General features: G+C 48.1%; 3 protein-coding genes, 1 long non-coding RNA gene and 1 pseudogene across 4 annotated transcripts in view; 1 reads left to right on the top strand and 4 right to left on the bottom strand.

Moving 5' to 3' along the window:
* Positions 1 to 3248: 3248 nt before the first annotated feature.
* On the bottom strand, positions 3249 to 7320 carry LOC124664931 (probable LRR receptor-like serine/threonine-protein kinase At4g37250). Its single transcript, XM_047202347.1, has 3 exons — positions 7305 to 7320; positions 4724 to 6148; positions 3249 to 3958 (listed from the first exon to the last, which is right to left on the bottom strand). Exons 1-3 carry the CDS (start codon positions 7318 to 7320, stop codon positions 3249 to 3251), a joined length of 2151 nt encoding a protein of 716 aa, XP_047058303.1.
* A 2954-nt stretch (positions 7321 to 10274) lies between these two features.
* Positions 10275 to 20248, bottom strand: LOC124664920 (probable LRR receptor-like serine/threonine-protein kinase At4g37250). The gene is made up of 5 exons (XM_047202338.1): positions 19973 to 20248; positions 16904 to 17058; positions 14851 to 14921; positions 12145 to 13965; positions 10275 to 11119 (listed from the first exon to the last, which is right to left on the bottom strand). The coding sequence occupies exons 1-5, from the start codon at positions 20246 to 20248 to the stop codon at positions 10410 to 10412; spliced, it is 3033 nt and encodes a 1010-aa protein (XP_047058294.1). The 3' UTR covers positions 10275 to 10409.
* An 11070-nt stretch (positions 20249 to 31318) lies between these two features.
* LOC124701598 lies at positions 31319 to 32395 on the top strand. Its single transcript, XR_007002123.1, has 3 exons — positions 31319 to 31425; positions 31509 to 31551; positions 32132 to 32395. It is a non-coding gene; the product is annotated as an uncharacterized LOC124701598 (long non-coding RNA).
* Positions 32396 to 33639: 1244 nt separating this feature from the next.
* On the bottom strand, positions 33640 to 39641 carry LOC124664910 (annotated as a pseudogene).
* Positions 39642 to 59240: 19599 nt separating this feature from the next.
* LOC124664899 (probable LRR receptor-like serine/threonine-protein kinase At4g37250) overlaps positions 59241 to 61168 on the bottom strand; it is a 3745-nt gene continuing 1817 nt past the window's right edge. The window contains exons 1-2 of the mRNA XM_047202322.1: positions 61107 to 61168; positions 59241 to 60088 (exon numbers count right to left, since the gene is read on the bottom strand). The exon at positions 61107 to 61168 is cut by the window's right edge and continues 1817 nt beyond it. Coding sequence (XP_047058278.1) covers positions 59379 to 60088; positions 61107 to 61168 — 772 coding nt within the window. The 3' untranslated portion in view covers positions 59241 to 59378. The remainder of the gene's footprint in view (positions 60089 to 61106) is intronic.

The following is a 61168-nucleotide window of genomic DNA, read 5'->3' as shown; positions in this document are numbered from 1 at the left end:
GCCTGATACTAGATGCGGCAAAAGCTCAAAAGACTGTCATTATCTGGGCGGTTGAAGTCTTGGCAACGGCTTTCGCGCACATCCCTTGCTTCAAAACTATAGGTTTTAGCCCTCCGTTTGCTGGTCGCCAAAGACGAGAGAAAGTTTATCAGCATTCCTTAGCTGTGGTGATTTGGTTCTCAGGGATTGTTTCGGCATCATTGTGTTTACAGAGGAAAATGCCATGACATAGGCTCTCTGTTGTTTTCACCTTGGGGTTTTCTTGCAGGGTGATGCCGTGTTTGACCACCTGCCGGTGTTCCCTGAAGAATTTATGTTCTCTGAACCCTTTGTAGCTGCCTGTACTTATCAGTTACCTCATGACAACAGGCATGTGTTTGCTGAGCTGTGGAGAATATCTGCATCAAGTACACACTGTAAGTTTCCTCACTCTTGCAGCATAGCTTTTACTCCTTTCACAGGCACTAAAATTTTCTCCAGATTTTTTCACCTCGAGGGCCTAACTAACACATGGTGTGAAGTGTTAAGCTGAAACAGAAACACTGCTCTGAATCTTGTAGACTGCTTCATGGCTAACATTGATCGTTCGTCGAGAAGCCTGTTTACCTCCAGCCATCTTAATCTGTTCAAGTTGCACAAACGCCGTTTTTCCTAGCTGTACACCTATAAGTAGAATTGTTCCCTGGATCAGTACTCATCTTGCTCTAATCCTCTTTGCCACTTGGGCTAATTAGGCTACTTGCATGCGCCAAGGTGGAATGCAGGAAAAAAGAGCATGCTACCCAGAAGACACGGCTGCCTGTTTATCTGCTCCAGGCACTGAACTTTGCATCTCCTGTAGTTTCTTTGGTTCAGTAGACCGTGTCCCCTTTTGCTGATTGATGCGCCAATGCTGAAACTTTGTAGATACACATTAAAATTAGCTTACCAACGATGTTCTATGCCATGATACTTCAGCCTTGCTGGAATTCTTTCCTCAGCAGAAAAGTTAGTCATCCTTAACCATTATTAAATTTGAAGGCTCATTTCGTTTGAAGACACATTAATATTTACACTCTTGACTACTCCTACACGATACTTCATTAAATGGTTTCTTTATTCATCATTTTGTTGTTGTTAGACAGCCAGAAACCATAATCTACATGATTAGATCACTCAATAATACTCAGATTTCGATTGCAGGAAATTTTGAGAAGACAACTACTCAATAATTAATTCTTCTACTCATCACTATTACTAAATTGTACTTCATTAAAATAAAAGCGGTCTTGCTTGTTCTAACCTAGCATATTGGGTCTTGTTGTTGAATCAACTTAGCAGTAGTAATGTTTGAGCTCTGTTAAAAAATTCATTAATTTATATGGCTTCTTTTGTTGCTGTTAGACATGCAGAAACCATAATCTGCATGGCTAGATCACTTAGAAATACTCAGATTCATATTACCTGGGGGTGTCAACCAATCATGACGTACTGTCAATGTAAGCAGCAACTGAATTTTACTTGGATACCTGGGTCATAAATTTCATTTCCACATTGAACACCTGAAAATCCGAGTCAGTGACCACCTCTGTCGATGATCCAGTTGCATTGGCTGTGTCATCTTTGTTTTCTATTTTTCCGAACTGGATATTTGAATATGAGTCGGGTTCTGATGCCCGTGTCGTCTCTGTCAGTATCCGAGTAACGTTGGCTAAAAACTCAGCGATCAACTTGGTCCTGCACTATAATGTTACATTGTTACCTAATCTTGGCCATTCTGTTTTTCTGATTCCAGGTTATATGGCTATGCGAACATCGTGATGACCCCTACTCCTCGCACGATCGTGATTATGCTCACTGGGATCTAAAATTACCAAGGCTCTGGAAATTCAGCGTGGTGACTTCATGTGCACATACTGAAATCAATACTCTTGCTTCAAGCCGTGATACGAACTTCCAGTGTGTAATTTACCTGTAATCTTGTAGTCAGCAAGAAAGAAGTATCGGCCATCTTGTACTTGTAATTCTGCACACAGGGAATAAACTTATCCTTTGGTAGGTGGTAGCTTCTTCTCATATTCCAACAAGATCTAAATGGCCAATGCTACGAGCTGCAAATGCAATGTGGTGATTTAGATGTGGGTTGAAGTATCAAAATTGTGGTGTGCTTATCATATTCACAATTAGCTGTGTGTGTAGTCCTGCACAACGGACAAGAGGAACAAAGTTTATGATTTGCTATATTGCTCGTTCTCGAATTAGGTTTGTTTGGTTATATCAGACATTTTAGCCGTGGTGATTTGCTTCCTGGGGATTGTTTCAGCATCATTGTGCTTACGGAGGAAAATGATATGCTGTTTTAATCTTTGGGATTGTCTTGCAGGGCCATGTCACGTTTGACCACCTGCTGGTCTAGCCTGAAGGAATTTATGTTCTCTCAACCCGTTGTAGCTGCCTGAACTTATGAGTTAGCTCATGACAACAGGCGGATGTTTGAGTATCTGCATCAAGTACGCATGTGAGTTTCCTCACTCTTGCAGCATAGCTTTACCTCTTTTAAAGGAATTTAATTTCTCCAGATTTCTTCACCTTGAGGGCCTAACTAAAACATGGTGTGAAGTGTTAAGCTGAAACAGAAACACTGCAACTGAAACATGGTTAACATTGATGGTATAGTCATAGTAGATATTTGCAATCTGAAATACTAGCTTCGAAAGAGAAGCCTGCCTGCCTGCCTGTCCAGCTCCAGCTATCTTGATATGTTCAAGTTGCCCAGGCAGTGTTGGTCCTAGCTGTACACCTATAAGTAGAATTGTTCCCAGTACTCATCTTGCTCTAATCCCCTCTGCCACTTGGGCTAATTAGGCTACTTAGCATCTGCATCGAGGTGAAATGCAGAAAAAAGAGCCTGCTACCCAGAAGACACGGCTACTTGTTTATCTTCTCCAGACACTGAACTCTGCATCACCCAACACAAAGTTTCCTCCATTTCAAACCCAAGAAAGCAGTCTCTTTTGTTCTGCATCCTTTTACTGTGGTGCATCCAATAGCTATGCCAACATAGAAGTATAGAACACCTCTTGCAATGAACATGAGCAGAATGAAAAAGAGGATGTAGGAAAAAACAAGGGGGTTAATCACAGCTGGATCATCAAAATTAGTGACAGAGATCATCTACAAACAGCTAACACAGTAAGCTCGCCATTAAAATTCAGTAAAGAAATTGTACTAGTATCCTAACATGGTTCCTGTCAATTTATTGGCATCCATCAGTAGGGAGTCTCAATGGAGTTGGACAAGGGTGCGGCCTGTATCCTGTCGAGGAGCGCGGCGACGTCCCTCATGGACGGCCGCTTGCCGGGCGCCATGGCGCAGCAGGCAAAGGCGAGCCGGAAGCAGCCAAGCAGCGCATCCTCGTTGTCGTCGCCGCGGAGCGTGGGGTCGGCCATCCGCAGCACGCGGCCCCGCTGGTCGAGATCAGACGTGCCGGCGATGGACCCAGCGGCGTGCCACTGGCAGAGCTCCACCTCGGAGTAGACCCGCCCGGAGAGCAGCTCCAGAAGCACCATGCCGAAGGAGTAGACGTCCCACTTGGCGCTCGGCCGCAGGCTCTTGAGGCACTCGGGCGCCTGGTACGGCAGGAGAGCTGTCGATGAGGTGGAGGCGCATGATGGGCTGGCGCCACCAGGCATCTGGGACAGGTCCGGCAGGCTGCTTGTGGAGTGCATGGACCGCTTGCTTCCGAAGAGGCGCGCCGACGCTCCAGTGTTCCGGTGGAGGGCGGCGCCAGAGAGCAGCCGGTCCAGGCCTAGGTCGCCGACCAGTGGCTCCATGTCGGCGCCGAGAAGGATGTTGGATGGCTTCACATTGCCGTGCACACCCTTCTTCTCGTGGATGAATGCTAAACCCCGTGCAACGCCACGCGCGATCCGCAGCCGCGCCTCCAGGTTTAGGTGCATCGGCGAAGCGCCCATCCTCCCTGCAATTGATCGAACACAAGAACATCAACAACTGTTGTACTCTTTCTTTTACGGACAAACCAAGAACTGCTGCATATTTCCTTCAGTTTTTTTTGCTCCATTTGCAAGTGAAGAGTACTCCTACTAGTAGTACCAAATCAAGTTTGAATAAAGTTGTTGCAGATGATTTTTTTCATTAGTGCCAAATTATGATGAAATTATGACCGTCAGATAACTTGTACACTATTTATCTGCAGCAGAAGAAACACCAAAAGTAGCAGTACTGGTTTGTGCATTCAAGGTACTAAGTGAGTAGTACCTTGAGTACTGACGCCGTTGCATCCTTAATTTTGTTAGCAAGTGGATCATGCTTGACGACGTAGTCAATCACTATTCACTAGTAGTACAAGCAATTGACCAAATTTATGAAAGGATAATGCAGCTAGACACTGTTAAATATCATGCAAAATTGCAGTAAATTTCTGTCGGTTACTAGTACCAGCAAATTGTTTCTATGTCAATTTGCATCTTTTTGGTTCAGAAGAGAAACCAAGGGCTGTTACTAAAACCAAAGTAGTACTGCATTTCCTTGAGGTGTTTTTGCTTCATTTGCAAGTGAAGAGTAATAGGAGTACCAAATCAAGTTCAGAAAGTTGCTTGACCGAAATTATAAATGGATAATGCAGCTAGACACTGTCAAATTTCATGCAAATTTGCAGCAATGGAGTTCCACCCACCAGAAGAAGGAGAACAAGGTTGTAGTAGCAATGGAGTTGAGGGCTTACTGGTGAATGCGATGTTGGCGAGGCTGCCGTTGACGGCGTAGTCGTGGATGAGGAGCTTCTCGTCGGCGCCCCAGTAGAATCCCCGGAGGCGGAGGAGGTTGGGGTGCCGGAACCGGGCGACGGCGCGCACCTGGGCCTCGAAGTCCTTGAGCTTGTCGGCGCCGCCGCTCTCGCCGATCCGCCGGACGGCGAGCGCGGTGCCGTCGGCGAGCACGGCCTTGTAGACGATGCTGGACCCCGTGGCGCCGAGGATGTACGCCGACGCCTTGAGCAGCGTCTCCATCTCGAGCTCGCCGCCGCCGCCGTCCACCGTGACGAGCGTCGCCGGCGCGGGCGCCTGCTGCGGCTGCTCGTGCTTCTTGCTGTGGTGCTGCGGGGTGCTCCAGCCGATGAAGCTCCCGGGTCTCTTCCTCGGGTCCGAAGACGACGGACGCCCGTCGTCGGACGCGGCGTCCGAGGAGGAGGAGGCCGAGCAGTCGGAGCTGTCCTCCGAGCCGTCGCCCCTGCCGCCGCCAATGCAGCACCCTGCGGATGCGGACGAGGACGGCTTGTCTTCTTTGGCGACGGCGGCTGCTGTTTTTTTCTGCTGCTGCTGCGGCGCCGTCGGGTTCTCCTGCCGGCGCTTCTTGCGGGCGTGGTAGACGTAGAGGAAGAGCAAGAAGAGCAGCCCGACGCCGGCGATGTCGGCGGCGACGATCGCGAGGATGGTGAGAGGGCGGAGCCTCCCCTGGCCGCCGCGCGGGGCCCGCGCCTCGGGGGAGCCCGGCGGGGCCCGGGCGGCGCTCTTGGGGATGGCCGCGAACGCGGGCGGCGAGTCGGTGGCGTTGGGCGGGTCGGAGAGCGAGGACGGGATGGAGCAGGCGCGCCTGACCGGCGCGCCGCACAGCCCCGGTTTCCCCTCGTACGCCGCCGCCGGCTGCGCCCCGAAGAGCCCGGCCGGCGGGACCGCGCCGGTGAAGTTGTTGCCGGAGAGGTCCACCGTGGCGTTGGGCGGCACGGCGTCGGACAGCTCGGCGGGGAGCGCGCCCGTGAGGCGGTTGGAGGACACGTTGAGCAGCCGCAGCCTCGCCCCGCCGAAGTCCGGCGGGAGCGCGCCGCGGAAGTAGTTGCTGCTGAGGTCCAGGAGCTGGAGCTGCGGGCCGAGCCCGCCGGCGGGGAGCTCGCCCGCGAGGTAGTTGTTGGCGAGGCCCAGCACGGCCAGCCCCGGCGCGGCGAGGAGGGGGGCCGGCAGCCACCCGGCCAGCGCGTTGTCCGAGAGGTTGAGCTCCTGCAGGCCGCGCGAGGGGGGGCCGTCCGGGAGGGAGCCGGTGAGGTCGTTGCCGGCGAGCGAGAGGACCCGGAGCTCCGTGGCGTTGTGGAGCAGGGCAGGCGGGAGGGTGCTGGTGATGTTGTTGCCCGAGAGGTCGAGGATATCAGCACCATGACCTGCGTCCCCATCGGCTAATGCTGAAACTTTGTAGATACACACTAAACATCTTGAGATGACTTGTCCTCTAAGCTAATTAGCTTACCAACGATTTTCTATGCCATGATGCTTCAGCCTTACTGAAATTATTTCCTCAGCAGAAAAGTTAGTCATCATTAACCATAATTAACTTTGAAGGCTCGGGTCGTTTGAAGACACATTAATACTTACACTCTTGACTAACTACACTGTACTTTATTAAATGGATTATTTTGCCATCATTTTGTTGTTCTTAGACAGCCAGAAACCATAATCTACATAATTAGATCACTCAATAATATTCAAATTTCGATTGCTGGATATCTTGAGATGACTACTAACTAGTTAATTCTTCTTCTCATCACTATTACTAAATTGTACTTCATTAAAATAAAAAAAAACAGTCTTGCTTGTCCTAACCTAGTATATTGTGTGTTGTTGTTGAATCAACTTAGCAGTAGTAAATGTTTAAGCTCTCTTCAAGAATTCTATTAATATATATGCCTTTATTTTGTTGCTGTTGGACATGCAGAAACCATAATCTACATGACTAGATAACTCAGTAATACTCAGATTCCTATTGCAGGACCTGATGACATGCCAGCACATATTAAATCATCGATGTTTGGTTGTGCCTTGACGTATGTCCTCCTTCCCTCTCCCCTCTTCCCAATAACTCAGAGTATCTCCGAAATATTAGTGAAATTTTTGTATCTTTCTTCAGGATTCCTATCACCGACGGGCGTCTCAACATGGGAACTTGGCAGGTACAGAGAATTTTCTTCTTGTAATACTATTTACACGATTACTAATACTAGGTGTTGTCATCTTAATTAGTTGCACCTACTCTCAGTATTTAAAGGTTTTTGTTTTCTTAGGCTCCATTATAATCCACTAGAATTTTTGGTTTCGTGATAAAAATATGTACTGTAATAGAACTGTAGGACCTGGTGTATTGTGTACAAAGGTTCAGTATCCTTATGTGTCAGGTCTGAGTTTTAAGTTGGCTTTAAGTATACGCAGCATGTTTTACCTGGGGATGTCAACCAACCAATGTAAGCAGCAACTGAATTCTACACGGATAAGTGGGTCATAAATTTCATTGCCAAATCAAACGCCTGAATCCTAGTCATTTACCAATAAATGTGTCCATGATCCAGTGGCATTTGCCGTGCCATCCTTAATTTCTACCCAAACTGATACTTGAATATGAGTTGGGTTCTGATGCCTGTGTCGTCTGTCGTCTGTATCAGTATCCGAGTAACGCTGGCTAAAAACTCAGCGGTCAACTTGGTCTTGTACTATATTGTTACCTAATCTTGGTCATTCTGTTTTTCTGATGCCAGGGTATATGGCTTTGTGAACATCGTGATGACCCTACTCCTCGCACGATCGTGATTACGCTCAGCGGGATCTAAAATGGCCAAGGCTCTGCAAATTCAGCGTGGTGATTTTCATGCGCATATACTGAAATCGGAGCTTTTGCTTCAAGCTGTGATATGAACTTCCAGTGTGTAATTTTATCTGTAATCTTGTAGCCAGCAAAATAGAAGTACGTAATCTTGTATATGTAATTCTGTACATGTGGAATAAATTTATCCTTTTGTAGCTTCTTCTCACAGTTCAACAAGATCTAAAATGGCCAATGCTACGAGCTGCAAATGCAATGTGGTGATTTAGATGTGCGTTAAAATATCAAAACTCCGGCGTGCTTATGGATTCGCAATCAGTTGTGTGTGTAGTCCTGTACAAGGGACAAGAGAAACAAAGTATCATTTGATATATCGTTTGTTCTCAAATTAGGTTTGTTTGGTTATCTCAGTCATTTTAGCCGTGGTGATTTGGTTCCTGGCGATTGTTTCAGCATCATTGTGCTTACGGAGGAAAATGCTATGTTGTTTTAATCCTTGGGATTGTCTGGCAGGGTCATGTCACGTTTGACCACCTGCTGGTCTAGCCTGAAGGAATTTATGTTCTCTCAACCCTTTGTAGCTGCCTGAACTTATCAGTTAGCTCATGACAACAGGCGGATGTTTTCCTGAGCTGTGGCAAGGGTATATGGCTTTGTGAACATCGTGATGACCCTACTCCTCGCACGATCGTGATTACGCTCAGCGGGATCTAAAATGGCCAAGGCTCTGCAAATTCAGCGTGGTGATTTTCATGCGCATATACTGAAATCGGAGCTTTTGCTTCAAGCTGTGATATGAACTTCCAGTGTGTAATTTTATCTGTAATCTTGTAGCCAGCAAAATAGAAGTACGTAATCTTGTATATGTAATTCTGTACATGTGGAATAAATTTATCCTTTTGTAGCTTCTTCTCACAGTTCAACAAGATCTAAAATGGCCAATGCTACGAGCTGCAAATGCAATGTGGTGATTTAGATGTGCGTTAAAATATCAAAACTCCGGCGTGCTTATGGATTCGCAATCAGTTGTGTGTGTAGTCCTGTACAAGGGACAAGAGAAACAAAGTATCATTTGATATATCGTTTGTTCTCAAATTAGGTTTGTTTGGTTATCTCAGTCATTTTAGCCGTGGTGATTTGGTTCCTGGCGATTGTTTCAGCATCATTGTGCTTACGGAGGAAAATGCTATGTTGTTTTAATCCTTGGGATTGTCTGGCAGGGTCATGTCACGTTTGACCACCTGCTGGTCTAGCCTGAAGGAATTTATGTTCTCTCAACCCTTTGTAGCTGCCTGAACTTATCAGTTAGCTCATGACAACAGGCGGATGTTTTCCTGAGCTGTGGCAAGGGTATATGGCTTTGTGAACATCGTGATGACCCTACTCCTCGCACGATCGTGATTACGCTCAGCGGGATCTAAAATGGCCAAGGCTCTGCAAATTCAGCGTGGTGATTTTCATGCGCATATACTGAAATCGGAGCTTTTGCTTCAAGCTGTGATATGAACTTCCAGTGTGTAATTTTATCTGTAATCTTGTAGCCAGCAAAATAGAAGTACGTAATCTTGTATATGTAATTCTGTACATGTGGAATAAATTTATCCTTTTGTAGCTTCTTCTCACAGTTCAACAAGATCTAAAATGGCCAATGCTACGAGCTGCAAATGCAATGTGGTGATTTAGATGTGCGTTAAAATATCAAAACTCCGGCGTGCTTATGGATTCACAATCAGTTGTGTGTGTAGTCCTGTACAAGGGACAAGAGAAACAAAGTATCATTTGATATATCGTTTGTTCTCAAATTAGGTTTGTTTGGTTATCTCAGTCATTTTAGCCGTGGTGATTTGGTTCCTGGCGATTGTTTCAGCATCATTGTGCTTACGGAGGAAAATGCTATGTTGTTTTAATCCTTGGGATTGTCTGGCAGGGTCATGTCACGTTTGACCACCTGCTGGTCTAGCCTGAAGGAATTTATGTTCTCTCAACCCTTTGTAGCTGCCTGAACTTATCAGTTAGCTCATGACAACAGGCGGATGTTTTCCTGAGCTGTGGCAAGTATCTGCATCAAGTACGCATGTGAGTTTCCTCACTCTTGCAGCATAGCTTTACCTCTTTTAAAGGCATTTAATTTCTCCAGATTTCTTCACCTGGAGGGCCTAACTAAAACATCGTGTGAAGTGTTAAGCTGAAACAGAAACACTGCAACTGAAACATGGTTAACATTGATGGTATAGTCATATAGTAGATATTTGCAATCTGAAATACTAGCTTCGACAGAGAAGCCTGCCTGCATGTCCAGCTCCAGCTATCTTGATATGTTCAAGTTGCCCAGGCAGTGTTGGTCTTAGCTGTACACCTATAAGTAGAATTGTTCCCAGTACTCATCTTGCTCTAAGCCCCTCTTTGCCACTTGGGCTAATTAGGCTACTTAGCATCTGCATCGAGGTGAAATGCAGGAAAAAGAGCCTGCTACCCAGAAGACACGGCTACTTGTTTATCTTCTCCAGACACTGAACTCTGCATCACCCAACACAAAGTTTCTTCCATTTCAAACCCAAGAAAGCACAAAGTCTCTTTTGTTCCGCTTCTCTTTTACTGTGGTGCATCCAATAGCCATGCAAACATAGAAGTATAGAACACCTCTTGCAATGAACATGAGCAGAATGAAAGAGCATGTAGGAAAAAGCAAGGGGGTTAATCACAGCTGGATCATCAAAATTAGTGACAAAGATCATCTACAAACAGCTAACACAGTAAGCTCGCCATTAAAATTCAGTAAAAAAATTCTACTAGTATCCTAACATGGTTCCCTGTCAATTTATTGGCATCCATCAGTAGGGAGTCTCAATGGAGGAGGACAGGGGTGCGGCCTGTATCCTGTCGAGGAGCGCGGCGACGTCCCTCATGGACGGCCGCTTGCTGGGCGCCATGGCGCAGCAGGCGAAGGCGAGCCGGAAGCAGCCAAGCAGCGCGTCCTCGTTGTCGTCGCCGCGGAGCGTGGGGTCAGCCATCCGCAGCACGCGGCCCCGTTGGTCGAGATCAGACGTGCCGGCGACGGACCCGGCAGCGTGCCACTGGCAGAGCTCCACCTCGGAGTAGACCCGTCCGGAGAGCAGCTCCAGAAGCACCATGCCGAAGGAGTAGACGTCCCACTTGGCGCTCGGCCGCAGGCTCTTGAGGCACTCGGGCGCCTGGTACGGCGGGAGAGCTGTTGACGAGGTGGAGGCGCATGACGGGCTGGCACCACCGGGCATCTGGGACAGGTCCGGCAGGCTGCTTGTGGAGTGCATGGACCGCTTGCTCCCGAAGAGGCGCGCCGACGCTCCCGTGTTTCGGTGGAGGGCGGCGCCAGAGAGCAGCCGGTCCAGGCCTAGGTCGCCGACCAGTGGCTCCATGTCGGCGCCGAGAAGGATGTTGGATGGCTTCACATTGCCGTGCACACCCTTCTTCTCGTGGATGAATGCTAAACCCCGTGCAACGCCACGCGCGATCCGCAGCCGCGCCTCCAGGTTTAGGTGCATCGGCGAAGCGCCCATCCTCCCTGCAATTGATCGAACACAAGAACATCAACAACTGTTGTACTCTTTCTTTTACGGACAAACCAAGAACTGCTGCATATTTCCTTCAGTTTTTTTTGCTTCATTTGCAAGTGAACAATAGTGGTACCAAATCAAGTTTTCAAAAAGTTGTTGCAGATGTTTTTTGTCATTAGTGTCAAATTATGAGAAATTATGACCGGTTACCATAGCCAAATAACTTGTATTTATTTGCAGCAGATGAAACACCAAAAGTAGCAGTACTGATTTGTGCATTCAAGGTACTACGGGGAGTGCAGTACTACGAGTAGGGACTGACGCCGTTGCATCCTTAATTTTGTTAGCAAGTGGATCATGCTTGACGACGTAGTCAATCACTATTCACTAGTAGTACAAGCAATTGACCAAATTTATGAAAGGATAATGCAGCTAGACACTGTTAAATTTCATGCAAAATTGCAGTAAATTTCTGTCGGTTACTAGTACCAGCAAATTGTTTCTATGTCAATTTGCATCTTTTTGGTTCAGGAGAGAAACCAAGGGCTGTTACTAAAACCAAGTAGTGCATTTCCTTGAGGTGTTTTTGCTTCATTTGCAAGTGAAGAGTACTAGGAGTACCAAATCAAGTTTCAGAAAAGTTGCTGTAGTTGATGATTTTTTGTGTCACTAGTGCTAAATTATGAGGTACTATGACCAGCGCCAATTAACTTCTGTTTATTGGCAGCAGATGAAACACTAAAATTAGCAGTACAAGTTTGTGCATTCAAGGTACGGCACAGTACTAGGACTAAAGGTGACACCTTTGTCCAGGACGGACGCCGTTGCATCCTGGTTTTTTTTAGCAAATGGATCATGCTTGACGACTTAGTGATTAGTCAATCACTAGTACGTACTACAAGCAATTGACCGAAATTATAAATGGATAATGCAGCTAGACACGGTCAAATTTCATGCAAATTTGCAGCAATGGAGTTCCACCCACAAGAAGAAGGAGAACAAGCTTGTAGTAGCAATGGAGTTGAGGGCTTACTGGTGAATGCGATGTTGGCGAGGCTGCCATTGACGGCGTAGTCGTGGATGAGGAGCTTCTCGTCGGCGCCCCAGTAGAATCCCCGGAGGCGGAGGAGGTTGGGGTGCCGGAACCGGGCGACGGCGCGCACCTGCGCCTCGAAGTCCTTGAGCTTGTCGGCGCCGCCGCTCTCGCCGATGCGGCGGACGGCGAGCGCGGTGCCGTCGGCGAGCACGGCCTTGTACACGATGCTGGACCCCGTGGCGCCGAGGATGTAGGCCGACGCCTTGAGCAGCGTCTCCATCTCGAGCTCGCCGCCGCCGACGTCCACCGTGACGAGCGTCGCCGGCGCGGGCGGCTGCTCGTGCTTCTTGCTGTGGTGCTGCGGGGTGGTCCAGCCGATGAAGCTCCCGGGTCTCTTCTTCGGGTCCGAAGACGACAGACGCCCGTCGTCGGACGCGGCGTCCGAGGAGGAGGACGCCGAGCCGTCGGAGCTGTCCTCCGAGCCGTCGCTCCGGCCGCCGCCAATGCAGCACCCCGTGGACGCGGACGCGGACGGCTTGTCTTCTTTGGCGACGGCGGCTGCCGTCTTCTTCTGCTGCTGCTGCTGCGGCGCCGTCGGGTTCTCCTGCCGGCGCTTCTTGCGGGCGTGGTAGACGTAGAGGAAGAGCAAGAAGAGCAGCCCGACGCCAGCGATGTCACCGGCGACAATGGCGAGGATGGTGAGGGGGCGGAGCCTCCCCTGGCCGCCGCGCGGGGCCTGCGCCTCGGGGGAGCCCGGCGGGGCCCGGGCGGCGCTCTTGGGGATGGCCGCGAACGCCGGCGGCGAGTCGGTGGCGTTGGGCGGGTCGGAGAGCGAGGACGGGATGGAGCAGGCGCGCCTGACCGGCGCGCCGCACAGCCCCGGGTTCCCCTCGTACGCCGCCGCCGGCTGCGCCCCGAAGAGCCCGGCGGGCGGGACCGCGCCCGTGAAGTTGTTGCCGGAGAGGTCCACCGTGGCGTTGGGCGGCACGGCGTCGGACAGCTCGGCCGGGAGCGCGCCCGTGAGGCGGTTGGCGGACACGTTGAGGAGCCGCAGCCGCGCCCCGCCGAAGTCCGGCGGGAGCGCGCCGCGGAAGTAGTTGCTGCTGAGGTCCAGGAGCTGGAGGTTCGGGCCCAGCCCGCCGGCGGGGAGCTCGCCCGCGAGGTAGTTGTTGGCGAGGCCCAGCACGGCCAGCCCCGGCGCGGCGAGCAGGGGGCCCGGCAGCCACCCGGCCAGCGCGTTGTCCGAGAGGTTGAGCTCCTGCAGGCCGCGCGAGGGGGGGCCGTCCGGGAGGGAGCCGGTGAGGTCGTTGCCGGCGAGCGAGAGGACCCGGAGCTCGGTGGCGTTGTGGAGCAGGGCAGGTGGGAGGGTGCTCGTGATGTTGTTGCCCGAGAGGTCGAGGTGGCGCAGGTGCTGCAGGCGGGATAGGTCGGCGGGGAGCGTGCCCGAGAGCTGCGCGTTCGGCAGGACAAGCCCGATGACGCGCGACACCGTCGCCGCGGCGGACGCGGTGGTGCCGTTGATGGTGCCGTTCGTGCCGGTGGTGGTGAGCGTGGTGGTGGAGTTGGAGCTGGCGGCGCCGTCGGTGGTGGAGGTGAGGTTGGCCGTGGAGGTGGTTTGGGTGGTGGGCGGGAAGCCGTTGCAGATGACGCCGTTCCAGGCGCAGGCGGAGGCGTCGGAGACGGACCAGCCGGCGAGCGGGTCGGCGGTGACCGCGTGCTTGAAGAGCATGAGCAGCTCCCCGTCGTCGTCCAATTCCGAGCAGCAGCAGCAACACGGACACAAACCCCACGACCCCAGCAGCCACTGCGCCTCGTCCGCTGCCCGTGGGACCGGGCTCGCGCGCACGTGGAACTAGCTGCGGTGCACCATATATGCGGGGCGCACGCGCACGCAAGCAGATAAAGCGGCGACTCGTTCCTCATCGCATCCGCGGGCGGCACATGCACACCCGATTCTTTCCGTTTTTCCGCTAACCAAATTAAATAGCGAGTCAAGCAAAGCAAATTAAGCAACGCTGTGAAAATAGTACAGTAGTACTAGTCACGAGTGCGTGCCAGGCTGGCTCCAGCAATCCAAACTGCTCCCTCCTACTGTATCGCAAAATTTTACCACCGTCAATTTAGCTTCCCCCGCGAAAAAAACAAACAAACAAACATCGCTTCATCACCAATACAATAAGCGGCCTCATGCATGCTTTTTTCTTCCCTCGGCACGCAAGACCAAATAGCTAATACGTAGTACACACAGCCACTAGCCTCATTATTCATCTATATACTCACTTTCGATTGACATAGAACAAAATAGCAAACTCGGTGTTGGAACGAAAACTAGCACGTGACCCCTTGCTAAAACTGGTTGCGTTTTGTGTTGCTCAACGGTAGAGGGGACTCTCGATCCTAGTGCGGGGCCGTCAGTACGTAGGACCGGCGGCCCAGACGACCTCATAAGGCGAGGCGAACCCCGGTCCCAGAGATGAGGTGGATCAACTCCCTAATAAGGGCACCTTGCTTCAGAGTTTTCTGTTTGTTCTTTCAAACATGTTGGACATCGTAAGCTGATTGGCGCCGTGCATATTTTATCTCGTACTAGTGAGCTGTTTAAGTGTAATCTTTCTTTTGATGTTATTCCGAATTGCATCCGTTTCCGACGTTGGTTAATCAATAAAGCGCCATATTTCTCTTAAAAAAAATTTAAGGACGCACTTGCAGAGGAGCTACCAGAGCTCTTGGTGCGGGCCAACCGCCTGTCCTGTGGCGGTAAAGCAAGCACCGCTCTGAAAGAATAAAATGACGCTAGTACTAATCCAACTACGCGTATGCATGCCCTTATGACTTATCCATCGGTATTAGTTTTCGGTCTCGCAGAAACACATCGGCGGATTTAGCTGATGGTTAGATTTCGTTTCGTACGCACGCGAAACGCGAGCTGGAGCAGCCGAAATCGTACATGTTGACCGCCCCAGCACGGTTGACCGCTTCCAATTGGAACCATAAACAAAGCATGCAGGGCCAACCGTCAACTAGTTTGTTTGCTTCGTCTCACAAGCCAGCAAACCAAACCCATCGAATCGATCGAGAGTGTAGCATGCATCGCACTCCTGCCGTGAAAACCATGCAACACGTAACACTCATCAATTACTTTGTATCTCTTGTTCAAAAAAATAAATACTTTGTATCTCCTGAATCGGTGCATGTGCCGATGAGCAAAGCAACGCATAGGACGCATAGGAGGCATGAGAGACAAGAAAAGGATCGATCGATCGGGATTTTAGTTCCAGCTGGTAAGGCTAGCTTTTGCTACTCTAAAAAGAAAGATCCACTGATTTGAGTTTTAGCTAGATTGGAGTACTCTTCGTCTATTTCAAAGACTAAATTACATCTTAATATATGTAAATCTAGATAAGTATGTGTCAATTAATTTGGAATAGTCAGAGATTATTAATCCATCGTCCCTGTGCATGCGCATCTGTATGTGACACTGTTCAAACGTGCTAGCTCGTGCATGCAAACCGATTGATCGATCATTTAATTTACCTAGCTCATGTGCCAAACTAGATTAGCTAGATCCATTCACGTGCTCAGCTCATGCCGCATCGATTTGTAAAAAAAGTATTTATACAATAGAATTACCTCCAGAATTGTCTTTAAACTAGAAATGTACGTATTAGTTAAGCTAATTAAACCAACCTCGAAATTGGTGGATCGACTATCTAAATTGACGCACACGGAGCTTGTCACCCACTATCTAGACACAACCAACCTCGAGCAGCTGCATACCCAGACTCGATCAGCCTCAACACGTAGCAATTTTTCACAAAGCCCCAACACGTAGCTATACGTCACGACTGATCCAAACGCTTCCTACCCATGTGCATGATCGATTCACGTGCTCAGCTCATGGTGAATCAACTTTTAAGAAAAAATGTGTTAATATAATAGGAAAACCTCCAGAATTTTCTTTAAGAAAGAAAAGTATTGATTAAGCTAATCAAACCTGCAATGATTAATAAGCTTAACTAGTAGTACTCTTTGTTTTTTTAGAAAGAAAATTCAGAAATGGACCTTTTTTTTGACACTCCGTTACTTGCTTCAGGATTTATTTCGTATTTGTTTCAAATACCAGTTTCAAAGAAAAGCCACATGCATAATCAGGCATGCTAGTTTCAAATACAGTACATCTCATTTGGCTTTTCCCGCCCCTCCGCCTACGAGCTAGCTCGCACATCATGTAGGAAGGATATAGTACGTATCAAGTATGCATTGCCAATCAAGCTACTCCTCCACGTGAATGTGTATCGATCGACTTCTTCAATCTTTTTTCTTTTTGCACACAAAGAGGGGTTCGGAAGACCCCAGATAATTCCATTGAAGTGGCAGGATTACAAATTGCAGTAAGCCCCTTGCAAATACTCACTCTAAGAACCTAATATTTGAAGAAGTCGATGCAGCGTCCCAGCAACTTGCCTCTCTCTCTACTCTGCTGCAGGAAGTACACCTCAATGACGAACAGGACAAGAGAAAGATGCTAGATGGGTCGCCGTTCTCTGTCCAAGCAGCCTACATGCACATCCAAAGCCAGCTCCAAGACCCAGACGCCTCACACATTTGGAGCTCCAAGGTACCAAAGAAGATCAAAGTGTTTGGGTGGCTACTACACCGCGATAGGATCAACACAAGGGCGAACTTGATGCACAAGCACATCATCACATCGCAAGAATGCCCGCGTTGCCAAGCCCCGATGGAGGACCGCTCGCACCTCTTCTTCCACTGCCCCGCCTCGGCAGCAATATGGAACCGCATGGCGATTACACCAAACACTAGCTCCTTCTCAGACATATGGTCCTCGCCGCTACCTCCAAACCTCCCCTCATCAATATGGAACTCCGTCGCCCTCACCATTCTATGGAAGATCTGGGATGCCAGAAACGCCGAAGTCTTCAGAGCGATCGATCAATTGCCGGCGACGACACTTAGCAACATCATCGCCGACTTCACCCTATGGTCTCACCGCTTCAAAAAAGCATAAATGAGGGTACACGCCGACATGTGGCGTGATTACCTATCCCTATGTAACCAACAAAACAGTTCTTGATGCAATATATTCAGGTGGGGATCCTCTCCCCCCCGGTGAAAGCTTCAAAAAAAAATATTTGAAGAAAGGGACCTACACTTTACAAAAAACAACCTACAAGAAATGAGATCAAAGCAATCAACTACATCGGTGTCTTTGCCACACATCGTCGGCATCCTCCAGGCATCGCCGCCGAGGAACCAGAGCCAGCTGCTCAGGAGCCCTTTTCCGACGAGAGCTCGCTGCCGCGGTCCATCACCTCTCCGCGGGGAACAAATCACTTCGCAGAGAGACGACTTAGAGCACCCGTGATAGAGATGATTCAGGGTCTCCACATCGGAGGTTGAAGAGGCGCCTCCCTTGCGGCCATGGATAGCAGCGACAAGATCGCCGGCTGCTTGTTGAAGCTCATCGACATAGCACCCCGCAGGCATCAGATAGCACCAACCCAGAGAGTTTTCAGCTTCTTCAACTTCCATCTCACCACCATGGTGAGGCAGAGAAGAGAGGAGAAGTAGAAATCCCCATCGGTTGAAGCCATCCACTGACCTGGATCTAGCTGCCGGCGCACAGAGAGATGCAGCTCCTCCAATCTCCCCCTCGCCACCTAGGCCGGCCAGGAAATAAAGAGGAAACATCGCCAAGGATCGTCCGCTCTTCTCCTCGCCGCCATGGCCGGCCAGAAGAGGTTGAAGAACTTGGATCTTGCACATGCCGGCTACCGAGATCCTCTGCCGCTACCTTATTGAAGAAGGTGGATCACCCTCCTCTCCTGGTCTCCTCCACCCAGAGGAGGCAGATCAGCAGCACGCCTAGGCCATGGATCCGGCGGAGATCCATGGCGTCACCTCCACTAGGGGGCATCAGCCCAAACACTGGTATATCGCCAAGAAAACAACACTAACCTACCCTAAACTACTCCGACGCCCTACCTAGACGCACTCCGGCCAACTAATCCGGCGGAGCGATCGTCGGCGGCCCGGTCTGCGGTGGACGACCCTCAAGGTTACTGTAGAGCCTTGAGAGAGAGGAAGGGGGGAATGTCCGACTCCCGACTTCTTCAATCTTATAGGCTACTACTAGGTGACTTAGGCATGCTATCGAAGTGCTAGCTTAGCGTTGCTAGTTTTTCCGACGTATTTTGCATCTTCCTACACACTATACATTTTCTAGAAATTTGCAACTATCTAGCGGGTGTGTCCTAAATAATCAAAAATGTGTTTATACACTGCTGAAGTATTGTTCAATACTATACTTTCGGTCTATCAACTTTATTTGGATCAAATAGAATAGACGATTTGGGAGCGTTGTGGCGGCACTACGATGGCCATCATGGCTCAACGCCTGAGGCGCTTCTCCAATGGACATGAGCTATGTAGTAAGATCGGAGAAGAGGACGGCCACGACCATCGTAATCTTAATTGGTACGCATGTGCCAAAATTTGGGCGGGGAAATCTCGAGATGGTTGCGACGACTGGTCGCATGTGCAAATTGGAGCTCGTACGCAATAAATATGGCTTCGCCAAATTGCTATCGGCACATGAAATCACGGTTCCAATAAGTAGGGCGGGAATACCCAATTAGTACGCATGTGCCAAAATTTGGGCGGGGAAATCTCCATGTGCGCAAACGTGGACGGGAGCTTGTTGGCACCGCCGTTCTCACCGATCCGCCGGATAGCAAGCACGGCCTCGAACACGTCTCCATCTCCAGCTCGCCGTCGCCGCCGTCCACCATCACCAGCAATTAGCAGCAGCAGCTTTTCCGCATTTTACTTTCACGACCATTACCATTGACACAAGAGCGCCTCTTGTCGTGGAAGGAAACAACGTACGGTAGCGCAAAACTCTCTGAAAATACTCGTACTCAGCGTGCGTGCCAGGCTGGCTCCAGCAAACCAAAACCATCCAATCCTCGAATGTAGCATGCCACTGTGCCGCCCGTGAAATCCATGCAAACAAAACCAACCTCGATCATGCTACGTCATGACTGATCCAAACGCGCCCTATCCATGTGCATGATCGATTCACGTGCTAGTTTCAAATCCACCAGCATGATCAAGCATGCTAGTTTCAAATAAACACTTTTTTTGTTTGTTTTTCCAGCCTTCTAGTACCTAGTTTCCCGCCCATGCGCACAGCTAGAAGCATAAAAAGTACACTTTTCCACTACTTTTCCGACGTATTTACATAATCTAGCAGGTGTGCACTAAATAATCAAAATTGTTTTTATACATTGCTGAAATATTGTTCAATAATACTATACTTTTGGTCTAACCACTTTATTTGGACCAAGTAGAATACACGATTTAGGAACCGTCATGGGGGCACTACGATGGCCCTCAAGGCTCGACACCCGAGGCGCTTCGCCGATGAACATGAGCTACATAGTGAGTTCGGAGAAGAGGACGTCCAAAGCCACCGGCGTCTCCTAAGAGCATCTCCACCGGCGCGCCCCAAATAGTATGGGGGGGGCACAACATCCTCCATTTGGGGGAGCTGATCCCACACCGCCCCCCCCCCCCCCTTACGACAGCCCCGATAGATAATTTGAATTAAAAACTCAAACAAAAGCATAGAAATTCGATGATGTTCTAATGGTGGGAGAGGGCGCCCTCGTTCGGATCATGTTGATGGTGGCGTACTCACCATAGTTCTTCTTCTCGTTGAATCAATTAAGGATGCGCTTGTAGTACTTTGAGTCGCCGGCGGTGTCTACGATGCACATAACACATAAAAAGAAAGGAAACTCACCTCATCATCGCCCATGGACACGCCAGACGCGCTATCGAACACCTGGTGGCCGCTCCTGCTCTCGTCAGTAAAGAGGTGGTGGGGGAGGCTGGTGCCGTATGTCATGTGATCGTTGGTGCTTCCTGGGCGGCGCAGGTCAGGAGACGAGTTCAGGTCCACGCCCAAGAAAAATGCGCCGCTGCCCCTCGGCGCCGAATCCGGCGAGAACAACGCGTTGGTGTCGAAGGTCATGTCGTTGTCGGCGCACTCGGGGGAGTAGCGGACGCAGCCGTCCATCTGCGATAGGCGCATCTACGAGAGCGACGACCCCTCCGCGTAGTTCCCCGCGTAGTACCCTTGCGACGAGGGTGAGCTCGAGAACCCGTCGGCAAGTTGCGGCCGGTGGCCTACCAGCTCCCTTCGGGCTGGCCGCTGCCCAAGCTGGGGCACACTTCGGCAGCAGCCGCCGCTTTCGTGGCTTCGAGAGCGGCGAGGCGACGCCTGCTGCGTTTGGACATCACCATGGAGCAGTGGAGTTTCTCCTCCTCCCACGTCTCCTGCGACATGTTCGCCAGCTTCTCCTTCGTCGCCACGGTGCGGGGCTTCGGCGGCGCCTTCGTCGCTGCCTTCGCCGGAGCCTTTCTCTTCGGCGGCATGGCAGCGGCGTGGGTTTTTTGGGTTGGAGCCCGGATGGGAGATGGAGTGGCGGGCGGGAGAAATGAGCGGCGGAGGGGAAGGAGTTTTGGTTGAAACGATGTATATTTTTGGGATGTGTGGCTGACAGGCGGCTGCCACGCCCAAAAATCTTCGTGCCGCGAGGCGTCGGCGCACCCGATTCACGCCCTTCGCCAAGGGGCCAGCATGGGGTTGCCGGCTCTTCTATTGGGCTCGAAAAAGCGCTGACGCTTTTTAGGACGCGCCGGTGTGAACCCATTTTCGATGTCGGCCCCCAAAATGCTATCGGGGGCGCCGGTGGAGATGCTCTAACTGGTTTGATCCAACGAGAATAGAACGGTGATCCGTGGTTAGGACAGTAATGGGTCAAACACAATGGGAAGATGCTTGTCCGCCGGCGGGTGCCAGCAGGCTGCACATGGAGACCAACGCGGCATCTTCAACGGGAGTCGTATCGTTCATAATGCATGTACCTTGCACTGTTGCACATTTTGCATTCATTCTAGCTACGTGCCTGGCTCAAGGCACTGAACTTGCATCTTTACACAATAATCGAGGTACATAACCTCACCACCGTTCTCCAAGTAGCCTCACTCTCCATTCTTGATGCAAGATTCTTACCATTGGAGAAGATCTTACCCATGGCATTGCTGATTCTCACAGCTAGCTCGCGGATGATCTCGGTTGCCGCCAGCGCCGGCTGCCAACAACCTGGCAGCGGGCGATAGTAACGGCTCATCACCAGTATCAACGCAGAGGAGTCGCCTTGAGCGCCTCACTGCAGCCATGATAGCGTTCAACGCTGCCGATCTTGGCACATCCTGCAGGCATGCCGGCCACCCGTCATACGGTCGGCGCGTGACTCGCTTGGGTGCGGCCGACCTCTCCACCTATATCCCCCCAGTGTTGGCTTGAGATTTTTTGCTTTGCAGGCGCAGAATTCAGGAGTCCAGTGCCACATGTGGAGCTCACTATTTTCGCGTTGGATTCTCTATTTGTTAAGATTGAACAAATGTGCTAGTTTCACGCCGCAGATCCTTGGGATCATTTATGATTAGGTTCATACATACTTATATACGCGTAGCTAGACTGCTGGAGTCCTAGACGCGCAGAACAAAGATGTGTTCTTGTTCTAACAATGGAGGTAGGAAGATCACTTTACACAAACGACGTTGATGACATCAACAATGTGCCATGTGCCTATGTGGGCATCCAAGGAAACCTACAAGATGTGTTCTGGTTCTAACAATGAAGGTAGGAAGATCACTTCAATTAAACGACGTTGATGACATCACGAACATGCCATGTGACTATGTGGGTTCCCCGAAAATCGCAAGTCCAATGATTCCAGGAAAAGCTAACTTCTCAATACGGTACCAACACGGTACAAACGGCTGGTAACACGCCAAAATCGGAGCTCGTATGCAATAAATATGGCCTCACCAAAACGCTACCGACACTTGAAATCACGGTACCAACAAGTAGGGCATGAAGACCCAAAGCGTACACTGGTGCCAAACTTTGGCAGGAAAAGCTTCTGGTGCGCTACCGTTGGCACGCTAAGTCTTAAAACATACACCACGCTTCGTAGCCTCCAACAATTGGGGGTTGGAAAGATGGTTAATCTTCAAAAAACCAAAAACCATAGGCGGCATTGAGATAACGTGTGGAACTCCATACGCGAGGTAGTAGAGCTTTGGCGACCTAGGAAAAAGGTGCACAAGAACACAATGAGTATCCACCTTCGCGCATTGGGCAAAGACGCCCGTTCCGAGGTTCACGCATATAATGATAGCTACTCGCCTATCCTGTGCGATGAATAGGGTCTCTGAGGAAACCCCGCGGCGAGAAGATGCGAGGAACAACGGGTGTCATGCTGCCATCTCATGCACATGATAACGTCGCCCGTAACATCAAAGGCACATGGAATGAAGGGTATTGCGTGAAACACAAGACCAGAGAGCGCGTGGAGCGACGTGTTGCAGCGTCCTTGTTAGGACCTAAATAGGCTCGAAATACCGAGAGAAAATCCGGGACGCTTTTTCGGTCTGTCCAAACTTGTGGGTCCGTTTAGGAGGCCTAGAAGGCGCCTTTTGGTCCCACGAAGTTTTCCGGTCGAGTTGGGGGTCTGAATTCAGTCTAGTTTTAAATAAAATCTCTTACCATGTTAATTCCTAAAAATCTCAAGTCCGGTGATCCCGGTAAGATCTAACTTCTCTAGAAGGTTTGAACGGTTGGTCACACACAAATCAGAGCTCGTATGCAATATGTAAGGACTCCCCGAAGTGTTGCTGACACATGTAATCACGGTACCAAAAAGCAGTGAGGGAAGACCCAGCCACTAGGCATGTGCTAAAATTTGGGCGGGAAAATCTTCTGGTGCGCTAACATGGGCCGGAAAGTCCAAAAACTTACGCCGCACTTCGTAACCTCCCATGATTGGGAGTGGGAAAGAGCGTGGTTATTCTTCGGACAACCAGAAATCGGAGGCGGGGCCGAGATGATGTGTGGAACTCCATGAATGAGGTAGTAGCGCTCCAGTGAACCAAAGGCGCGCAGGAACGTGACTAGTAGCCACCTATGCGCATCGGCTAAGGGGGCACACGGGCGATGTTTGCACATAAAATGGTAGGTACTCACCTTCCCTCTCCAATGAATAGGATCTTTGAGTAAACGTTGTGGCGAGGAGACGCGTGGAACGACATTTGTCATGCCGCCAACTCATGCAGATGATAATGTCGCGCCTAACATAAAGGGCACCATAACAACACCTTCGGCACCATAACCAAGCTGCAAGCTCACCTCATCGTAGATCTAGCTTTACGTTTGTATGACGAGGCTATATGTGTATGCGGATCACCGAGCTGCTCCAAAACATGAATATGCGTGCATGCTCTAGCACGGATAAACTGGTTTTGTTCTGGATCTACTCATATCTTCAAATGTTACTGGTATAAATCATTATCTCCGAGAATAAGAATAGATAATATAAGAAAAAGCACATGAAAAAAACCCATGGAAAATATGTATGTCATCATCGATGCAAATTACTTAACCATATTCCTGCCAGGTTGTTGCTTTGGTTCTAACCAGTATGAATCTTGTCCTCCTATTACTCGTGCAACTCTTTTTTTGTGTGAGAAACATGCGAAAAATAAAATTTAGGCGGGAAAGTTGCTCAAACTAGATTTTGGGCGAGGAAACTGCCAGAATGGAAGAGGTGCCCCATAAATTGGGCGGGAAACAACCATGATACCAATTCGAAAGCTTCATGGTAAGAAAATAGATAATACTTATTTTGGTGCATGTTCTCTCGATTGGGTCGACGGCACCAATTATTTCTGGTGATCTTTGTACCGCTTTAGATATATTTCTTACACAAAATTAACTTTACAAAATTTCTAAAACCGAAAAAAAAATCTCGACGGGAAAACTTTGGGGGGCTGAAGAAACGGAAAAGGTGTCTCCAAAATCGTGAGGGGACAATTACATCATGAGAAGAAGAGTGGATTTTGTACGCATGCACATGAGTGTGGGTCTGTTCTAGACAGGGCCGAGCCGGCTTAATCTGGGGCCTTGTGCGGAATTTAAAATGGGCCCTATAGCATAAGAATTTTTTGACTATTCAACATATTATAATGTATATATCAGAGTATCTCACATAGAAATTGGAAACATTAAGAAGCATACCTATTAAACTTCCGGTAGCATAATATATTTTGAACAACTTCATTTTTTTTAGGGTTCTTCGAATTTTTTTCAATAATATCCTGATAATAAATCTTTTCCAACACTTCACTCTCAAGTGCAATGGCCGAAGCGAACTTCAACTAACTGATTATCGGAGGATGCTTTTGGTTTCTTTTTAACAAACTTATCAATTGCCTCTCATTGAGATTGAATCAATTTTTCTCCCTTTTATTTTTTTATTTTTTCTTACGCATCTGAAAATCGGATTCAGTCTTTTCCATGTTGACTCCTACAAAAGAGATGAGCAAAAATACATCATAATTAAACGAATTTGGGAATTAGGAGAAAAACACGTAGGCCAGTACGGACGGCATCTAGTAGAGTACTAGTCTACTAAGGCTTACGGAAAAAGCAGACATGAAAAAAGAAATAGGGACAGACATGAGATGAGAGACAGTCAGAGAGATCGGTCGCACTTGCTGTGCTTGATCACAAGATCGATAGGGAGGGAGAGGGACTCGGAGGGGCAATGGCAGTGCAGAAGCAGAACTGCCGCCACGGCGCCACGGAAGGGAGAGGATGACTCGATGACGATTGACGAACTACCTGCGTCGCTTCCGCTTCATCTAGGGAGTCGGGCCACATAGGCAGTTTATCCATCTGTCGATCGAATCGGTGGTTGGTGGACTCGATCGATCGATCGATTCCCATCGGCGGTCGGCGTCGCTGGTTCGCTCTCTCCATCGATTGGAAGGGCAAAGGCTAGGGACGGCTGTTTTATTTTTTTTTGCTGAATATTTGTATAGGCTTATAGCAAATTTTGGGGCCCCAAAAAAAATTGGGCCCTGTGCTCTTGCACACTTTGCACTCCCGCTCGCTCGGGCCTGGTTCTAGACAGTCGATTTATTCCTCGCTATTCCTGCTTACCTTGGTAGATGAAAATATTCCTTTCTATCTTTTCCTTTTATTCGAATCTCGAAGCAAAATGAACCGTGGCAGAACCCACGCACCCATGAGTGTTATTACAAAAGTATTTGCCTATGATAAGCGAGTGGATTTTGAACACACACCCATGAGTGTGAGTGTGTTCTCATCCGCCGATTTATTCCTCGAGATTCCCGCTCTCCTTGGTAGATGGAAAATTTCCTTTCTCTCTCCTCCTTTTATTCGAATATCGAAGAAAACTGAACAATGAGAGAAACACTTATTTGGTGCATTTTCTCTCTCGATTGGGTCATCGGCCCCAATTATGTGTGGTGATCCTGTTGTGCTTTCCAACTAGTTATTAGACAAAGGTGGCAGCACCGTCACTTCAGAATTCATGGTGTCCAAAGAAGCCATAAGCCTTGAGACGAGACAAATCCAACATTGGTTCTGCATGGTACTTGTGTTTTCCGAGGGATTGTTTTCTTGTATTATTGTCGATGGTGGTGTTCATGGAGGAGGCAACAACAATTCCATTATTCCTCGCCGACCCGCCATAGAATAGCCATGGCACAACCGACCCGCCATTGCTATAGGCATATGATGATACCGTCCTTTTCCGACGATGGGGTTCCGCCACCGTCCTATGTTTTGTCCTCTACACTATTCTAGTGTCGGCTCATGGGAGATACCAATTTTTCTCGAGCATGGAGAAGCCGTCGCCGATGGTGAGAATTACCACTCGGAGATGGTGAGAACGATTAAGGTTTCATCGATGCACTACTTGGAGATTTTTATTTCATAATGAAGCACCCAATTTTATGAACAATTTGGGTTAAAATCAATTTGAAACATGATTTTATTATATTATTCAAATAATAGTATTCTTTACGTATTTGTAGAGGATGACACGCTCGATCTTGACGCGGCGGATGGTGGCCTCCTTATGGGATGCCTCGAAGGCGCGTACCTGGCGGACGGCGTTGGCCAACTCGCACATCTGCCTCGTTGTTCTCGATGTAGTCACCGTCGTCGAACCGCTTCTTAGGCGCCTCCTCCTTGTCGGAGGTCACCTCATCATCATATGGTGATGGAGAGCAGCAGGCGGTGACAACATGAGGAGGACGACCCTTCGCTTCAATTATAGTATGGGCCGAGCTTCCCCGATGGCACGAGGCCCCAGTTGGTCCAGCGACGTGCCCTGCGCTTCCACACGTCCTTGGAGCAGCTGTAGACCCAGGCTCGAGCAGCCTCAACACGTAGCTAGCGACATCACCACATACTGAAACGCGTCCTACTCCTACCCATGTGTGTGATCGATTCACATGCCCGGCTCATGCATGGCGAATCGACTTGTAAGAAAATGTTTATTCAATAGAAAACCCTCTATAATTTCCTTTGAGAAATAAAAGTATTCGTGGCCTCTAACAATTGGGTGTCAGAAAGAGCATGGTTAATCTTCGAACAACTAGAGGTGCCGAGATGACGTGTGGAACTCCGTGCACGAGTTAGTAGAGCTTTGGTGACCCAGGAAAAAGGTGCGTAGGAATGTGATGAGTATCCATCTTTGTGCAGTGGACATGGACACACGATCCGGGGTTCGCACATAAAATGATAGGTACTCGCATACCCTATGAAATGAATAGGGTCTCCAAGGAAACACTACGGCGAGGAGACGCGTGGAACGACGGTGTCACATCGCCAACTCATGCACATGGAATTAGGGGTAATAGATGAAACGACGAGACAAGAGAGGGCGTGAAACGACGTGTAGTAGCAGACTTGTGAGGACCGAAATACATTCAAAAATATCGAGAGAAAGCCCGGGATGCTTTTTCCAGTCTATCCTAACTTATGAGTCAATTAAGGAGGCCTAGACGGCGTATTTTGGGCCCACGAGTTTTCCGGTGGATCTGGTGGTCCGACTTCAGTCCAGTGCAAATAAAATCTCTCGGCGTGTTAATTCCCGAAAGTCGTAGGTCCGGTGATCCCGAGAAAAGCTAACTTATCTAGAAGGTTCCGATGGTTGGTCACATGCACAAATCGGAGCTCGTATGCAGTAGATACGGCCTCACCAAAACACTTCTGACACATGAAATCACGATACCAAAAAGCAGGACGGTAAGACCCAGCCATTAGACATGTGTTAAACTTTAGGCGGGAAAAGCTTCTGGTGCGCTAACATGGGCTGGAAAAGTCCCAAAACCTACGCCGCGCTTCGTAACCTCCCACGATTGGGGCTGGGAAAGAGTGTGCTTATTCTTCAACCCGAAACTAGAGGCGGGGCCGAGATAATGCATGGAACTCCGTGCATTAGGTAGTAGCGCTACGACAACCCAAAAAAGGCACAGGAACACAATGTGTAGCCAGCTTCGTGCATCAACTAAGGAAGCACGCCCTGAGGTTTGCACATAAAATGATAGGTACTCTCCTTCCCTGTGCAATGAATACGATCTCTTTGAGGAAGTGATGTGAGACACGTGGAACAACGGGTTTCACGCCGCCAGATCCTACACATGACAGCATCGCGCGTAACATAAAGGGAACATATAACAAGCGTTAATGCTCCGTACTAATACACACAATGACCTCGGCTCCGTACTAATACATGTTGGTTTCGATCAATATGCATCTTGTCATCCGATTGCTCATGCCACTCTGTTTGGGGAGAAAGCTGTGAAAATGGAGTAGGTGTCTCAAAAGTTGGGCGGGAAACAACCATGATAGCAATTTGAATGCACCTAACACCAGCAGGTGCAAGGAGGAACCGTTGACGATGGCGATTGAAAAGTACCAATCAGAGATGGTTAGAACGATCAAGGCGTCATTGATGCGCTAATCGGAGATTTTTATTTCATAATAAAGCACCCGATTTTCCACAATTTTATGCATATATAATTTGGGTTAAATAATCCAAAATTTCATAATGAAGCACCTAATTTCCACAATTTTATGGATTATTTGGCTTAAATCTCAATTTGAAACATGATTTTATTATATTATTCAAATAATAATAATCATTACATAATATATTTGGAGTACTATTCATTACATAATATATTTTGCAAAACCCAGTTTCTTTGACTAATTCCGCATTTCTTTGACAAGTCAACTGGACAAAAGTCATCGTTTCGTTGACTACTCTCGCATTTCTTTGACCGGTCATACGGACTCTGTATCGAGTGATTTTACATGCCGCAATTATCTTAATGTGAGAAAAATATCGGAATAAATGAAGAGATGAACATTCGAAAGTACGAGCTTGGAGGGAGGCTTCAGCGAGTCCCGATAAGCGCACCATTCCTATAATTTTGGTTCCACCATACTTCGGTAGCTCTTATTCCCCCGCATGTGGACACATGTCGTATCGTGGCTTGACATTGCATGCATGCTGGGATACCTATTATTTCATGGGTGCCAACTAGCAAAAAAATAACGAAGCGCGCCATGGTAAAGGCCCGTGAGGTGGTAGGAAATTCCTAAAGTAGCAGGGGTCAGCGACAACATAGACCACCAAAGTGCTAGGAAATGCGACTAAAAGTATGAGGCGTGGAAACCGCAAAAAACTAACAGGCCATGCCTAGAAGATAAGAGTTTTCCACCAAAACGCGGATCAAAAGCATCCCTCAACGTCCAGCAGGTGCATCAGGCGTTTGCATCCTCTTGATCCTTTCTTTCCATCGCCCAAGTTTCCCCTTCTTCCCTTCTCTCAGCATCCATCAGGCGGTCATCCATCATGCGGTGATGACAACGTCGAGGAGCTGCATCAGACGTTTGCATCCTCTTAATCCTTTCTTTCCATCGCCCTAGTTTCCCCTTCTTCCCTTCTCTCAGCATCCATCAGGCGGTGATGACAACGTCCAGGAGCTGCATCAGGTGTTTGCATCCTCTTGATCATTTCTTTCCATCGCACTAGTTTCCCCTTCTTCCCTTCTCTCAGCACCCATCAGGCGGTGATGACAACGAAGAACAGCTGCATGAGGTGGGGATGGCTATAGATATTACACTAAGAAAAAGGAAAGTTAGCGGCTGATGACATGCAGGCCAATGTTGATTTGCTCCGGTCAGAGCGATGCTAACTACTCCCTCCGTTCTCTTTTAATTGACTCAGATTTAGTACAACTTTGTACTAAATTTGAGTCAATTAAAAAAGAACGGAGGGAGTAGCTAGGTAGTGACTAATCACAACTAATAATTGGAAAAGATTTCATGTACTAGTAGTATATATGTTTCCACATGAATGATAACCAGATACGATGGGACGCTAAGAAGAGCGGTGGAGCATCACTGCACAGCGTCGCCGGGAGCTAGGATTACCGACCGGCCATAGGTCCGCAAGAACCAGCGACCGGTCACGGACGGTTCCACACGGCGATAACGCAGGACCAGCTATTTACCTAATCGTTTTTTAAGATTAGCAATTTACTTTTGCTCAGCTCTAATAATAAGCACTACGCGAACCGGTATGCTGGCTTATATAGGGTGGACCTAGCTAGCTGGAGAAAATACTAGTCGGTTACTTGTGCTTGATTAGTACTAATAAAGTATTTAGTGATCAAGTTGTAAAAAAAGTATTTAGTGATCAACTAAAAAGGTGCATGCGTATGTACCACTGTCCGGACCATCAACATGGGCAGAAAAAAGCGCGACGGAGCATCACTGCAGAGCACCCCAAGGGAGGTAGTGTGCCAGATACACGGCGATACACGGTTTCAGCCGGATACGCGACGGCACCGAGTTGTGGAGGATCACTACACAGCGCCGGCGGGAGCTAGCATTGCCAACCGGCCAATTAGAAATTAATCACCATCTAATTAAGTATATACTATTAACAATAACCACTACATGAACCGGGTGCTGGCTTACATAGGATGGACCGAGCTGCAGAAACTACTAGTCAGTCACGTGTGCTTAGTTAGTACTAATTAAGTCCTTAATTAGATACTAAATTGGTGCAGGTGTATTTATCAAGTGGCATGTGATGGATGGAGATGAACAAGCTAAGCAGTCCGGTGTTAGCATGTACAGATGGAAATCGTCTATCCAGATACGGACCATCAATTTAGGTACAAAGAGGAGACAGTAATCCCGCCAAAACAGCCTACTTTTGGCCTAAACGGGGCGAACCGGAAGAACCGGTGGAAACCCCAGCCTTATTTCAGGCAAACCGGTTAAAAACCGGCCTAGAACTAGGCAGACCGGTGGGACGCAGATTTTGGTGAAAAAATGACCCAACTACAGACACGTGTCGGCATCTAAAACTAGTGGCCTAGTTTTGGGCGGGCTGAAACTGCACAGCCTCTCATCCGCCTGGTCTTTGCCCATCTCACACACAAGGCTGGCTGCATCAATCACTTGGGCCGCGAATGGCCTGGCTCGCAGAGATCACTAATTTAAGGCCCGCGAAGCTAACATGGATTGGTCCATCGCAGAGATCTCTAGCGTTATGTTGCTTCCACAGACGCCATCCGATAAGAATGGCCAATGCTACGAGCTGCAAATGCAATGTGGTGATAAGAATGGCCAATGCTACCAATCATAGGCGTTTTCGTAAGGATAATATAACTGTCTTGGTAAAGTCGGTACCATAACAATTGCGTAGTATTGGAAAAATATCACATGTGAGGTTGCAAGTGGGACGTTGGGCTAGTGACATGTTAATGATATTTTCCAACATCACCTGACCTTGCCTTGCTACGAGCAGTTCGGCCCACCTGTAAGGTTTCTTCATTGCTGCATATAAATTTTTGTGTAGGTCAAAGTTAGCAGCTACGTATTGAACGTTTTAGGTTGTTTATGAACTGTAGCATGTAAAAAATATTGAGTGACAAAACATATATTAGTTCATAACGAGTTAAATCAGTTTTAGGGGGCAATATATTCACATATATAGAAGTGTGATCAGAGGAAAATGGGATTTAAAATTCCGGATGGTCGAATGTATCAGTACAACTTCATAGTGTCATTGCCTCATTGGTTTAATTTTGCTTGAACATTTCAGTATCTTGTGCTCATATGTTATCAAAATGCAGTTCCTGTTGTTCTTACAAATAGTAATCTGGTTATGCTCTGCAGTGCACCATAATCTACATGACTAGATAACTCAGTAATACTCAGATTCCTATTGCAGGACCTGATGACATGCCAGCACATATTAAATCATCGATGTTTGGTTGTGCCTTGACGTACGTCCTCCTTCCCTCTCCCCTCTTCCCAATAACTCGAAGTATCTCCGAAATATTAGTGAAATTTTTGTATCTGTCTTCAGGATTCCTATCACCGACGGGCGTCTCAACATGGGAACTTGGCAGGTACAGAGAATTTTCTTCTTGTAATACTATTTACACGATTACTAATACTAGGTGTTGTCATCTTAATTGTTGCACCTACTCTCAGTATTTAAAGGTGTTTTCTTAGGCTCCATTATAATCCACTAGAATTTTTGGTTTCGTGATAAAATATGTACTGTAATAGAACTTTAGGACCTGGTGTATTGTGTGCAAAGGTTCAGTATCCTTATGTGTCAGGTCTGAGTTTTAAGTTGGCTTTAAGTATACGCAGCATGTTTTACCTGGGGATGTCAACCAACCAATGTAAGCAGCAACTGAATTCTACACGGATAAATGGGTCATAAATTTCATTGCCAAATCAAACGCCTGAATCCTAGTCATTTACCAGTACATGTGTCCATGATCCGGTGGCATTTGCCGTGTCATCCTTAATTTGTACCCAAACTGATAGTTGAATATGAGTTGGGTTCTGATGCCTGTGTCGTATGTCGTATGTCGTCTGTATCAGTATCCGAGTAACGCTGGCTAAAAACTCAGCGGTCAACTTGGTCTTGTACTACATTGTTACCTAATCTTGGTCATTCTGTTTTTCTGATGCCAGGGTATATGGCTTTGTGAACATCGTGATGACCCTACTCCTCGCACGATCGTGATTACACTCAGCAGGATCTAAAATGGCCAAGGCTCTGCAAATTCAGCGTGGTGATTTTCATGTGCATATACTGAAATCGGAGCTTTTGCTTCAAGCTGTGATGTGAACTTCCAGTGTGTAATTTTATCTGTAATCTTGTAGGCCTGCAAAATAGAAGTACGATAATCTTGTATGTGTAATTCTGTACATGTGGAATAAATTTATCCTTTGGTAGCTTCTTCTCACAATTCAACAAGGTCTAAAATGGCCAATGCTATGAGCTGCAAATGCAATGTGGTGATTTAGATGTGCGTTGAAATATCAAAACTCCGGCGTGCTTATGGCATCCGCAATCAGTTGTGTGTGTAGTCTTGTACAAGGGACAAGAGGAACAAAGTTTATCATTTGATATAACGTTTGTTCTCAAATTAGGTTTGTTTGGTTATCTCAGTCATTTTAGCCGTGGTGATTTGGTTCCTGGCCATTGTTTCAGCATCATTGTGCTTTCGGAGGAAAATGCTGTGCTGTTTAAATCCTTGGGATTGTCTGGCAGGGTCATGTCACGTTTGACCACCTGCTGGTCTAGCCTGAAGGAATTTTATTTTCTGAACCCTTTGTAGCTCTCTGAACTACCCTTTATCAGTTGGCTCATGACAACAGGCGGATGTTTGCTGAGCTGTGGCGAGTATCTGCATCAAGTACACATGTAAGTTTCCTCACTCTTGCAGCATAGCTTGACCTCTTTTTAAGCCATTTAATTTCTCCAGATTTCTTCACCTGGAGGGCCTAATTAGAACATAGTATGGTGTCAAGCTGAAACAGAAACAATGTGCACTGAATCTTGTAGACCGATTCATGGTCAACATTGATGGTATAGGCATAGCAGAGATTTGCAATCTGAAATACTAGCTTGGACAGAGAAGCCGGTCTGTCCAGCTCCAGCCATCTTGAGCTATTCAAGTTGCACAGGCAGTGTTGGTCCTAGCTGTACACCTATAAGAATTGTTCACTGGATCAGTACTCATCTTGCACTAATCCTCTTTGCCACTTGGGCTAATTAGGCTACTTAGCATCTGCATCGAGGTAAATGCACAAGAAAGAACCTCCGCTTCCCAGAAGACACGGCTGCCTGTTTATCTGCTCCAGGTACTGAACTCTGCATCACCCAACACAAAGTTTCTTCCATTTTAAACCCCCCAAAAAAGCACAGTCTCTTTGTTCTGCGTGCCTGCTACCGTGGTGCATCGAATAGCCATGGAAGATGGCACCATAGAAGTATAGAACACTTCTTGCAATGAACATGAGCAGAACGAAAAATATGATGTAGAAACAAAAAGGGGTTAATCACAGCTGGATCATCAAAATTAGTGACAGAGGTCATCTACAAACAGCTAACACATTAAGCTCGCCATTAAAATTCAGTAAAAAAATTTGTACTAGTATCCTAACATGGTTCCCTGTCAATTTATTGGCATCCATCAGTAGGGAGTCTCAATGGAGTTGGACAAGGGTGCTGCCTGTATCCTGTCGAGGAGAGCGGCAACATCCCTCATGGACGGCCGCTTGCCAGGTGCCATGGCGCAGCAGGCGAAGGCGAGCCGGAAGCAGCCAAGCAGCGCGTCCTCGTTGTCGTCGCCACGGAGCGTGGGGTCGGCCATCCGCAGCACACGGCCCCGCTGGTCGAGATCAGACGTGCCGGCGACGGACCCGGCGGCGTGCCACTGGCAGAGCTCCACCTCGGAGTAGACCCGCCCGGAGAGCAGCTCCAGGAGCACCATGCCGAAGGAGTAGACGTCCCACTTGGCGCTCGGCCGCAGGCTCTTGAGACACTCGGGCGCCTGGTACGGCGGAAGAGCTGTTGACGAGGTGGAGGCGCACGACGGGCTGGCACCGCCGGGCATTTGGGACAGGTCTGGCAGGCTGCTTGTGGAGTGCATGGACCGCTTGCTCCCGAAGAGGCGCGCCGACGCTCCCGTGTTCCGGTGGAGGGCGGCGCCAGAGAGCAGCCGGTCCAGGCCTAGGTCGCCGACCAGTGGCTCCATGTCGGCGCCGAGAAGGATGTTGGAGGGCTTCACGTTGCCGTGCACGCCCTTCTTCTCGTGGATGAATGCCAAACCCCGTGCAACGCCCCGTGCGATCCGCAGCCGCGCCTCCAGGTTTAGGTGCATCGGCGACGCGCCCATCCTCCCTACAATTGATCAAACACAACAACATCAACAACTGTTGTACTGCTTTTACAGAGAAACCAAGAACTGCTGCATATTTCCTTCAGGTTATTTGCTTCATTTGCAAGTGAACAATAGTGGTACCAAATCAAGTTTTCAAAAAGTTGTTGCAGATGTTTTTTGTCATTAGTGTCAAATTATGAGAAATTATGACCGGTGACCAGAGCCAAATAACTTCTATTTATTTGCAGCAGATGAAGCACCAAAAGTAGCAGTACTGATTTGTGCATTCAAGGTAGGTACTACGGGGAGTGCAGTACTACGAGTAGGGACTGACGCCGTTGCATCCTTAGTTTTCTTAGCAAGTGGATCATGCTTGATGACATAGTCAATCACTAGTAAAAGCAATTGACCAAATTTCTAAAAGGATAATGCTGCTAGATACTATGTTAAATTTCGTGCAAAGTTGCAGCAAAATTTCTGTCAGTCAGTAGTACCAGCAAATTGTTACTATGTCGACAATTTGCATCATTTGATTCAGAAGAGAAACCAAGAGCTGTTACTAGAACCAGGTAGTGCATCTCCTTCAGGTGTTTTTGCTTCATTTGCAAGTGAAGAGTACTAGGAGTACCAAATCAAGTTTCAGAAAAGTTGCTGTAGTAGATGATTTTTTGTGTCACTAGTGCCAAATTATGAGGAACTATGACCAGCCCCAATTAACTTCTGTTTATTTGCAGCAGATGAAACACTAAAATTAGCAGTACAGGTTTGTGCATTCAAGGTACGGCACAGTACTAGGACTAAAGGTGACACCTTTGTCCAGGACGGACGCCGTTGCATCCTGATTTTTTTTTAGCAAATGGATCATGCTTGACGACTTAGTGATTAGTGAATCACTAGTACGTACAAGCAATTGACCGAAATTATAAATGGATAATGCAGCTAAACACAATATCAAATTTCATGCATATTTGCAAAAAGGTTGTCCAAATGGAGTTCCATCAGAAGAAGAAGAAAATTAAAAGCTTGTAGCAATGGAGTTCAGGGCTTACTGGTGAATGCGATGTTGGCGAGGCTGCCATTGACGGCATAGTCGTGGATGAGGAGCTTCTCGTCGGCGCCCCAGTAGAATCCCCGGAGGCGGAGGAGGTTTGGGTGCCGGAACCGGGCGACGGCGCGCACCTGCGCCTCGAAGTCCTTGAGCTTGTCGGCGCCGCCGCTCTCGCCGATCCGCCGGACGGCGAGCGCGGTGCCGTCGGCGAGCACGGCCTTGTAGACGATGCTGGACCCCGTGGCGCCGAGGATGTATGCCGACGCCTTGAGCAGCGTCTCCATCTCGAGCTCGCCGCCGCCGACGTCCACGGTGACGAGCGTCGCCGGCGCGGGCGCCTGCTGCGGCTCGTGCTTCTTGCTGTGGTGCTGCGGGGTGGTCCAGCCGATGAAGCTCCCGGCTCTCTTCTTCGGGTCCGAAGACGACAGACGGCCGTCGTCGGACGCGGCGTCCGAGGAGGAGGACGCCGAGCAGTCGGAGCTGTCCTCCGAGCCGTCGCTCCGGCCGCCGCCAATGCAGCACCCTGCGGACGCGGACGGCTTGTCTTCTTTGGCTCCGGCGACGGCGGCTGTCGTTTTTTCTGCTGCTGCGGCGCCGTCGGGTTCTCCTCCCGCCCCTGCCGCCGCTTCTTGCGGGCGTGGTAGCCGTAGAGGAAGAGCAAGAAGAGCAGCCCGACGCCGGCGATGTCGGCGGCGACAATGGCGAGGATGGTGAGAGGGCGGAGCCTCCCCTGGCCGCCGCGCGGGGCCTGCGCCTCGGGGGAGCCCGGCGGGGCCCGGGCGGCGCTCTTGGGGATGGCCGCGAACGCCGGCGGCGAGTCGGTGGCGTTGGGCGGGTCGGAGAGCGAGGACGGGATGGAGCACGCGCGCCGCACCGGCGCGCCGCACAGCCCCGGGTTCCCCTCGTACGCCTCCGCCGGCTGCGCGCCGAAGAGCCCGGCCGGCGGGACCGCGCCGGTGAAGTTGTTGCCGGAGAGGTCCACCGTGGCGTTGGGCGGCACGGCGTCGGAGAGCTCGGCGGGGAGCGCGCCCGTGAGGCGGTTGGCGGACACGTTGAGCAGCCGCAGACTCGCCCCGCCGAAGTCCGGCGGGAGGCCGCCCCGGAAGTAGTTGCTGCTGAGGTCCACCACCTGGAGCTCCGCGCCGAGCCCGCCGGCGGGGAGCTCGCCCGCGAGGTAGTTGTTGGCGAGGCCCAGCACGGCGAGCCCCGGCGCGGCGAGGAGGGGGCCGGGCAGCCACCCGGCCAGCGCGTTGTCGGAGAGGTTGAGCTCCTGCAGGCCGCGCGAGGGCGCGCCGTCCGGGAGCGCGCCGGTGATGTCGTTGCCGGCGAGGGAGAGGACCCGGAGCTCGGTGGCGTTGTGGAGCAGCGCCGGCGGGAGCGTGCTGGTGATGTTGTTGCCCGAGAGGTCGAGGTGGCGCAGGTGCTGCAGGCGGGCTAGGTCGGCCGGGAGCGTGCCCGAGAGCTGCGCGTTGGGGAGGACCAGCCCGATGACGCGCGACACCGTCGCTGCGGCCGCCGACGCGGTGGTGCCGTTGGTGGTGCCGTTCTTGATGGTGGTGGTGAGCGTGGTGGTGGAGTTGGAGGTGGCGGCGCCGTCGGTGGTGGAGGTGAGGTTGGCCGTGGAGGTGGTTTGGGTGGTGGGCGGGAAGCCGTTGCAGATGACGCCGTTCCAGGCGCAGGCGGAGGCGTCGGAGACGGACCAGCCGGCGAGCGCGTTTGAAGAGCATGAGCAGCACGGGCAAAAACCCAGCACCAATTCCGCCGCCACTGCGCCTCGTCCGCACGTGGGACCGGGCTCAATTCTTTCCGTTTTTCCGCTAACCAAATTAAATAGCGAGTCAAGCAAAGCAAATTAAGCAGATAAAGCACTTCACCGCCTCTTGTCGCGGAACGAAACTACTAGTACTAGTTGAATGCCCGTGCGTTGCTACGGCTTCTATGTTTTCTCACCGCATATCAGTACAATACATGTACAAATTCATGTGTATGAAAAAAAGGCATAGTATATTGGAAACCCCATAAAATTCTACCTTGCTTCAAGTATATTTTGATAATCGATATAGTTGGAATCGTTTAAATATGAAATAAACACTCAACTAATTATTTTCTATTAAAGATAATTACTCTTTGATTCTTAAGATATTGATGTACATCGTTTGGGATATTTTCTTCATGTTTGTCAAAGTTCTTCATTTCACATGTGTTTTTCAGATTATTCTGAAGCCCTTGCAACTTTTACATGAGAAAAGTACATTAGATATTGAGGAGAACACAATATAAGAGAAAATAAATTCGATACACACTTTGCAAAAGAGTGAGGTCACTCCAAGTTATTCCAACAACAAGTGAGTCAACACTTGTATCAAACCGTTTCTTTTTTGCATGGATTGAATGAAATGCATCGTAGTGAGTTGATTTTGATCATGTCATGGGTACTTGAGTGCCCGTGCGTTGTCATGGCGTACATAACTTCTACTTTCAGTAGGATTGCCATCTCCGCATCCTCGTCGTCAACCAAACCTATCTAGTTTTAAAATGAATCCCATCACCCCGTTGTCCTTATCGATCTGAGGCTACCAATCATTAAAATTCCATCACTGTCATCCTTGTTGATCGCCGGCTATCAATCATAAAATTCACCCGAGCTAGACTGACACCCAAAAACATTACAACTACATATTCACAAGGCGATCAATGAATGAAGATGCATATTTCACATTTCATGGTTCAAATTGTCACTTCAAAATATTTCAGATCTGGGTAGGATAAAAAATGTGTAAAATAGGAGGAAATATCATCATTTAATTCTGTACCTCTAAAAAATGAGTCAAAAAGTCACTCTAATCAAAAAATTATCTAGATAGAAGATGTGAGACAATCCCAATCAGTAGTTACATGACAAGCGTCCACCAAGAAAAGATATTTTCCACAACCAGTATGTGGAGATAATCTTCTCTCATTCTTGTTCTTCCTCACTGCCTGCCTGCCCCTCTCCTCATATGCTGCCACAAAAAAAAACAATAGTAATAGTTCACTACAACAACCAATTGGATCAAACCTGATGACAATTCATAAAGCTGTAGATTATTTATTGTGAATTTAAAAAACAGTCTTGAAGAAAAATTATTGCTACGCAAAGAAAGAGTGTAAATAGGGAATCAAACGGTACTGGCCAATGGCCAAGAGCAACATTCGAAAAGCAAAATCGACATAGTCACTCATTTCAATAGCCCATGACTAAGATTGCACTCCTGCCTCAGAGTTGTGGAAGTCTAGCAAGTTTCCACAATAATTTCTTAAGATTGAGAACATAAAGTTATCGGTGTTATAAACACAACCAATTAAATCAAACAGAAAAATAAATATTTATTAAACATGGACCTACCAAGTCACACAAGGCATAAACTCACAGCCATTGGAAAGATCAACATTTCTAACCATGTGACTTCTATAATAATAGCACATAAGGGAAGATCGATCTAATTGTTTAGGAAATAAAAATAAAATGAGATATGACATGGAAAAAAATTGCATGATAGCATCAATGAAAAGAAGCAGCCATCCCACCCTGCTCTCACATGGTTTTCTATACGAGAAATGTTACTTGGGGGTGTGAGTGTCAGACATTTGGAGTTTTAGGGTAATTTGGAGTTCTAGGGTGTGCATGTTTGCCCATATTTAAGTTTTAAGTATTAGATATGTCTATTAGGCTCTGAGTTTTACTATTTCCAAAAGGCTGCAATATTTATTCAAAGATTTGGTACTGTCCATTCTCAGTTAGGTGCCATTCCAGGGCAAGATGATTAAAATGTCATTAGAAAATGAATGAGGATGTGCACACCTTGATTACCCATATCTTAAATTAACGAATAACATGTCCTAGAGTGTTAAGTTCATCATATATGTGCGTGCAAAAAAACTGTTCATTATAAAATATGTGGTACATTTCGCAGATCAATCCTGCAAGAAACTTGCTGGTCAGCGGCATGCTTGGCCACACACAAAAAAACTCCAAGGTGCATTTCCTTTACCATTGAAGAATCAACGTTTTCCTGTAAGTATGCAAAGTGCTTGTATACTCGTACCAACAGGAACATGCCACATGCGTGCAAAGTGCAGGAGGAAACTAAAAGTAGTGTAGATGATGAATAGGAAGAGAACTGAACCTATTGGAGGCCATGTCCAGTCTTTCTTTGAGATGACCTCGATGCACTTCCTCGTCGTTGAACAAGGCGTCGATCCCAGCCAGCTTCTGGTGCGCCATGGCAATCTCTACCGTGGTGGCAGCCTCCTCGGTGAGCGCCCACGTGAGCAGCTCCCTCCTAGAAATGTGGCTAATTAACAAGGTTGTGGGCCAATCTGCAGTGGCTCTGCCCTTCTAATCTGTCCCAAACCAAGCGGCGCCGCCAGTATTCAACTCCAAAAGGGGATCAGGCCATGACAGTGATGGCCATCGAAGAGGCTGCTCCTATCGGAGACCTCGTCATCTCATCCAGCATTTAATGGTTTGGTTCTTCAAAATCCTACAAGGACAAGAAGCTTCAGAGTCAGGGTAAAACAATACAAGAAAATAGTGTAGAGACAAAGCAAACAATAAAACCATAAAACAAAAAATGTGTGCCTAAGAGAAGCTGGGTAGATCCTTCCATTCTCCTGCAACCACATCCTTCTTGACCACTACGTCCTCACTGGTTTGCACTCAAACAGTGCAAATACTGCAAGCACATGGTTAAATCCAAAGTTACAAAATTACTGATACAAGATCAGCGCTAAATTTGTTGTGGTGCTAACACAAACACATGATTGCAGTAGAATAATATAGGGACTTTAGAAGATCTTTGCTTGGATCCTTTCTTTTTGTTGTACAATTTATTCAGATGCCAGAACACCATATCGCCTTTGGGTCTAAGATGACACCACGAAACAAAAGACTCAATAGAAAGTTGTGAATCGATTGAATCTATGTTAAATGACAGACTGCAAGAAGATAGCCGCAGTCAAGTCTGACTATCAGGAAAAATACCAAACACCTAGTGTGCATCTACCTACCTGTTCTCATTACCTATCATGCGATCGAGGTAGTGATACGGCAGACGAGCGAGCGTGAGGTGCTGAGAACGAAGAGTTCCTTCGTTCGACCTGCGCGGCCTTCATCATCTCACGATTTTGATGGCGGCGGCTCTGCCAACACCCAGCAGCGTTCCCTTCCTCTACAAGATACGTGGGCGCGGGCTCCTGCGAAAGAAGTCGAACCTGCAGGTGGAGATGACGTCGCGCTCCTGCATCGACGAGTGCGTGAAGATTTTTAGGGGTCGAGGCGGCGGAGGTAGCGCATTGGCCGTGAAAGGAGGCGACCTCACGCTCGCTCACGGTTCCTTGCGATTTTCAAGATTCCCATGACTGTGGACGGAGGAAAAACAGGAGTTATTATTATCTTTCCATGTTTCTATTAAATTCCTAAAATCATGGCGATTCTTGATTGCTGGTATAATATACTTCCATAATGGCTGATTGTGAAAGATCATGACATGCAGGGCTGCAGTCCATCGAACGGTTTTGATTCTTCTTATGTTTATTAGGGGTGTTGTTGACGGTCAAGATGTCTCCAATCTTTGACATCAAACATTTTTGATGACGTACCAACTCGAATATAATAGTAAAATATGTGAAAGTGAATTGGGTGTGATTCTTTCCTTTTTTGATGCTGGACGAGATTGATGCTGGACTTATATGTTTCCTTATTGTGTGCTAACTGGATTGATACGCAATAAATATGTTTCTATTTTTTCCGAGCGACGGGAACAATGTTTGATGGGCGTTTTTAGGAGATCGACGGTTGAGATTTTCTGAATGTTTGATGTCAAAGTGCACACCATCCCCAACTCCAATTTAATAGTAAAGATTTCTCACGACTGCGTGTGCCAGGCTGCCTCCAGGCTCCAGCAAACCAAATCCATCGAATTGATCGATATTAAGCTGCACTTCTTTCCTTTTCCTTTTCCTTTTCCTTTTCCCCTTGGCACGCACGTACAGTACGATTTCAAATTACGCAACACCAACTATAGTTGTACGTACACATCCACTTACCTAATTAACCAACCAACTCAACTCAATATATACGACTACGTGTATATCTTGACCTACTTTGATTGGTCAATCTACATTCTCACCACCTTTTCCCTTGCTAAAAAAAACAACTCAATCAAAACCTAACTATTTAACTTCTCTTCAATATATATAATGCGGAGGAGCGTGCCTCCACCTCCGCCAAACTTGCTCCTCTCACATCCATCACGTGTTCACAAATGGTTGCACCAGTGAACCGTGAATAGCCACAAAGAAGCACACAACAAGGCCGAGGTGCCGCAACAAGACAGGGATCGGGTCACTCTCCGCCGTCGTATCAATGCGTCGACCATGGATACATGGATGCCAGGGTGCGGGGCGGCCATGAGGATATCGGCACCATGGCATGCGTCCCCATCGCCACCGGCGTGTCGAGCTCAACGCCACCAATATCATCTTCTAGACCGCCGATAGCATCGGAATGATCCGCTTCCTTTTCAACCTCAACGGCGAAGGGGGCCTGGATCCTGGTGCGGGGCCGTCAGTAGGACAGGCGCCCACATGACCTCTTCCAGCGCGGCGAACCCGGTGGCACAGATGAGGGAGATCAACTCCCTATTAAGGACGCACTTGTGGAGGAGCACAGCTTGGTGCGGGCCAACGGCATGTCACGTGGCGGGAAAGCAAGCACCGGCCCGAATAAATAAAATGATGCCTGTGCTAATCCCACTACGCGTATGCATGCAAATATCTATCGGTATTAATTTAATTTTCTGGTCTCGCAGAAACCGATTGGCGGTTTTAGGTGATGGGTAGATTTCGTTTCGTACCCACGCGAGCGAGAGCGACCAAAATCGTACACGGTGACCGCGTTTCCATTGGAATAATCAAAGCATGCACCCATGCAGGGCCAACAGCCAACTAGTTTGCTTCTTCTCTCAAGCCAGCAAACCAAGCCGTTCTAATCGATGGAGAGTGCAGCAGGCATGGCACTCTCGCCGTGAAATCCGTGCAACACGTAATGCTCATTAATCAGTTTGTAGCTAGAGGAGTACGTAGTTTGTATATCTACTAAATCGGTGCATGTGCCGATGAGCAAAACAACACATAGGAGGGATGAGAGATAAGGAAAAGAAAAGGACCGATCCATCGGGATTTTTGTTCAAGCTGATAAGGCTAGCTTTGCTTCTCTAAAAAGAAAGATCCATTTACTGGAGTATTAGATTGTATTACTCCTCTGTTTCAAAGACTAAAAAACGTCTTAATATATACATGTAAATCTAGATAAGTACTACCTCCGGACTAAATTAATCAACGCACCTACCTGCCAATGATGAGCATGGGCAGGTCTCCGGAGGGAGTATGCGTCAATTAATTTGTTGTATAATAATACACCAACATGCCAGAATAGCTTTATTATGAAAAAAATGTGACCCTGGTCAAACGAGCTCATGCATGCAAACTGATTGATCGATCAATCTACCTAGCTCATCACGTGCTCAGCTCATACCCAATTGATTTGTATTTGTACAATAGAAATACCTCCAGAGTTTTCTGTAAGAAAGAAAAGTACTACTAGCTAAGCTAATTAAACTTTCATCGATCGGTTAATATAAGCTTAACTAGTACCTTTGTTTTTGAGAAGGAAATTCAGAAATGGACCTTTTTTTTGACACACCATTATTTGCTATATACGATCTATTTCTAGTTAGCTAACTAGTTATAGTTAATAATCCATCAGCATGATCACTTATTACTAGCTAGTTTCAAATGCAGCCTTTTGCTTTTCCCGCCCCTCCACGTACGAGCTAGCTACTAATGTACCTACTACATAGTTTCCCACCCGCACAGGTAGGAAGGGAGTACTAGTACACTGTAGGGCATTGCCACTGCTTTCCCTAGCAAACTACTGCTCCACATGGCATGTGTGTTTATATACTGCTCAAATATTGTTCAGTAATATACTTTTGGTCTAACAATTTTATTTGGACCAAATAGAATAGACGATTTGGGAACCGTGGCGGCACTACGGTGACCGTCAAGGCCCAACGCCCAAGGTGCTTCTCCGATGGACATGAACTATATAGATCGGAGAAGAGGATGGCCATGGCCACTGTGAACTCCCAAACAAGCATGGTTCGACGATGGTGATTCGTGGGTAGACCGGTAATGGGTCAAACACAATGGGCAGATGCTTGTCTCTCTGTTTTCTTTTGTTTCAATTCTATTTGGCACAAACCAAAATTCTTGTTTCTCTTCCTAAGTTTCTCTCTATTTCTTGTCGTCGTTGTCGAGCTCCACCGTGGGTTAATTTGGTGCATCCATGCATGTGCCGATGAGCAAAGCAACTCATAGGAGGGATGAGAGATAAGGAAAAGAAAAGGACCGATCCATCGGGAGCTTGGTTCAAGCTGATAAGGCTAGCTTTGCTTCTCTAAAAAGAAAGATCCATTGATTGGAGTATTAGATTGTATTACTTTCTCCATTTCAAAGACTAAAAAACGTCTTAATACATACATGTAAATCTAGATAAGTACTACCTTCGGACTGAATTAATCGATGCACCTACTTGCTAATGATGTGCATGGGCAGACCTCTCTCCGCGTCCATTAAATCCAACCGGAGGGAGTATGTGTCAATTAATTTGGAACATGCAGAGTACTCTGTATGAATAATTATACACCAACATGCCAGACTAGCTTTATTATTAATCATCGTCCCCTTTGCATGTGCGTCTGTATGAAGAAAATGCGACCCTGATCAAACGTGCTCGTGCATGCAAACTGATTGATCGATCAATCTACCTAGCTCATCACGTGCTCACCTCATGCCCAATTGATTTGTATTTATACAATAGAAATACCTCTGGAGTATTAGCTAAGCTAATTAAACTTGCATTGATTAATAGTATAGGCTTAACTAGTACCTTTCTTTTTTTAAGAAAGAAATTAAAAAATGGATCTTTTCTGACACACCATTATTTGCTATATTAGGATTTATTTCTAGAGTAGCTAGCTAACTAGTTAGTTAATAATCCATCAGCATGATCACTTGCTAGTTTCAAATGCACCCTTTTGCTTTTCCCGCCCCTCCATGTACGAGCTAGCTACTAATGTACCTACTACCTAGTTTCCCACACGCACAGGTAGAAAGGGTGTAGTATACTGTATGCATTGCCAGTGCTTTCCCTAGCAAGCTACTGCCCCACATGCATGTGTGTATCGACTCCTTCTATTTTGTCTTTATACACTGCTCAAATATTGTTTAGTAATATTCTTTTGGTCTAACAACTTCATTTGGACCAAATATAATAGACGATTTGGGAACCGCGGCGGCACTACGGTGACCATCAAGGCCCAAAGCCCAAGGTGCTTCTCCGATGGACATGAGCTATGTAGTAAGATCGGAGAAGAGGATGGCCATGGCCGCTGTGAACTCCCAAACAAGCCTAGTTCGACGAGAAGAGAACGGTGATTCGTGGGGTAGGGCGGTAATGGGTCAACACAATGGGCAGATGCTTGTCTCTCTTTTTTCTTTTGTTTCAGTTCTATTTGGCACAAACCAAAATTCTTGTTCCTCTTCCTAAGTCTCTCTCTATTTCTTCTTTTCAAGTCAATTCAACGCAAAAGGAAAATCAGATTTTTTTCTTCAATATATAGATCGGTATAGACGGAGTCGGCGTGTAGGTGTCTATGTAGATGGCGTCCCGCCTCGATGGGACTCCGTATAGGTGTAGGTGTGGATGATGTCCCATCTCAAGGGGACCACATAAGTGTTGGTGTAGATGGTGTCCCTCCTCAAGGGACCCAGTGTCGATGTAGGTGTAAAATTGCACCCTACAGCGGGCACACCAGAGATGCTAGCCAAGTGTCACAATAAAATGGGCCACAGTCAGCGGCGGCGCTCCTGTTGAAGAGGCCCAAACCGATGTCGCATGTGTCAAAGAGATGCCAGACAACCCCGAAAGCGAGCATGTAAAGAGCACCGCGCTGCGGCCCGGCGTTTTCAACAAGAGCAGGGCACTGGGGTTTTCACATGGACTGCCGCCCCTAATGACGTCGTTGTACACGAGCAGCAGCGCAACCGGAGGGGTCGTCAGCAACGGGAGCCAAACTGAGTGTCGTTAGGTTGCACATGGTCGAGCAAGGGCGCCTTCAATAGGAGACGCGCAGTGGCCGCGCTGAACATAGATGCGGTCATGGCGGAGTCGCCGTCCGGCGGGTGCCAACAGGCTGCACATGGACACCAGCCCTGGCGGTGGCATCTTCAAGGGGAGCATATCATCGATAATGCATGTACCCTTGCACATTTTGCATTGGTTCTAGCTGTGTGCCCGGCTCCTTCGTCTTCGGCCAGCCATCGATAGTGCATGTATCATGTTTAATCACAAGTACATGCATGCTCGTGTAGAGACATCATTCTAGCTAGCATGTACATGGATACTCCTGGCCCCTGGTTTATTAGGGCATCTCCAACGGGGCGACGTATTTCGGACGCCCAAATTGTCCGCGGGTGTCCGTTTGCGTCGCCAGGCGGACGCCAAAATGATCGCGAGAGGCGAAATGTCCGTTTGCGTCGGGGGCCACCCCCAGCGGTCCGATGCATTTTGTACATGCAACTGTTTTTTTCCTGCTCCTTTTTATTTTTGTTGAATGAGCAAGTTTAAACGCGAAAATAAGAACAAATTTGTTGAATAAGTAGTACTGAATGATGTCTTGTTGCTCCAATTGAATAGATTAGCATTAAACAATTCACCGGATAGATGACTCCAATCGAAAAGGTTCAAACATATTTAACATACAAATAAGAACAAATTTAAAAACATATATAAACTAAAAACTAATTTTTGGCCTTCTTGTTAGAAGGCCCTGCCTCGTCGTCCAAACTCCTACGCCTCTTGCTTGTCACATCCTCGTCGGAAGAGGAACTGGAGGACGACGCGCCCGTCGAGGAGTTGGAGTCGGAAGAAGTGTTGTCTTCGTCATCGTCGTTGGTGAACGGACGACGAGGACGACGCGCCGCCCGCGCCTGTGCCCTTGGCCGGGCCCTGGACTTCTTCCTTGCCGCCGCCTTGTCGTCCGCCGCTGCCTGCGCCTCCAGCCGGGTGAACTTGGCGTCAGAGTCCTCCTCCTCCTGCCCCTCCTCCTCGTCCTCGGCGTCGCTGCCAGCGCCGCCGACGTCCTCCTCCTGGCCGTCGCTGGCATTGGCGCCTCCGTCCTCCTCCTCACTCGGCGTGGAGGCAGGGTCGCTGGGCTGTTTCGGAGGCCTAGACGGTGTTATTTAGGCCCAAGGGGTTTTCCGATGTATCTAGGGTTTCTACTTCAATCCAGTGCAAATAAAATCTCTTGACGTGGTAATTTCAAAATCACAAGTCCGGTGATCCCGGGAAAAGCTAACTTCTCTAGAAGGTTCCAGCAGTTGGTCACACGCCCAAATTGTAGCTCGAATGCAATAGATACGGCCTCGCCAAAACGCTACTGATACATGGAATCACGGTACAAAAAAGCAGGGCGGGAAGACCCAACCAGTACGTAGGTGCCAAAATTTGGGCGGGAAAAGTTCCTGGTTCAATAACGTGGGCTGGAAAAGTCCCAAAACGTATGCCGTGCTTAGTAACCTCCCACGATTTGGGGCTGGGAAAGAGCGGGGTTATTCTTCGGAGGCGGGCCCGAGATGACGCGTGGAACTCCATGCATGAGGTAGTAGTGCTCCGGCGACACCAAAAAGGCGCACATGAACGCGGCGAGTAGCCACATTCGTGCATCGGCTAAGGGCATGCGCCCCGAGGTTTGCACATAAAATGATAGGTACCCCCCTTCTTTGTGAAATGAATACAATCTCCGAGGAAGCGATGTGCGAGGAGACAAGTGGAAAGACGTTTGTCCATGTGCCCCAGCTCATGCACATGATAACGTAGCGCGTAACTTAAACACCACATATGGAATGAGGGGTAATACTCGGTACTAATAAGCACAACAACGTCGGCACTACAACCAAGCTAGCTCACCTAATCGTAAAACTAGCTTTACGTCTCTAAGGGCATCTCCAACGGGGCGGCGCATTTTGGACGCCCAAAATGTCCGCGCGCGTCCGTTTGCGTCGGCCCAAATGGTCAAAATCGTGAAGAAAGGAAAATATAAAATATAAAAATTAACGCCTACTCCTACTCCTCCTCGTCGTCGTCGAGCACGACGAAATCCGGTACTGACCACGACCAGTTGGCAACCAGCAGAACATACACCAGTGCCGCCGACGATGGAGGTGGAGGTGGAGCAGTCCACGCCGGTGGTGGAGGTGGAGCCGCCCAAGGATTATACCCCAGAGGTGGTGGTAGAGTCGGAGGCGTCCGTTGCGGGGCCGAGTTCTGGAGCGCCCATCGTAGGGCCTCTTCCTTCGTGAGGCCCGACGGCATGATGCCGGTGGCGTACCGAGGCAGCGGCGGCTGCACCGGTCGGTCCACCTCCGAGATGAGGACGCTGAGCCTCTTGATCTAGTCGTCGGTCATAGCCGCTGGGAAGTTGAACTTTCGGACCTCCGCCATGGCCGCCTGCCATTCGTGGAAAATGCAGGCGATGAAGTCGTCGCCGCTGTCGTCCTTGGCATCCTCGTTGTAGTTGGCCAGCGCGTCGTAGTCCTCGTCGTCCCGTGGAGGCACCGGCGGCTGTCATGTTCGACGACGAGGCGGCGGTGGCCGCTCAAACGGGAAGTCCCTGTCACCGAGGAAAGCCCGCATGCCTCCTCGGACCGTCCTCGGTCGGGTGCCAGCTATTGGAGTCGACGGCGAAGGCGGGATCAGCGTGGAGGTCCGGCGGCGGGTACCGCCGCCTGCGCCGGATCTCGGCGCTCCTCTGTGGGCTCGCGCAGAGGCACGTGCGGAGCCGGCACCTAGAGGTCGCCAGGCAGGTGCACGTCCCGCCAGCCGTTGCACGACATCCAATTCTGGTGCATGAGCCGTGCCACCTCGACAGGCAGTGGCACCCTGTTCGGTCGTGCCTCCTTCTTGGTGCCGCTGCCGGACGCCTCGAAGTTGTTCTTATTCTTCCCCATGGTGATGCGGCAGCACGCGATGGTGCGGGTGGGAGCGGAGGTGTCGGTGGTGTGGCCAATAGCAGGATGATGCCGGTCGACTTTTAAAGCCGGGCGCGTGGGACACGATGCCATTGATGGCGACGCAGAAGCCCAGCCATCGCCCGCCAGTGCACGTGCAGAAGAGGCGGCCGCGACATTGATGGCGAAGGCTGTGGCACAGATGCAGACGCGGAAGCGGCAGCCGCGGAAGCGATGCGCTCGATACAACTCTATGGCTCCCTGCCAGGCGGGCCCGGTGGAAAAGCGAGCGGTCACTTGGCGCGTCCACGTAGTGTCCGCCGCAACGCATCGCAGGCGCAAATGTGCGCCACGTTTGCGTCTCCGCGGATGGCCCGGTCACTATGCGTCGGACCGATGGACCAAGTTGCTGACGCATTTTAGGCCCGCACCCCGTTGAAGATGCCCTAAGCGAGGCTATATACGTATGTGGATCGCTGAGCTGCTCCAACATGAATACGCGTGCATGCTCTAGCATGGAGAAACTACTAGTTTTGTTCTGAATGGACTCACATCTTCCAATGTTATAGGTGTAAATCCTTATCTCTCATGATAAAAATAGATAATTTATGAAAAAGCACTTGAAAATAAGCCCATGGAAAATATGTTATACGTAGCTCATCATCAATGGTAATTAACCATATTCCAGCTAGGTTGTTGCTTCGGTTCCAACCGATATGCATATTTTCCTCTGATTGCTCATGCAACTGTGTATGGTGAAAAAGCTGTGAAAAAAAGTTACGCGGGAAAATTGCCAAAACGAGAATTTGGGCGGGAAAACTACAAAAATTGAAGAGGTTACATGTGCATGTTCTCTCGATTGGTTCGTCAGCCCAACATATTTGCGGTGATCTTGTATTGCTTTAGACCTATTGCTTACACAAAGTTAACTTCCGAAAACTTCTAAAACTGAAAAAAATCTCGACGGTAAAACTTCTGAAACTGAATATCTTAGCAGGAAAACTGATGAAACATAAAAGGTCTCTCGAAAACCGTGTGCGGAAATTCCAGTATGAAAAGTTGATTCTTAATTGTAGCTACTATACCTTGTATATGTGATATGTTGAGAAAATAGAAAATACTTATTTGTTGCATGTTCTCTCTCGATTGGGTCATCAGCCACAATTATGTGTGGTGATCCTGTTGTGCTTTTCAACTGGTTCTTACACCAAGGTGGCGACTTGGTCGCTTGAGAAGTCATGGTGGCCAAAGAAGCCATACGCGGTGGTTCTGGATGTTAATTGTGTTGTCCGGGGGGTTGTTTTCTTGTCTTTGTTGCCGATGGTGGTGTTTATGGAGGAGCCAACGACACTACCATTATTCCTCGCATACCCCTTATAGAATATTCATATGACGATACCGTCATTTTCCGGCACAGGGGTTCCACCGCCGCCCTATGGTTCGTCCTCTACACTGCACTAGTGCCGATTCATGGGAGTTAGCTATTTTTCCCGAACATACACCTAGCGTTAGGAGGTGTATGGAGGAGCCGTCAATGATGGCGAGGGATAAGTACCACTCGCAGATGGTGAGAACGATCAAGGTGTCATCAATGCACTACTGTGAGATTTTTATTGCATAATTAATGAAGCACCCAATTTTCGATAATCATATGGACTATTTTGGGTTAAGTATCAATTTAAACATGATTTAATTATATTGTTCAAATAATATTATTAATTACATAATACATTTGTAATAATATTCGTTACATAATATATTTGCAAACTTGAGTTTTCGTTGTTTTAAGTTCTAGCAAACCAAATTCGTCGTTTCTTTGACTACTCCCGCATTTCATGGACCAGTCATCCGGACTCCGGATCGAGTGATTATTTTTATGCTGCATTTCTCTTTACATATCGGAATAAATAAAGAGATGAGCATCAGTAAGTACGGGCATGGAGGGAGGCCTCAACGATGTCCCGGTAAGCGTGCCATCCCTATTATTTTTGTTCCAAGTTCACTTTGATAGCCCTTATCCCCCCGCCCGTGGACACGTGTGGAATTCATGCTCATCATCTCGTGTGCATTTCCGTCATCTCAATGCACGTGGATCGACATTGCATGCATGTTGGGATACCTGCCATTTCATGGGCGCCAACTAGCATAACATAATGAAGCGTGCCACGGTAGAGGCACATAAGGTGGTAGGAAGTTCCTAAAGTAGGAGGGTTCGGCTACAACATGGCATGCCAAATTAGTAGGAAATGCGATGAAAAGTACGAGGCTTGGAAAACTTAGCTCCCCGGAACCGCCGCAAACCCTAGCTTTCCGAGCATGGATTCTTGTGTGGAGATGAAATCCTATCATTGCATGTGCACTATAGTCAGTTGTACTTGTGTAAACTCTTATTGCATGCACTTTTGAAAGCCGTAGCTTCCTAAGAACTTCCCAATATTGTCGAAATGGTCCCCGCCTAAGCCCAAATTTAGGGCATGTGAGTTATCCGTGAAACTTTTGGCGGGCAACATAAAGTTGGGCATGCATGGACCATGCAGAGAGCACGTGTGATGTGGCCCAAATTTGTTCCAGAAAACGCCAGGACATAAGTTTGGGAAAGATAGTAGCCGAAGGCATGGTAGTCACTGATGGAATTGCATACAGACGACCACACTGGTCACATGCATGAGACCTTGATGTCACAATTGGTCGACACCTCCTCTCCTTGGTAAAGAAATGGGCATCATGAGAACTCTCACGATCTATTTGAAGAGCATGACCCGGCGTTTCTCTATGCGACTCGCCTCCCATCAGCATGATGTCATATTCCCCCCCCCCCCTTCAAAATTGGTCATTTTGTACTTCCTACCATTTTGTTTTGAATCAAACCATCGAGGAGATGACGATTATTTTCCATAGTATTTTCTATCTGATGAAGATTTTAATAGAATCTTAGGAGCGAAATGCAACAAACTTAATTTCGCCATGATATGAGGTATGTATAGTCATAAACTTGGAGTTCTTGTAAGCATATTGTCAAAGCCTTGTAGTTTATTTGCGGTACCGATTCTATACCCGGACTAATTAACAAGGTTTTGATAGTTTTATTGAGCGCTTTGAAACTAGAGATGCTAATATACTCTCTCGTCACACATCCTCTCGGCCAGAGCTTTCCGCCATGTAGGATTGTAGGTAATGACTGTGGCCGTGTACGATGGCTATACATTATACACCGAGAAAATGGAAAGTTACATGGCCAATGATAATTTTGTCCGGTCGGATGCGCAACTATCTAGGTAGTTAGTGACTAATCATAGCTAATAATTGGAACAAAATTAATGTACTAGCTAGCTTCGAAGCATCCAACGACCCCGCAGCATGTACTAGCTAATGCTTGATTAGTGATTTAGTGCCACCTCCTTCACGTAGATGCATGCAAAATAGTGCACACATAGCAAGTCTGGAGAGACCGGTTTTGAAGAGTAGTACTAGTAGTCAGCCACGACGCCGAGTTTGATCAAAACACGAGAGTGGCCCTGAGGTGAGACCGCAATATAGATGCATCAATAATTTGCACGGACATGAACGATGGTCAGATACGCGGTGGCGACGCTGAGAAGCGGGCGGAGGATCACTGCACAGCGGCGGCCGGAGCTAGCATTGCCGACCGGCCATAGGTCCGTCCAAGAACCGGCGACTGGCCACGGACCGCTCCATACGTCGAGACGCGGAGCGTGTAGTACTAGCTATTTACGTAATCTTTGTTTTGAACATAGCTATTTACTTAATCAGAAACTAATCAGCATTGCTCAACACTAACTAAATCAGCACTATTAATATAAGAACTACGTGAACCGGATGCTGCCTTAGTATATAGGATGGACCTAGCTGGAGAAGCTAGTAGTTGATCATTTGTGCTTAATTAGTACTAATTATGTCTTTAGTCAGAAACTAAATTGGTGTTGGCTTATGTTGCACCGGCGCATGTGATGGATGGAGATGAACAGGCTAAGCAGTTTGGTGGTAGCATGTACAAATGGAAATTATTATCAAGAAACGGGCAATCGATTTGGGTACAAAAGGAAGACAGCAATCCTGCCAAAACAGCCTAATTTTGGCCTAAATGGGGCAAACCGGAAGAACCGATGGAAAACCCAACCTAATTTCAGGCAAACCGGAAAAAAACCTTACCAGAACTAGGCAGACCGGCGGAACGCAGATTTCGACATCTTCCAACCGAATTCGGTGGAAAAATGGCCCAACTACGGACACGTGTCGACACCTGAGACTAGTGGCCTAGTTTTGGGCAAAAACAACGGCCGGGCAGAAATAGCCTTTGCCCATCTCTCACGTAAGTTGTAAGAGCATCACTTGGGCCACGAATGGGCTGGCTCTCACTGGGCCGTGAATACTTGAGCTGTTATTGTCTTCATGTAGTTTCGTGATAAAAATATGTACTGTAATAGAACTGTAGGACCTGGTGTATTGTGTGCAAAGGTTCAGTATCCTTATGTGTCAGGTCTGAGTTTTAAGTTGGCTTTAAGTATACGCAGCATGTTTTACCTGGGGATGTCAACCAACCAATGTAAGCAGCAACTGAATTCTACAAGGATAAATGGGTCATAAATTTCATTGCCAAATCGAACGCGTGAATCCTAGTCATTTACCAGTACATATGTCCATGATCCAGTGGCATTTGCCGTGTCATCCTTAATTTCTACCCAAACTGATACTTGAATATGAGTTGGGTTCTGATGCCTGTGTCATCTGTCGTCTGTATCAGTATCCGAGTAACGCTGGCTAAAAACTCAGCGGTCAACTTGGTCTTGTACTATATTGTTACCTAATCTTGGTCATTCTGTTTTTCTGATGCCAGGGTATATGGCTTTGTGAACATCGTGATGACCCTACTCCTCGCACGATTGTGATTACGCTCAGCGGGATCTAAAATGGCCAAGGCTCTGCAAATTCAGCGTGGTGATTTTCATGTGCATATACTGAAATCGGAGCTTTTGCTTCAAGCTGTGATATGAACTTCCAGTGTGTAATTTTATCTGTAATCTTGTAGGCCTGCAAAATAGAAGTACGGTAATCTTGTATGTGTAATTCTGTACATGTGGAATAAATTTATCCTTTGGTAGCTTCTTCTCACAATTCAACAAGATCTAAAATGGCCAATGCTATGAGCTGCAAATGCAATGTGGTGATTTAGATGTGCGTTGAAATATCAAAACTCCGGCGTGCTTATGGCATTCTCAATCAGTTGTGTGTGTAGTCCTGTACAAGGGATAAGAGGAACAAAGTTTATCATTTGATATATCGTTTGTTCTCAAATTAGGCTTGTTTGGTTATCTCAGTCATTTTAGTCGTGGTGATTTGGTTCCTGGCCATTGTTTCAGCATCATTGTGCTTTCGGAGGAAAATGCTATGCTGTTTTAATCCTTGGGATTGTCTGGCAGGGTCATGTCACGTTTGACCACCTGCTGGTCTAAGCGAAGGAATTTTATTTTCTGAACCCTTTGTAGCTCTCTGAACTACCCTTTATCAGTTGGCTCATGACAACAGGCGGATGTTTGCTGAGCTGTGGCGAGTATCTGCATCTAGTACACATGTAAGTTTCCTCACTCTTGCAGCATAGCTTGACCTCTTTTTAAGCCATTTAATTTCTCCAGATTTCTTCACCTGGAGGGCATAACTAGAACATAGTATGGTGTCAAGCTGAAACAGAAACAATGTGCACTGAATCTTGTAGACTGATTCATGGTTAACATTGATGGTATAGGCATAGCAGAGATTTGGAATCTGAAATACTCATGGTTAACATATGGTATAGGCATAGCAGAGATTTGGAATCTGAAATACTAGCTTGGACAGAGAAGCCGGTCTGTCCAGCTCCAGCCATCTTGAGCTATTCAAGTTGCACAGGCAGTGTTGGTCCTAGCTGTACACCTATAAGAATTGTTCACTGGATCAGTACTCATCTTGCACTAATCCTCTTTGCCACTTGGGCTAATTAGGCTACTTAGCATCTGCTTTCGCGCTCATCCCTTGCTTCAAAACTATAGGGTTTAGCCCTCCACTTGCTGGTCGCCAAAGACGAGAGAAAGTTTATCAGCATTCCTTAGCTGTGGCGATTTGGTTCTCAGGGATTGTTTCGGCATCATTGTGTTTACAGAGGAAAATGCCATGACATAGGCTCTCTGTTGTTTTCGCCTTGGGGTTTTCTTGCAGGGCGATGCCGTGTTTGACCACCTGCCGGTGTTCCCTGAAGAATTTATGTTCTCTGAACCCTTTGTAGCTGCCTGTACTTATCAGTTACCTCATGACAACAGGCATGTGTTTGCTGAGCTGTGGAGAATATCTGCATCAAGTATACACTGTAAGTTTCCTCACTATTGCAGCATAGCTTTTACTCCTTTCACAGCCACTAAAATTTTCTCCAGATTTCTTCACCTCGAGGGCCTAACTAACACATCGTGTGAAGTGTTAAGCTGAAACAGAAACACTGCTCTGAATCTTGTAGACTGGTTCATGGCTAACATTGATCGTTCGTCGAGAAGCCTGTCCAGCTCCAGCCATTTTTTTTCTTTTTTTTTGTTCAAGTTGCACAAGCACCGTTGGTCCTAGCTGTACACCTATAAGTAGAATTGTTCCCTGGATCAGTACTCATCTTGCTCTAATCCTCTTTGCCACTTGGGTTAATTAGGATACTTGGCATCTGCGCCAAGGTGGAATGCAGGAAAAAAGAGCATGCTACCCAGAAGACACGGCTGCCTATTTATCTGCTCCAGGCACTGAACTTTGCATCACCTGTAGTTTCTTTGGTTGAGTAGACCGTGTCCCCTTTTGCTGATTGATGCGCCAATGCTGAAACTTTGTAGATACACATTAAAATTAGCTTACCAACAATGTTCTATGCCATGATACTTCAGCCTTGCTGAAATTCTTTCCTCAGCAGAAAAGTTAGTCATCCTTAACCATTATTAAATTTGAAGGCTCATTTCATTTGAAGACACATTAATACTTGCACTCTTGACTACTCCTACACTATACTTCATTAAATGGTTTCTTTAGCCATCATTTTGTTGTTGTTAGACAGCTAGAAACCATAATCTACATGATTAGATCACTCAATAATACTCAGATTTCGATTGCAGGAAATTTTGAGAAGACAACTACTCAATAATTAATTCTTCTACTCATCACTATTACTAAATTGTACTTCATTAAAATAAAAACGGTCTTGCTTGTTCTAACCTAGCATATTGGGTGTTTTTGTTGAATCAACTTAGCAGTAGTAAATGTTTGAGCTCTGTTCAAGAATTCCATTAATATATATGGCTTCTTTTGTTGCTGTTAGACATGCAGAAACCATAATCTGCATGGCTAGATCACTTAGAAATACTCAGATTCATATTACTGAATTTTACTTGGATACCTGGGTCATAAATTTCATTTCCACATTGAACACCTGAAAATCCGAGTCAGTGACCATCTCTGTCGATGATCCAGTTGCATTGGCTGTGTCATCTTTGTTTTCTATTTTTCCAAACTGGATATTTGAATATGAGTCAGGTTCTGATGCCCGTGTCGTCTCTGTCAGTATCTGAGTAACGTTGGCTAAAAACTCAGCGGTCAACTTGGTCCTGCACTATAATGTTACATTGTTACCTAATCTTGGCTATTCTGTTTTTCTGATTCCAGGTTGTATGGCTCTGCGAACATCGTGATGACCCTAATCCTCGCGCGATCGTGACGACCCTACTCCTTGCACGATCGTGATTATGCTCACTGGTATCTAAAATGACGAAGGCTCTGCAAATTCAGGGTGGTGACTTCATGTGCACATACTGAAATCGACGCTTTTGCTTCAAGCCGTGAGATGAACTTCCAGTGTGTAATTTATCTGCAATCTTGTAGTCAGCAAGAAAAAAGTTTCGGCCATCTTGTACTTGTAATTCTGCACACAGGGAATAAATTTATCCTTTGGTAGGTGGTAGCTTCTAACTTCTAAGGAGTATGGAGAAGACTAGAAGGGGTAGAGGACGACCAAAATTGACTTGGGCGGAGGCGGTAAAAAGAGACTTGAGGGATTGGAATGTACCTAAAGTCTTGGCTCTTGATAGGACTGCATGGCGATCAGCGGTCCATGTGCCAGAATATTAGTTTACTCCCTTTTTTTCATCTTGTTTTGTTTTTGGCTTATGTATTTCTGCTGAGTTTCATATCTAGCCTACCCCAACTTGCTTGGGAGAAAGACTTTGATGTTGTTGTTGTTGTAGGTGGTAGCTTCTTCTCGCAGTTCAACAAGATCTAAAATGGCCAATGCTGCGAGCTGCAAATGCAATGTGGTGATTTAGATGTGCGTCGAAATAGCAAACCTCCAGCGTTCTTATGGCATTCGCAATCAGTTGTGTGTGTAGTCCTGTACAAGTGACAAGAGGAACAAAGTTTATCATTTGATATATCGTTCGTTCTCAAATTAGGTTTGTTTGGTTATCTCAGTCATTTTAGCCGTGGTGATTTGGTTCCTGGCGATTGTTTCAGCATCATTGTGCTTACGGAGGAAAATGCTATGCTGTTTTAATCCTTGGGATTGTCCAGGGTCATGTCACGTTTGACCACCTGCTGGTCTAGCCTGAAGGAATTTTATTTTCTGAACCCTTTGTAGCTCTCTAAACTTATCAGTTGGCTCATGACAACAGGCGGATGTTTGCTGAGCTGTGGCGAGTATCTGCATCAAGTACACATGTAAGTTTCCTCACTCTTGCAGCATAGCTTGACCTCTTTTAAAGCCATTTAATTTCTCCAGATTTCTTCACCTGGAAGGCCTAACTAACACATAGTGTGGTGTCAAGCTGAAACAGAAACACTGTGCACTGAATCTTGTAGACTGATTCATGGTTAACATTGATGCTATAGGCATAGCAGAGATTTGCAATCTAAAATACTAGCTTGGACAGAGAAGCCGGTCTGTCCAGCTCCAGCCATCTTGAGCTATTCAAGTTGCACAGGCAGTGTTGGTCCTAGCTGTACACCTATAAGTAGTATTGTTCCCTGGATCAGTACTCATCTTGCACTAATCCTCTTTTCCACTTGGGCTAATTAGGCTACTTAGTACTTAGCATCTGCATCGAGGTGAAATGCACAAAAAAGAGCCTCCGCTTCCCAGAAGACACGGCTGCCTGTTTATCTGCTCCAGGTACTTTTTTTTTTTGAAACGGAGGCAAAAGCTTTGCCTCATTCATTCATTAAGCAGAAGGTGCTCGGTTTTTAGGAGAAAACCGGGCGAAAACCAACAATAACAACACCCACAAACATACATGCTCCGCCCCAAGGGCACACCTAGCCATCCTTGCTACCCACAAAAGCTACAAGAAGCTCAAGCCGGTCTATGCCAAACAGATGGCTCATCGAGAAGAAACCGACAGCTCCGATTCTGAAGACGAGCCTCAGAGAGAAGATGCGCAAGACAAGCGCCGAATAGGACCTTCACCGGACCACCCCTCGGGTGGCATCGTACACCGCCCAAGGGCAGCTTCGACTTCACAACAAGAGGAGACCACCATGAAGACATTCGGACACGCCGGAACGGAGCCGACTAACATGACCTTGCCGCAACCAAACCTTGGTCATCACCATTGTCGTTGCCTCTCAAGCCTCCACCCGGAACAACCCGCATCACTGGTTGACCTCCAGCCAACCCAGATGCCCTGTGTGTCCAGACCGGCAGAGTGCGTAAAGGGGAACACCAACTTCAAGACGACGCCCTCAAGAGGGGAAACGACGCAGAAACGACGTCGTCGTCCGATCCCGCGGGATCTAGGCTTTCACCCGAAGACGTGGACCCGAGGGCAGCGAAGGTCGGAAAGCTCCACGACCGCCCCCCAAGAAGGACGGCGACATCCACGGACGCCGCGCGGTCAGGCTTTCGCCCGGAGCAACCGAGCCACCACACCCTCACGCGGCCAGACGGCGAGACGAAGACCGTAACGCCGCAGCCCGCACTCCGCAAACACACCTCATGTGCAGAAGCAGCGCCACCGCCGCACACAAGCCACCACCGCCACCACACACAAACCAAGGAGCTCAGCGAGCTCCGCTGCCACCACCCGCACCGCGCGGGGTTGAAAAGCCGAGCCGCACCACTACAGCCGACCAAGCTCACCGAGGAGAGCTCCGCGGGGGCCGCCAACCGCCACAGAGAGGGAGCTTCGACGAACGCCAACACAGAGATCCAAGATCGAGCCGTTGGCCGCAGCAGCGTGAGCTCCCCGGTCCAGCCGCCATGCCGCCCTCGCAGCCACCGCGGCCGCCATGCCACCTAGAGCACACATAGGGCCGCCGCCCCACAGTCCATCCCTGCAGCCTCGCATATGGGCCCGTGCGCGCCGCCGCGACCCGCTCCGCTGCACCACCGGGGCAGCACGCCGCGCCCCCGCCACCCCCGCGCCGCACGCCGGCACCCCTGCCAACCCCGCACCGCACACCGGCCGAGGGCCACGCGCGTCGCCGCCCGTCCGTCCGCACGACCCGAGCGCTGCCGCATCCGGCGCCGCCACGGCCCGCCTCTCCAGGTACTGAACTCTGCATCACCCAACACAAAGTTTCTTCCATTTTAAACCCCCCCAAAAAGCAGAGTCTCTTTGTTCTGCATGCCTGCTACCGTGGTGCATCAAATAGCCATGGAAGATGGCACCATAGAAGTATAGAACACTTCTTGCAATGAACATGAGCAGAACGAAAAATATGATGTAGGAACAAAAAGGGGTTAATCACAGCTGGATCATCAAAATTAGTGACAAAGGTCATCTACAAACAGCTAACACAGTAAGCTCGCCATTAAAATTCAGTAAAAAAATTTGTACTAGTATCCTAACATGGTTCCCTGTCAATTTATTGGCATCCATCAGTAGGGAGTCTCAATGGAGTTGGACAAGGGTGCGGCCTGTATCCTGTCGAGGAGAGCGGCAACATCCCTCATGGACGGCCGCTTGCCAGGTGCCATGGCGCAGCAGGCGAAGGCGAGCCGGAAGCAGCCAAGCAGCGCGTCCTCGTTGTCGTCGCCGCGGAGCGTGGGGTCGGCCATCCGCAGCACACGGCCCCGCTGATCGAGATCAGACGTGCCGGCGACGGACCCGGCGGCGTGCCACTGGCAGAGCTCCACCTCGGAGTAGACCCGCCCGGAGAGCAGCTCCAGGAGCACCATGCCGAAGGAGTAGACGTCCCACTTGGCGCTCGGCCGCAGGCTCTTGAGGCACTCAGGCGCCTGGTACGGTGGGAGAGCTGTCGACGAGGTGGAGGCGCACGACGGGCTGGCGCCGCCGGGCATCTGGGACAGGTCCGGCAGGCTGCTTGTGGAGTGCATGGACCGCTTGCTTCCGAAGAGGCGCGCCGACGCTCCCGTGTTCCGGTGGAGGGCGGCGCCAGAGAGCAGCCGGTCCAGGCCTAGGTCGCCGACCAGTGGCTCCATGTCGGCGCCGAGAAGGATGTTGGACGGCTTCACGTTGCCATGCACGCCCTTCTTCTCGTGGATGAAGGCCAAACCACGCGCAACGCCCCGCGCGATCCTCAGCCGCGCCTCCAGGTTTAGGTGCATCGGCGACGCGCCCATCCTCCCTACAATTGATCAAACACAACAACATCAACAACTGTTGTACTCTTTCTTTTACAGACAAACCAAGAACTGCTGCATATTTCCTTCAGTTTTTTGCTTCATTTGCAAGTGAAGAGTACTCCTACTAGTAGTACCAAAAGTTTCAATAAAGTTGTTGCAGATGATTTTTTCAATTTGTGCCAAATTATGATGAAATTATGACCGCCAGATAACTTGTACTATTTATCTGCAGCAGAAGAAACACCAAAAGTAGCAGTACTGGTACTAAGTGAGTAGTACAGTACTACGATTAGAGTTGACACTTTTGCCAAGGACTGACGCCGTTGCATCCTTAATTTTGTTAGCAAGTGGATCATGCTTGACGACGTAGTCAATCACTATTCACTAGTACAAGCAATTGACCAAATTTCTAAAAGGATAATGCAACTAGATACTATGTTAAATTTCATGCAAAATTGCAGTAAATTTCTGTCAGTCACTATGTCGACAATTTGCATCATTTGGTTCAGAAGAGAAACCAAGAGCTGTTACTAGAACCAAGTACTGCATTTCCTTCAGGTGTTTTTGCTTCATTTGCAAGCGAAGAGTACTAGGAGTACCAAATGAAGTTTCAGAAAAGTTGCTGTAGTAGATGATTTTTTGTGTCACTAGTGCCAAATTATGAGGAACTATGACCAGCCCCAATTAACTTCTGTTTATTTGCAGCAGATGAAACACTAAAATTAGCAGTACAGGTTTGTGCATTCAAGGTACGGCACAGTACTAGGACTAAAGGTGACACCTTTGTCCAGGACGGACGCCGTTGCATCCTGATTTTTTTTTAGCAAATGGATCATGCTTGACGACTTAGTGATTAGTGAATCACTAGTACGTACAAGCAATTGACCGAAATTATAAATGGATAATGCAGCTAAACACAATATCAAATTTCATGCATATTTGCAAAAAGGTTGTCCAAATGGAGTTCCATCAGAAGAAGAAGAAAATTAAAAGCTTGTAGCAATGGAGTTCAGGGCTTACTGGTGAATGCGATGTTGGCGAGGCTGCCATTGACGGCATAGTCGTGGATGAGGAGCTTCTCG

This window comes from Lolium rigidum, chromosome 1 (assembly GCF_022539505.1).
Source record: "Lolium rigidum isolate FL_2022 chromosome 1, APGP_CSIRO_Lrig_0.1, whole genome shotgun sequence".
NCBI lineage: Eukaryota > Viridiplantae > Streptophyta > Magnoliopsida > Poales > Poaceae > Lolium > Lolium rigidum.
The sequence above is the reverse complement of the archived record's forward strand: the minus strand, read 5'-3'. Positions and strand labels throughout refer to the sequence as shown.

Bases quoted from the DNA above. Each gene is read 5' to 3' on its own strand.
- LOC124664931 (XM_047202347.1), bottom strand. The intron at 3,959-4,723 runs GTAAGCCCTCAA...GATCAATTGCAG, and splicing joins CGCCAACATCGCATTCACCA to GGAGGATGGGCGCTTCGCCG.
- LOC124664920 (XM_047202338.1), bottom strand. From the start codon at position 20,248: ATGGACGGCTGCGTCCGCTACTCCCCCGAGTGCGCCGACAACGACATG. The intron at 14,922-16,903 runs GTGCGAGCGGTC...TTATTCTTTCAG, and splicing joins GCGGGGCAGTGGAAGAAGAG to AGCGGTGCTTGCTTTACCGC. The intron at 13,966-14,850 runs GTGCGTCCTTAA...TCCCACGGGCAG, and splicing joins CTCTGGTAGCTCCTCTGCAA to CGGACGAGGCGCAGTGGCTG.